Below are 72,089 nucleotides of genomic sequence, written 5' to 3'. Positions count from 1 at the left end.
ACTGAAAGACAAGAGTGGTGGAAATCACTTATGTGGAACAAAATAAAGGAGAAAGAATACAAGGAAATGAGGACAGATTAAGAGATCTCTGGGAGAGGGCAGACAGCAGAAGCAAGAAGAACTACAATCCTGCAGCCTGTGGAACAAAAACCACATTCACAGAAAGACAGGCCAGATGAAAAGGCAGAGGGCTATGTACCAGATGAAGGAACAAGATAACACCCCAGAAAAACAACTAAATGAAGTGGAGATAGGAAACCTTCCAGAAAAAGAATTCAGAATAATGATAGTGAAGATGATCCAGGACCTCGGAAAAAGAATGGAGGCAAAGATCGAGAAGATGCAAGAAATGTTTAACAAAGACCTAGAAGAAGTAAAGAACAAACAAACAGAGATGAACAATACAATAACTGAAATGAAAAATACACTAGAAGGAATCAATAGCAGAATAACTGAGGCAGAAGAACAGATAAGCGACCTGGAAGACAGAATGCTGGAATTCACTGCTGCGGAACAGAATAAAGAAAAAAGAATGAAAAGAAATGAAGACAGCCTAAGAGACCTCTGGGACAACATTAAACGCAACAATATTCACATTATAGGGGTCCCAGAAGGAGAAGAGAGAGAGAAAGGACCCGAGAAAATATCTGAAGAGATTATAGTCAAAAACTGTCCTAACATGGGAAAGGAAATAGCCACCCAAGTCCAGGAAGCACAGAGAGACCAATACAGGATAAACCCAAGGAGAAACATGCCAAGACACATAGTAATCAAACTGACAAAAATTAAAAGCAAAGAAAAATTATTGAAGGCAGCAAGGGAAAAACGAAAAATAACATACAAGGGAACTCCCATAAGGTTAACAGCTGATTTCTACAAGAAACTCTACAAGCCAGAAGGGAGTGGCATGACATGTTTAAAGTGATGAAAGGGAAGAACCTACAACCAAGATTACTCTACCCGGCAAGGATCTCATTCAGATTCAATGGAGAAATCAAAAGCTTTACAGAGAAGCAAAAGCTAAGAGAATTCAGCACCACCAAACCAGCTCTACAACAAATGCTAAAGGAACTTCTCTAAGTGGGAAACACAAGAAAAGAAAAGGACCGACAAAAACAAACCCGAAACAATTAAGAAAATGGTCATAGGAACATACATCTCGATAATTACCTTAAATGTGAATGGATTAAATGCTCCAACCAAAAGACACAGGCTCGCTGAATGGATACAAAAACAAGACCCATATATATGCTGTCTACAAGAGACCCACTTCAGACCTAGGGACACATACAGACTGAAAATGAGGGGATGGAAAAAGATATTCCATGCAAATGGAAATCAAAAGAAAGCTGGAGTAACAGTACTTACATCAGATAAAACAGACTTTAAAATAAAGAATGTTACCAGAGACAAGGAAGGACTCTACATAATGATCAAGGGACCAATCCAAGAAGAAGATGTAACAATTATAAATATATATGCACCCAACATAGGAGCACCTCAATACATAAGGCAATGGCCTAACAGCTATAAAAGAGGAAATCGACAGTAACACAATAATAGTGGGGGATTTTAACACCTCACTTACACCAATGGACAGATTATCCAAACAGAAAATTAATAAGGAAAAACAAGCTTTAAATGACACAACAGACCAGATAGATTTAACTGATATTTATAGGACATTCCATCCAAAAATAGCAGATTATACTTTCTTCTCAAGTGCGCACAGAACATTCTCCAGGAAAGATCACATCTTGGGTCACAAATCAAGCCTCAGTAAATTTAAGAAAATTGAAATCATATCAAGCATCTTTTCTGACCACAACACTATAAGATTAGAAATCAATTACAGGGAATAAAACATAAAAAACACAAACACATGGAGGTCAAACAATACATTACTAAATAACCAAGAGATCACTGAAGAAATAAAAAAATACCTAGACACAAATGACAATGGAAACAAGACGATCCAAAACCTATGGGATGCAGCAAAAGCAGTTCTAAGAGGGAAGTTTACAGCAATACAATCCTACGTCAAGAAACAACAGACATCTCAAATAAACAATCTAACCTTACACCTAAAGGAACCAGAGAAAGAAGAACAAACAAAACCCAAAGTTAGTAGAAGGAAAGAAATCATAAAGATCAGAGCAGAAATAAATGAAATAGAAACAAAGAAAACAATAGCAAAGATCAACAAAACTAAAAGCTGGTTCTTTGAGAAGATAAACAAAATTGATAAACCATTAGCCAGACTCATCAAGAAAAACAGGGAGAGGACTCAAATCAATAATATTAGAAATGAAAAAGGAGAAGTTACAACTGACACCGCAGAAATTCAAAGCATCCTACGAGACTACTACAAGCAACTCTATGCCAATAAAATGGACAATCTGGAAGAAATGGACAAATTCTTAGAAAGGTATAACCTTCCAAGACTGAACCAGGAAGAAATAGAAAATATGAACAGACCAATCACAAGTAATGAAATGGAAACTGTGATTAAAAAACTTCCAACAAACAAAAGTCCAGTACCAGATGGCTTCACAGGTGAATTCTTTCAAACATTTAGAGAAGAGCTAACACCCATCCTTCTCAAACTCTTCCAAAAAATTGCAGAGTAAGGAACACTCCCAAAACCAGATACCAAAACGAAAGATACTACAAAAAGAGCAAATTACAGACCAATATCACTCATGAATATAGATGCAAAAATCCTCAACAAAATACTAGCAAACAGAATCCAACAACACATTAAAAGGATTATACACCATGATCAAGTGGGATTTATCCCAGGGATGCAAGGATTCTTCAATATACGCAAGTCAATCAATGTGATACACCATATTAACAAACCATATGATCATCTCAATAGATGCAGAAAAAGCTTTTGACAAAATTCAACACCCATTTATGATAAAAATTCTCCAGAAAGTGGGCATAGAGGGAACCTACCTCAACATAATAAAGGCCATATACAACAAACCCACAGCAAACATCATTCTCAGTGGTGAAAAACTGAAAGCACTTCCTCTAAGATCAGGAACAAGACCAGGATGTCCACTCTCACCACTATTATTCAACATAGTTCTGGAAGTGCTAGCCATGGCAATCAGAGAAGAAAAAAAAAAAAAAAAAAAGAGATCTCTGGGACAACAAACAGACCAACATTTGCATTATAGGAGTCCCAGAAGGAAAAGAGAGAGGGAAAGGCTCAGATAAAATATTTTAACAGATAATAGCTGAAAATTTCCTAATGTGGGAAAGGAAACAGTCACCCAAATCCAGGAAGTACAGAGAGTCCCAAGCAGGACAAACCCAAGGAGGAATACACCAAGACACATAGTAATCAAATTGACAAAAATTAAAGTTAAGAGAAAAGATTAAAAGCAACAAGGGAAAAGCAACAAATAACAAACAAGAGAATCCACATAAGACTATGAGCTGATATTTTCGGCAAAAAGTGCAGGCCAGAAGGGAGTGGTACAATATATTTAAAGTGATGAAAGGGAAAAACCTACATCCAAGAATACTCTAACCAGCAAGATTCAGATTTGATGGAGAAATAAAAAGCTTTACAGAGAAGCAAAAGCTAAAAGAATTCAGCACCACCAAACCAGCTGTGCAACAAATGTTAAAGGAACTTCATTAGGCAGAAAAGGCCAAAACTAGAGACAAGAAAATTTTAAAATGGGAATGCTCATTGGTAAAGTCAAACATAAAGTAAAGGTAAGAAATTATCTACAAATAAATATGACATGTAAACCAGTGCTCATGATAGGAGAGTGAAAATGCAGGATATTTGAAATGCGTTTGAAATTAAGAGATCAGCAACTTAATAATGTATATATATATATATAGAGAGAGACTGCTATATCAAAACCTCATGGTAACTGCAAACAGAAAATCTATAATAGATACACACACAAAAGGAAAAGGTATCCAAACACAAAACTAAAGAAAGTCAAATCACAAGAGAACAAAAGAGGAAAGGAACAAATAAGACCTGCAAAAACAGGTTGAAAACAGTTAACAAAATGGCATTAAGAGCATACATATTGATAATTACCTTGAATGTAAACAGGTTAAAGACTCCAACCAAAAGACACAGACTGTCTTAATGGATACAAAAATAAGACCCGTATATATGCTGTCTACAAGAGATCCACCTCAGATCTAGAGACACATACAGACTGAAAGTGAGGTGATGGATAAAGCAATCCTAAGCAAATGGAAATCAAAAGAAACCTGGAGTAGCAATACTCACATCAGACAAAATAGACTTTAAAATAAAGACTGTTACAAGAGACAAAGAAGGACACTACATAATGATTAAGGGATCAATCCAAGAAGAAGATACAATAGTTGTAAACAGAGACGCACCCAACATATGAACACCTCAATATATAAGGTAAATGTTAACAGCCATAAAAGATAAATTGAAGTAACACAATAATAGTTGGGGACTTTAACGTCTTACTTACATGAGTGGAGAGATCATCCAGACAGAAAATCAATAAGGAAACACAAGCCTTAAATGACACATTAGTCCAGAAGGAATCATTGATATTTATATAGCATTCCTTCAAAGGCAGCGGAATACACATTCTTTTCAAGTGCACATGGAACATTCTCCAGGATAGATCACATGATGGGCCACAAAGCAAGCCTTGGTAAATTCAAGAAAATTTAAAGGTATCAAGCATCTTTTCTGACCACACCACTATGAGATTAGATATCAACCACAAGAAAAAACTGCAAAAAACACAAACACGTGGAGGCTAAACAATATGGTACTAAACAACCAATGGATCACTGAAGAAGTCAAAGAGGAAATCAAAAAAATACCCATAGACAAATGAAAATGAAAACAGAATGACCTCAATCTACGGGATGCAGGAAAAGCAGTTCTGAGAGGTAAGTTTAGAGCAATACAAGCTTACCTCAGGAAACAAGAAAAATCTCCAACAACCTGTCTTTACACCTAAAACAAGTAGAGAAAGAAGGAAAAACAAAACCTGAACTTAGCAGAAGAAATCATAAAGCTCAGAGCAGAAATTTTAAATGAAATAGAGATGAAGAAAACAATACAAAAGATCAATGAAACTAAAAGCTGGTTCTTTAAAAAGATAAGCAAAATTGATAAACCTTTAACCAGACTCATCAAGAAAGGGAGAGACTCAAATCAATAACATCAGAAATGAAAAAGGAGAAGCTACAATGGACACCACAGAAATACAAAGGACCATGGTAGACTACAAGCCATTATGTCAATAAAATGGAAAACCTAGAAGAAATGGACAAATTCTCAGAAAGGTACAATCTCTCAATATTGAACCAGGATGAAAGAGAAAATACAAACAGGCCAATAACGAGTACTGAGATTGAATCTGCTGAAAACAATCTCAACAAATAAAAGTCCAGGATCAGATGCCTTTACAGGTGAATTCAACCAAACTTTTAGTGAAAAGATAACTCCTATCCTTCTGAAACTATTCCAAAACATTGCAGAGGAAGAACACTTCCAAACTCGTCCTACGAGGCCACCATCACCATGATACCAAAACCAGACAAAAATACCACAAGAAATTACAGTCCAATATCCCTGATGAACATAGATGCAAAAAATTCTTAACAAAATCCTAGCAAACCAAATTCAACAATATATTAAGAGAATCATACACCACGATCAAGTGGGATTTATCCCAGGAGTTTAAGGATTTTTCAATATGCACACAATATTGTGGACGTGCCTGCACGTCCGGAGCCTGTGCTCCACAACGGGAGAGGCCACAACAGTGAGAGGCCCGCGTATCGCAAAAAAAAAAAAAAGAAACAACCCAATCAGAAAATGGGCAGAAGACCTACACAGACAGTTCCCCAAAGAAGACATACAGATGGCCAAGAAGCACATGAAAAGCTGCTCAACATCACTAATTATTAGAGAAATGCAAATCAAAACTGCAGTGAGGTATCACCTCACACCAGTCAGAATGGGCATCATCAGATAATCTACAAACACCAAATGCTGGAGAGGGTGCAAAGAAAAGGGAACCCTCTTGCACTGTTGGTGGGAATGTAAATTGATACAGCCACTATGGAGAACAGTATGGAGGTTCCTTAAAAAACTAAAAATAGAACTACCATATGATCCAGCAATCCCACTACTGGGCATATACCCTGAGAAAACCATAATTCAAAAAGACACATGCACCCCAATGTTCATTGCAGCACTATTTACAATAGCCAGGTCATGGAAGCAACCTAAATGCCCATCGACAGATGAATGGAAGTTGTGGTACATATATACCATGGAATATTACTCAGCCATTAAAAGGAACGAAATTGAGTGATTTGTGGAGCCGTGGACATATCTAGAGACTGTCATACAGAGTGAAGTAAGTCAGAAAGAGAAAAACAAATATCGTATATTAACGCATGTATGTGGAACCTAGAAAAATGGTACATATGAACCAGTTTGCAGGGCAGAAGTTGAGACACAGATGTAGAGAACAAACATATGGACACCAAGGGGGGAAAACTGCGGGGAGGTGGGGATGGTGGTGTGCTGAATTGGGCGATTGGGATTGACATGTATACACTGATGTGTATAAAATTGATGACTAATAAGAACCTGCAGTATAAAAAAACAAACAAAAAACAGCTTGAATTTTACATCTGCTTTTGCATTTGATCTGGTGTATTTCCACACATCATGTATCCTCTGGAAAACCCTGCTGTACATTTACGAGGTGAGAGTAAAAAAGGAAAATATCGTCTTAGTATTACCACAACAATACTTTTAATCTCAGGCACCTCCTGAAGGTGCCTATCTCCATGGGGTTCTGGACCACTCTTCCCAAACTGTTTACATGTAGGATAAAAGAAGCAAAGGAGTTATCACCATTGGATAAAGCAAAACTTTCCATGTGTTTAACCAGTACTGGCTGTTTAACCTAGTATTTAAGCAGTGTAACAGTCAGACTCCAGAACTGAGGTGGGTGGGATGGCCAAAACCTCCAAGCACTGAACTGCGAGTCAGTTCCAGTTCATGTGCTTTTTCCAAGTAGTTGTTGTTCAGTGTTTCTGTGTGCCATTGTTAAGCAGTGGGAGAAGAAAGTTGAGCCGTATCCCTGGGGAAGAACCAAAGAATTTGAGAGATAAAAATGACCTTTAAAAATAATCTAGTCGTAACATTTTAGACTTTTCAGAATTAAAAAGTACCTGAGAGGTCATCTAATCCAATCCTTACGCTTTGTAATTGTTAGTAGTACTTGTGATGTACAGCCTAAGTGCTTTACATGCAGTCAGCCTCTCTTTCTCGTGTTACTTTGATCTTTACTGTTTCTTTTTAATGTTTTTTATAGTAGACAATGTCAAATATGTACCCCATCACCCACCTAGTACTACCCCTACTCACTCCAGCCTCCTCCCTAGATTACTGGATGCAAATTCTAGACATTTCATATCTATAAACACATCCATATACATCTCTAAAAGATAAGGGCTTTGAATAACCATAATTCCATTCTTACACTTAAAAATTTAACAATAATGCTTTAATAGCATCAAAACCCAGTGAGTGTTTGCATTTCCCCAATTGTGTCATACATATATTATTTTCTAGTGTTTGAATTGGGATGCAAATAAATTTGTACAGTACAGTTGGTTGCTTTATCTTTTAAGACTGTCCATCTCTTTCTCTCTTTTTTTCTTTCGTAATTTCTTGTAAAAACTGAGTCATTTGTCTTGTCGAGTTTCCTTGAGTCTGAACTTTGCTGATCACATCTCTGTGGTGCCTTTTCGCATGTTCCTTTCCCTTCTGCATTTCCTTTCACTTGGTACTTAAGTTTAGAAGTTTGCTCACACTTCTTCAAGAGTGGTAAGTACTTCTATCAGGAGGTACTGACTCTCTTTTTGTGATGTCAGTAGCTATGAATGATCTTTGCTTAGATCCATTAAATCATAAAGAGCTGCAAAATAGTGATATTCTCATCTGTTATTCTTTATTTATGAGATGGAATTCTCCTATAAAGAGAAACTCTCCCTTATCTACTACGTGATTACCCAGTGGTATAGTTCATATAAGAAAGTCAGGATGAATGCTTGATTCTCTCTTCTGCGTCATCCATTTTCAGAATAGTGAACTGGTTCACTAGCATTCGCCAGTGGTGACCGGTTAGGGTTTTTTGTTTTCCTTTGTTTTTGGTAGCATTATGAATGCCTATATTTAAACATTTTTTAATATGCTTCAATCCATTGCTGTTATCATTGTACATTATTCCGTACCTAGTAATTTCACGTTTGTTCTTCTAATAGAGTAAGCTTGAAGATGAGCACATGTCTTAGCTTTGTGTCCCTGGTGCCTAGCACATGGCTTTCAATGTTAAGTGAAAAAAAAAAAAAAAAGAATATAACCTCCCACAATTACGGGATGGATTTATGTGGCTAACATCAGGCTATGGTCATTAAAGTTTAAAGGCTCCCTTATGTTGGGAACAATTAAACCACACTAAGGATGAACAGTCTAGTAACATTAGGAAATTGGGCTGGGTGCCCTATGGACAATGCCAAGATATAATTTCCCTTAAAGGTAAGCATTGGTATAGAGCAGACTAAGTCAGATGACCTGGGGATATACTGAGCTGCACCGGATGGAAGTTCTTAAATTGTTACTTATGAACTTACCAGATATATTATTTGTAGATTTTTAAAATTTGTTTTTACAAAATTGTTGTTTCTTGCATTACCAAATGCGTGGCTGAGACCTCGATAAAAATAATGACGACTAGGTGACTTGAAACAGTTGATCAGATATATAGTTCTATGTAAGATCAATGATTGTAATAGTGTAACTCCAGATATGGGAAGAAGCAACAAGAGGGAATTCTTTCCTGGACCATAACAGACTAGCAGGACAGGTGGTCCAGAGACTTTTGGCTACTGTTAATAAGGCCTAGTCCAGTAATAGCACATTGAGTGGCCTATTAACAAAATCCTCGCCTGACCTAAGAATGAACATTCCTAGCACCATGGGATGAAATGGTCATGAAATGCCTTCCAAACCATGGTCGAACTTATGACCATGAGGGGGCCCTGCAGACCAAAACTTGGCACTTGCCATCTGCCTCTGCAAGGATTGAGTCACAAGCCACTGCAGTTGCTGACCTTCAACACACCCTGAAGGGAGTTCAGGGTGGAGATCAGCAACGAGGCACTCCGTGTTCTGAGAAAAACTGGCAGGACAGACCTTCAGACAGTGAGATATTCTCAGGAGAAGCTTTCATGAGCCCAAATTCTTGCATCTCCTCATATCTAGAAAAGCACTAAAATCATTAATGGTGACACCTGCTTTGTCCATTAAGGAGAGAAATGTATTGTACAGTCAAAATGGTTCAGACATCCAAGGTAAAACTGGGTGGCCATTGTGGATGTCATTTCATATACAAGTCTGTATTGCCAAGAACTTGAATTCCCTGAGTTGCGTCAGACTCAAACACCACCAGCCATTCTGAAAAGAGTGTCTGCTGGTGAAACTGAACAGGACCCTGTGGGTTCCTCGGTCAAGTTTATGATTAACCTCTCTATCCAAAACGTTACTCCTTTTTGTTGTTGTTGTTCTGCATCTGTCCCTACTCAGGATTAAGGAGTATCAAGAAAAGGGGGGATGGAACCAATCGGAACCCTGCAGGCCACCCTCTCCCCCCAGTACAAAGGCCCCTCCGTGTCGCCTGCTTCTTGTTTATAGAAAAGCTGAGTCTCAAAAGAGCAGGCTGAAGCCACTAATGATTAGGAAAACTGGGTCACAGATTCAGTGTCTGATACATGTTCCCGAGTTGTTTTATAGATACTGTAACTGCCACCAGAGGGAAAAAGCCAACTGCATGATGACCAGACTGCAGCCGTGACACAAGCTGCTCCACCTTGAGCAACACTGAGTCTACTGAGCACAATTCCAGGAACTGGCCTTAAGACAATGGGATTAACGCTATTGCTCATAATCTATATATTTGTGGGCGTCTGAGTAATTGCAGCTTGTTCTGCCCATATATGTAAGTGGGCAACTACAACTGTCAGCAAAGAGATGCTACAAACCCACATCGACATCTTCCAGTCTAAGAATACGGCGCCCTACTTCAGCAGGAAGAAGTTAAAGATGGACCTTCATCCATAATCTCATAGAGATGGAATGAGGTTCTGACAAAGGGGATTTGCAAGCAGCTTTCGGCAGGAAAGCTCTCTCTGCAGGAGGCACCCTACTGCCTTGTTACTATCCTTAAACCAAGTGCCCCCACGCTCTACTAGTCTCCAGCCCTAGCACATCTTTCCAATATTTGATCACACAATATCTTGCCTAATCTATTGGTTCTTTCTGTAAATCAACGTAGAAAAGTAATTAACAGTTGACCAGATCTCTTCCCTAGCTCTCCCTTCAGTAATCTCATGAACAAACTGTGAAAAAGAAAGTATCTAAAGAAAAATCACCAGATGTCGACAAGACTGTACGCAACCCTACGCACAGTCTGTGCTTTTCGTAGACCTCAGAGGGATAGAGCTATGACTCCTTTGCAAAGGTTTTCATGAGCACCATCTGTAGGCTTAAAGCATGTTCTGGTGGGACTCCAATGTCAAGCTGTTCTGGTGGAAAAACTTTAAGGTGGGGGCTTCCCTGGTGGCGCAGTGGTTGAGAATCTGCCTGCTAATGCAGGGGACACGGGTTTGAGCCCTGATCTGGGAAGATCCCACAGGCCACGGAGCAACTGGGCCCATGAGCCACAACTACTGAGCCTGCACGCCTGGAGCCTGTGCTCCGAGCAAGAGAGGCCGAGACAGTGAGAGGCCCGTGCACCGTGATGAAGAGTGGCCCCTGCTCGCCGCAACTAGAGAAAGCCCTTGTACAGAAACGAAGACCCAACACAGCCAAAAATAAATAAATAAATAAACAAATGTGGGCTTTTAAAAAAACACACAACTTTAAGGTGAGGTCTATCAAAAAGTTAATCAGGGGGCTTCCCTGGTGGCGCAGTGGTTGAGAGTCCGCCTTCCATTGCAGGGGACACGGGTTCGTGCCCCGGTCCGGGAGGATCCCACATACCGTGGAGCGGCTGGGCCCGTGAGCCATGGCCGCTGAGCCCGCGCATCCGGAGCCTGTGCTCCACAACGGGAGAGGCCACAGCAGTGAGAGGCCCGTGTACAGCAAAAAAAAAAAAAAAAAAAAATTAATCAGGGACTTCCCTGGCGGCCCAGTGGTTAAAACCTCACCTTCCAATGCAAGGGGTGCAGGTTCAATCCCTGGTTGGGGAGCGAAGATCCCACATGCCTCGTGGCCAAAAAACCAAAATACAAAACAGAAGAAATATTGTGACAAATTCAATAGTCTTTAAAAATGGCCCACATTAAAAAAAAAAATCTTAAAACAAAGAGAAAAGTTAGTCAGCTCATTCCCCACTGTCATTTTCTCCCAGGGCTCCTTTGGGGAATTAGGCACCTCATGTCCAAGGGAGCCCCCGGACTCCCTGTTCATTCAGCAGAGGGTTAGTCTCTTTCTACCATGCGAGAAGCTCTCATCTTTTGTTGTTTTTCCTCTTATGTTTTAGCCTAGGGCAACCTGATTTCCAATGTTATTTCTCCCGACGGTGAGCGCATTGTTTCTTCCCCAATAGTGGCTTACCTCTCTTCGGGTTACTTGCCTTCCGGGAATCCAATGTCACTGCCAAGAGTGAAGTTTTTGTTTTGTATATTTTTCTTCTGTGTCTGTTCTCTGTTGAACACTTAAAAGGAACATTTACCAACTGAGAAAGTGCATTAGGTTCATTCCAAAGGCACTAAATTTTGTAACTTTTCTCCCAGTATCTGAGGCACTTTGCACCCCTTCCACAGAAAAGGTCAAATTTACCATTCTAATATTTTCAGGGGCCTCAAGATCTGCATTAGTATAATGTCTGTAGGCCTGATAAAGATTTTCCAAAAATTCAAAAATGTCTGTTTTTTTAATTTCTTGACTTTTGTTCAAATTCTTTTGCCCTGGTTTCCCTTTTCAAAAACCTGCCACCATGCACTTCTGGGAGTACTCTAATAAGGGCATTCATCCTTTATTGGGGTCCCAACTCGGTTTACCTGTGGGCGCTGCTAAGTGGGCTTCAGGTGTAGAAGATCTTCCCTGTAAGGAGGGTTTCGATCTTTCCAATTAAACAAGCCTGAGAAACCCAGCCAGCTGGTCATTTGCATTTAGGCCCCCTATGAGATGACAGCATCAAGTACACTATCCTGCCCCGGGAGTGACTCTTGGCTCAAACTGGGTGCCCTGCTGAGTCTTAGAAAACGATACCAGACCAAATCCCTGTGCTCCAGGAACTAACACAGGATTTTCTAATTGTTCCCTATAAGGACGGACAGTTGTGAGCCCCAGGGTCAGGAGCCAGAGAGACATGGAAGGCAGTGGAGGGGGTGGGTATAGTGGAATGATGGCTGGAGTGGCAGGGACAGCTAGCTCAGCTAGAGGAGTTAAGGTTTGAAGCAATATATCACTCTCATTACCTTCCTTTTCTTATTTTCCCTGATGTAAGAGCAGAAATGCTTGTACGTAAAGAATTTCATCATTCTTCCCCGCTTCTTCACAGAATAGCCACCAGAAAACCATAAATAGCAATTGATCATCTCTAACCATTAAAAGGATGTCTTTTGCCTGGGCATCAACCTGGCCGATTTCTGGACTGGGGCTTTTGGTGATTTTAGGAACCAAGTGGAACCTTTCTCTTCTCCCTGGCAATGTCCTACAGCCAGGTCTTTTTTACTTCTATTCCTTTTCTCTATTTGACAGCTGTAAAAGTTTTAAATATCACAAAATCGATTCAGCAATAAACGTGGAAACAGTACAGACAAAATGAAAAGTTAGAACACACCCTCACACCATACACAAGAATAAACTCAAAATGGCTTGACTATTTAAATGAGACATGACACCATAAAACTCCTACGAGAGAACATAGGTCAACACTGGCGAACATAAATTGTACCAATGTTTTCTTAGGTCAGTCTCCCAAGGCAATAGAAATAAAAGCAAAAATAAACAAATGGGACCTAATTAAACTTGTAAACCTTTGCACAGCCAAGGAAACCATAAACATAATGGAAAGAACTTAAGGAATGGGAAAAAACATTTGCAAATGATGTAACCGAGAAGAGATTAATTTCCAAAATACACAAACAGCTCATACAACTCAATATCAAAAGAAAAACCCAATCATAAAATGGGCAGACGATCTAAAAGACCTTTCTTTAAAGAATACATACATACAGATGGCCAATAGGCACATGAAAAGGTACTCAACATCGCTTACTTTTAGAGAGACACAAATCAAAACTGCAATGATGTACCACCTCAATCTGTTCAGAATGGCCGTCATTAAAACATCTACAAATAACAAATGCTGGAGAGGTTGTAGAGAAAATGGAACCCTCCTACACTGTTGGTGGGAACATAAATTGGTGTAGCCAATATGGAGAACAGTATGGAGGTTCCTCAAAAAACTAAAAATAGAGTTGCCGTATGATCCGGCAATCCCACTCCTGGGCATATTACCCGGACAAAACTCTAATTCGGACAGATACACGCACCCCAATGTTCACAGCAGCAGTATTCACAATAGCCAAGATATGGACACAATCTAAATGTCCATCAACAAATGAATGGATAAAGAAGACGTGGTACATATATATACTGGAATATTACTCAGCCATAAAAATGAATGAAATGCCATTTGCAGCAACATGGGTAGAACTAGAGATCATATTAAGGGAAGTAAGTCAGATAGAGGAAGACAACTTGTGATATCACTTATTTGTAGAATCCAAAATATGACTCAAATGAGCCTATCTATGAAACAGGAGAGCTCACAGCTGTAGGGAACAGACGTGTGGTTGCCAAGGGATAGGGAGGTGGGGGAGGGATGGATTGGGAGTAGCAGGTGGAAACTATTATATATGGGTTGGATAAACAGCAAGGTCCTACTGTAGAGCACAGGGGACTAAATTCAATACCCTGTAATAAGCCATAATGGAATGGATTATGAAAAAGAACATATATATATGTACACACACATATGTATAACTGAAACACTTTGCTGTACAGTAGAAATTAACACAACATTGTAAATCTACGATACTTCAATAAAATACATTTTAAAAAAACCAGAGAAGCAAATGAACTGGTTCACAAATTGGGTAAAAGCCCAGCAACTCTTTCCTCTCTCCAACAGGGTGCCCCACTCAAATACAAAAACAACTGGCTTATTCCGCAGAATAAAAGCCCCACACGGAAAGGTTTCTGGCTGTACACACCAGAGCAACTTACCCTACTGCGTGCAGTCCTTCGGCTCCCAAATATTGATTCCTTGCTCCAATTGCCAAGCGCTGGGGCGGCCAGAATGTTGAAGGGAAGATCCTCGAACAAGCGGTCCCGGCAGCGGCCAGGACCTTACCCCGAAATTCCCAGGCTGGGATCAGCTAGCCAGGAGCAGCGAGGCTCCTGGCGGGTTTCATCAAAATCAGTTGCCGGGGCTTCCCTGGTGGCGCAGTGGTTGAGAGTCCGCCTGCCGGTGCAGGGGACACGGGTTCGTGCCCTGGTCCGGTAAGACCCCACATGCCGGGCGGAGCGGCTGGGCCCGTGAGCCATGGCCGCTGAGCCTGAGCGTCCGGAGCCTGTGCTCTGCAACGGGAGAAGCCACAACAGTGAGAGGCCCGCGTACCGCAGGAAAAAAAAAAAAAAAAAGGAAAAATCTGTTGCCAAGTCCAAACCTTACTACTCACCACGTGACAAGCCAATAAACCGAAAGTCGAGCTCTTGGGGCAAGAACTAGGGACTTTATTCGGAAAGCCAGCACACCGAGAAGACGACAGACTCCCACCTCGCAAAGAACCACCTTGCCTGAGTTAGAATTCACGCTTCTTTTATACTCAAAGGGCGGGAGTAAAGTCAAACACTTCCTGGGTCAGGTGAGCTCCAGAGGGGAGGTGTTAACCTCTCCTGTCCTGCAGGCGTTCACAGGTGGGCCTGGTCAGGATGTCTCCTGAGAGCTGAACAGAGATATTTTTAGCTTAATGATCATTACCTGGGATCATTAGCTTAATGATCATTACCTGGGAGGCAGGGTTCCCAGAGATGGGCCATGATGTAAAATTAACGCTTACAGGCAACACCTATTTAGTAATTAACTTGTAATAGAATACAAAGGTTTTTCCCTAGGACAGAAAGTCTATGTCCAATATCTGAGATAGAATCTCAAAAGATATTTTCTTAATTTTACCTCTTGATCAGTACAAGTAAGAGTAAATTCGTTTAATCCAGAATGAATCTTTTTCAAATTCTGGGGATTGGGGAGTGGAGGGAGAGGAGGGCAGATCGTCCTGGTGTCAGCTTCTAAAAACGATAATAGCTTCTATTTGATCCAAGTTTAGCAAGTCAGGATCTGGCTTGGTGTTTACGATACAGCTGGTTTCCCAAACATTCATTGAAGGGCTAAGTATAAATGGCATACAGTTAGAAAATCAGAGATTTCCATAAGCGAGTTTGTCAGAAGAAAACCTTTTCCCCTTTGAGGCAAGAATCTGTGAGTGTGGTGACTTTGGCTTAATGTGGAGGCCACAGAGAGGGTAGCAGGTGGGGAAGAGAATGATCTGGGGGTAGAAGGGGGAAGTCCTTTCTTACTAAAATAAAACGCCCAAGTGAATCATGACCGTAGTAAGAATTCAAAAAATAGGGGAAAAATAGACCACCCCTGAAAAAATGTACATGGGGAGATAGCTGGGAGGGACTATTTTTGGTGTACTAACATTTACTTTAACAGCCGAAGTGTGTGTGTGTGTGTGTGTGTGTGTGTGTGTGTGTGTGTGTGCTGGTTTTAGGGAGGAGAGCTATAGGAAATAGATGACAATATTTAAAGTGAGTATTAATCTTTTAAACTGAAAACATGCTCATCTTAACATGCACGGCTCAGATGCCTTCTAGGGAAGGCTTGGCTGTTTAAAGTTCATACATCCTGTACGTTCACCTTAAATCTGCTGCCCAAGCACAAAGGCAGCAATCACTAAAAATTTCAGCTGTCAGACCAGTTGAGTCTGGACCACCTGAGTCATCAAGACTCACAGGATCCTGTTGACTTGCTCAGGGCTCAGCCAGTGGGGAGATTAATGTACTCAGAGTGAAAGTCAAGGAAGCTTGTTTTTCTCAGAACCTTTTACCTGAAAGCTATCCCACGTGTCACTTAGTTCCTGTTTCTGGGTCTGGGATGCGCTGCATTGATACCAGTCTGCAGTGTTCGCTGATTTTCCTTTCATTAAACACATACTGGAATGAGATTTCTCGGACGTCTTCAGTGAGAGTGTATTGCATGTTTAACGTCCATGGTGTGAACCCATTTCTGCCTTTGCTCGCGTGGTGAATCGTGCCTGGCTACCCAATTTTTCCCTCCTCAGCCATCTCACATCGCTTATCCCTCTTAGTCTGAGACAGATTCCTGCTTCCCATGTGCCTTCTAGTTGTGGACAGTAGCCGTTTAAGTACTTTATTGTTACATGATATTCCATAATCCTTCCTTCCACACTACACTTAATTGCTTCTGAAGTCTTATGTTTCCCCCAAGTGGATCCCAGCCTTTCCTCAAATTCTAAAATAGGGGAATATTTTTGCTCCTGAGTTGACTTTTGGATTGTTTTAAAAGTGCTATCTATGTGCCTAACATAATAGGCACTGAGAAAATTTCCAAGTTCAAAACAATCTAGTCATAGAGTGTAGTGTGGAGAGAAAGCAGCTCAGGAAACGAACTCATACAATAGATGGTCTTAAATCCCTGACTGAAACATTTGGACTTTATTATCTGGAGTTGGTATATGCGTGCTCTTGGAGATTTTTAAATGGGAGAACACTAAGGTGTAAAGTCTTGATGGAGGGGTGGGTATTTTTATGAAGGCAAATTAGAAGGGAGTCAAGTGTCAGAGAGGTCTTAGAACGTTGGGATAGAAATCTCTCTGTGAGTTGATTGTATTAGGAACATTTTTCTTAAATAAATTGAAAATACTTTTTTTGTATGATAGAAGCAATGTAGGTTTGAGAGAACACAGAAATTTCTGAAAAGTATAAGGAAGAAAAAACTAACAACTAGAGATAATTATTAACATTTTATTGTAGTTTTATGGATATAATTGAGATCATATGATATATGCAGTTTAACACCTTAACTTTTTAAACTTAGTAAAAGTATTTGCCCACATTATCTGAAATATGATCTATGAAGGAGCATTCACTTTATCGAGTGGATGCTCTATACTTTAGCTTTCCTGCTTTGGTTGTACATCTAGATTATTTCCAGTTTGTAGCTATCAGGGGTCAAAATGAAGTAGTCATCTTTACCCAAATATCTCTGTCCACTTCCCTGATGATTAGCTTAGCATAGATTCTTAGGATCAATGGGCCAGAGGGCAATGGACCTTGAAGTTCTTCACTAATTGTGTTCTGTAGAGACATTTGCTTTGCTTTCCCATAGGAAGCGTGTGACACTGAAAATAGTCATTTAAAAATCTTTGTGAACTTGATAGACACAAAGGGTATCACTGTAATAAATATGGTTGAAAGGTTCAGTCAACATTCACTGTACCTGTGGGGAGCAGCCCTTGCCCCCAAATTTGTTACAATTCTCAGCTAGTTAGCAAGAGGGCTGAGAAGAGAGCCCAGATGTTTTGCCTTCCAGATAAATGACCTCTTTAACCAACCGTCTTTTACCAGATGACACTGACTAAGGATAAATGTAAGACCCTTCACTTGCAATAAGGAACATGCCTAAACCCTGGTGGAAAAAATATGCTTAGTGGCTACAAAAGTGAAAAAAAAACCATTTAGGATGTTGGTGTGCAGTAACCCCAGAATGAATGAATGAGCAAAACCAAAGCAAAACAAACATGTACAAGCCCAACCAGACCACCATCCCTTCTAATTTGTGTTGCTAACACAAGCCTAACACTTAGAATGTCAGGGATGAAGGTCCCACGTCCTCCATGTTTGAGGGGTCAGCAGCTTAGTTGACTTGCGGGCTGTTGGAGGCCCTGATTTCAGGCACTAGGTCTGGAGAGATCAGTGGTTGCAGGAGTTCTGGCGACATGGCATGTGTGGCAATGTGGAAGACTGCATTCTTCTTTCCATGGATCCGAAGGATGGAACAAGAATCCCTACATGGCTGAGGTTTCCTCTTCCTGTTAGGAAGGAGGGATTGGCTGGCAGGCCTACAATTTGGAATAGGCTGCCTTGGAGGGAATGAGTTCCCTCAAGCCTGATCTGAATAAACTCTTGGCAAGAATATGAAGATATCTGAACACTGGGTGTGAGATTAAGATGGGTGACTTGTGGGTGGGATGTCTCTAGAGGGATGCTGTCCAGAGCCAAGTAGACCGGTGCTGGCTGGGTTGGGGGTTGCGATTATGGCCGTTTTGTGTGTGTGTGTGTGTGTGTGTGTGTGTGTGCGCGCGCACGCACGCACGTAAGCTGTGAGACCTGAAAAGTGTTAATTATTGCCCCATGTGTAGGAGGGTGCTCATTACTCTGCTCAAGTGATAGCCAAACCTTAGGTTCTATTCCAACCCTGTGATGTCGTGATTCTCCGAATTTGATTTAAGATAGACTGACGTGAAGAAGGAACAGAGAGACCCTCTAATGCATCCCAAATGGGTCTCCATACGTGCATGTCCACTGACATCAGCCTACACCTGCCACATCACCTCATTCTTACTGGGAAACTAACTGCAGGTTATGTTCAATGGGAAATGACCAGCTAGTTAGTTAGAACAAATAATATTACTATGCATTATATTATATATACATTTGTATATGAAATCTTTAATAAAATGTATTGCCCTGCTACTCTTCTGAATGTACATCACATCCTCGTCTGAAGATCAAATCAACTGAGGGTAAAATTCAACTAGTTCGAACTGAGCAATGCATCCGTTGCACTCAGAGCATTGCTTCACACCTGCTCTCAGGATGAGGTAATGAATTGGTAGAGGAATTGTTTCAGCTCATGAAAAAAAAAATTGAAAGAGTCCATTACCTATGGCTTGTGACTAATGGCATGAATATCTAAGGATATTCTCACTGCAAAGCTATCTGCAATATTAAATACTGTGGCAAGGAAGAATTAGTCATAACATGATGGTAACAAACTCTGTGCTCATCAAGTTTCTCTTATTGTCAGGCACTCTGCAAAAGAGGATTTACAAATGTCACCTCTGAAAAGTGGGTCTAATCATCGCTATTGTATAGATAAAGGGGGCTGCTGGGTTTGAGCTCCCTGTCAGGGGGAGAACAGTGAGGTACACCTGTGCTTCACTTTGAAGGTAACCACATGAAACAGCAGAGGTAGAATTTAATGAGTTCTCTACAAATCGATGAGAGGAAGACAAACAACCAGGCGGGTAAAATGGGAAAAACATGAGAAGTTATTCCACACAGAGGACACAGGATGAACATAGGCAAAGATGTTCCACCTTCTTAGTAACTAGAGAATTGTAAAATAAATGCACACAATAGCTTTCCCATCATTGGACTGGCAGAAGCTGGCAAAATATAAAAGTCTGACATACCAAATATTGGCAAGAACATGAAGCAATGACATACTTATTCTCCAAAAAATATCAAATGTGGAGAAAATCAGAGTTTCCTAGTATAGTTGAAGATGCATCTACCCAGTGATCCTGCATTTTCACTCACTGGACAATCTCTCAAAAACCCACACAAGGGCTTCCCTGGTGGCGCAGTGGTTGGGAGTCCGCCTGCCGATGCAGGGGACACGGGTTCGTGCCCCGGTCCGGGAAGGTCCCACACGCTGCGGAGCGGCTGGGCCCGTGAGCCATGGCCGCTGAGCCTGCGCGTCCGGAGCCTGTGCTCCGCAACGGGAGAGGCCACAACAGTGAGAGGCCCGCGTACCGCAAAAAAAAAAAAAACAAAAACCCCACACAAGAGGACATTACAAAAATCTTCACAGCAGCACTATTTTTAAAGCAAAACATAAATTTGATATTTAAATATCCAACTTAAATATCCAAAGGAGATAGATACATAAATTGTGGAATATTCATACAATAGAATACAATATAGTAGTTACCTTGAGTGAACTAGAATTACACTTCTCAAAATATTTGAATGTCACAAATGTAATATTGAATGAAATAAAATGTTGCATAAGTATATAGTACTTTTATATAAACGCTAAAAAACCCTACACAACAGTATATTGCTTAAGGAAGACACACACACACACAACACACACACACGTCAGAATGATAAACAAGTTTAGGTTGGTGAGTCTGGAGGGTGGGAGAGATGTACACAGGAAACTTGGTAATTATGATTTCTGAGGCTGGGTCTTGCTTATATGACTTATGACTTATTGAATTATTTAGCTGTTAACTATTGCTGACGCTCATTTAAATAGAAAATTTAAAAAGTGAAAATCAGAGAGGAAGAATAAAGTGAATGAATTGAGGAAGTTTCAGCATAAAGCAGCATTTCTCGTCGCCATAACAGAGCAAACCTGTTTGGATTCCTTCCTTCCCGTTTCTCATTAGCAAACAATGTTCTCCAGTTAATTGCAAAGGTTGCAATCCCCAAGTCAGTTCTGCCCCCAGAGCCAAGCAGTTCATTCCGCCAGTACCGGGAAACACATTTGGTACAGAAACCATCTCTGGAAGTGCAAGTTTCGCGACCATAGCCTCACCGACAAAGTGAAGTGTCAGCCGTGTCCCATCAGAGGGAGGCAGGCAGGAGGGCTGGCACGCCCGTCTTAACTTCCTAAGCTTTGGAGCAACTATACTGATTGGACTTGGCATGCAAGTTTTTCCTCAAACTATACAAAACAGGATAAGACACAGATTCCTCTATTTATAAGGTAGAAACTGAACAAGACAACAAAAAAGATTTAGGAATAACTTTCAACACTGCTTATAACAATAGTTCTGTATGCGAGTCACTTGATATCTTTTATAGTAATGCTAGTTTGGGGGCATGAACCTTGCAAAATGTGTAAGTACAGAGGAACCTCACTTAATGCTGATGCCAGGGGAAAAGTAATAAAGATCTCCACTTCTGGCTTACCAAGGGGGCCTCAGAGTAGGGAGCCCTAGGGCTCCCTGAGGTCTTTTAAAAAGATCCCTGAAACCAAAACCATTTTCATCGTAATATTAAGACCTTCTCTGTCTTTTTTACTCTCATTCCCTCACCAGTGGACAGTGGACTTTCTCAGAGGCTACATGACATGTAACATCATAAGAGACTGGATATGAGAATCCAACTGTCTTCTGTTAAATTAAACATTAAATAAGAGATTTCCAAACACTAAGTATGGGTATGTAGAGGTGTGTAGAACAATACCACTTGTCTCAATAAGTCTGTTTTGAAAAGTAGAGTTATTTTTCATAAAATGTATGAGATTTATATTAATGTGTAGAGAGTTTATTGTTATTTTAAGTAAATAAGAAAATAAATGTTTCAAACACTTTCCAGTTTAATTTCTAACATAGTAAATATTGACAGATATAAACCACATAAACAAAACCACTTTGGAATCCTCAATAATTTTTAAGAGTGTAGAAATTTGCAAACCACTGGCTTCTAGCTGGTCACAGAAAGCTTTGCTGTCATCTCCCCTTGCTGCTAATGGCTGCTTTTCTCGCTGTTGGGAATCCCACAAGGACCACCAGAAATAGCTTGGCCAGAAATCTGTTGAATGGAGATTACATTTTCTATTTTTTTCTAAGTCTCAGTGTCCTCCGGGATGTCTCTGGGTGTCTCCTGATGGCCAGGGCAACAAGTCCCTGTTGATGTTGTCAGAGTTGGAAGTTTCAGACAGGAACAGTTTTCCTGCTCCGGGTATTTGAGGATCCCCGTGGGATGTCTGCTTTACAGAAGTTAACAGCACGACCCAGGCAGATAAATAATATTACTTAAGAGCCATCTGGGTCGGCGTCTACTCTGGGGGCATTCTATACAGGCCAATGCAGGGCATGTAATAACTGCTCGAATGGAGTTCGGAAAGGAAGGAATAGTTCATTTGGTGGCACAATTTGGAATAGATTTCAGCAGACAATTAATGGGGATGGAGGATTTCTTAGCTGCCAGAAAATCCGGCACAAAGCCTTCTTCCTAGTGCGATGAACTAGAACCCACTTCCTAGTGCGATGGCACGCTCCTTCCTAAGCTAGCACCGGGAAGGTAGGGCTGCCCCGCCCATCGTAGTGAGGAACTAGCCTGGTACGGAAATGCCACGACAGGACTCAGTCCCGGGCTGTCAGTCTCCACTTTCTACGAGTTCCTGCGCGCTCCGATCCAGTTCTGCAGGTACACACCCGGCTCGCGGAGTCTGCAGCTGAGCAGGGCGCGGGCGGGACGAGGAGGTGGCAAAAATGTGCGCGACTGGGCGGGGGGCGGCGATCCTGGCGGGATCCCGGGCGGCCCCTGACCGGCTGGGCAACCTTGGGGGAGCGGACTCCGTCTGTGGAAGAAGGTGTGGAGCCCGCGTCCACTGCCGGCCCGTCTTCCTCCCTCTTTTCCTGCCGGCCTTTGCCATATAGGCCTAAGCTGCCTTCTCCCGAGTGAGCAGGTTTCCGTTTAGACGGCCAGGCCCAGGAGGAACCTGAGGCCAAGGACGCGCAGGGAAGGCTACGCGCGACGCACGGTGGGCACTCGGGCGCCACCACGGGGAACAGGGGCCGCGGGCTGAGGCGGGCCGGGCGGCGAGCTGCGTGGCAGAAGGGGATGTCCCTGCGCCCCCAAAGGAGGCGACCGGGCAGCCTGGAAGAGGGTACCCGCCCCGATGCCCACACTGCGCCTCCGGCCCCTCCCGACCCCTCCCACTGATGCCTCTCCCCCCGGATTCTGGAGGTGGGCGCTCGGAGCAAGGGTGGGGCAAGGGAGGGAGCCGTCTTTGGGGGCGCGTCCGGATACATCTGGGGCCAAAGTTGGAGGTCTCCTCATGGAGCAGGAAAGGTCAAAAGCCTAGCTGGGATCTCTGAGATTCAGAGGTCGCAGAACCCTGGCCTCGTGCCGGGGGAGGGCGCGCTCCGCCCGCTGCGCCCCTTTCCACGCCTCCCTCTTTCTTCCTCGCAGCCTGTAGGGGAATGCCGTTGTTGCTGCTCTGCGTCGTGTCCACCGCTCTTCCACGATTTATCAGAGCAGGTACGTTCGGTTGGTTCGGGTCTCAGTGGCCCCCCTCCCTCCCTGCCACCCTGCCGCTCTGGGCGAGCCCCTGTGCAGACCTCCTGGGGGATCACGTGAGACCGGAGCCTGGCCGGTGACACTCGCCCCAGGGGTCCAGGCAGAATCCCGCGGGAGACGCTCAGCCCCAAGCATCCCCTTCGAGCTTTGAAGTGACTTGAAGAGGGGTAGGAGATGGGCAAATTTGCAAGTCAAGGCTCGAGTTAAAATGCTCAAATAGATCTATAATACCGTCTACTTTATATGACAAACGGTCATGTTAGACCCAAGGTAATAGCAAAGAAACCAGCCACGGAACAAATTACTTCCAAGAAACACTAAGCAATTTGTTAGAAATGAACTTTAAAGCGAGCGGAATTGTTTAACAATCCTTTCGGGGAGGAGATACTTACACCTTTTATTGGGGACGGACGAATTAACCGGGTAGCGGAGCAGAAGGAAAACACGTCAAGTGTGGCTCGGAATAGGAACGTTTACACTGAAGGAGGAAGATGAAGGAATTGAGGGTCTTAGAAGGGAAAGAGGGGACTCATTCCAAATGGGGAGATCACTTGTTGAGGGGGAGGACCGAGTAAATTCCCTCTTATGGACAGATGTGAAGGACTTCGGGTCATGCTTTCACATCAGCAACTCCCATACTGAGAAAACTCTCACATAAAATTTCAAATCAGCAAGAAAATCGAGGTGTTTGTGGAAACTAATCATAACCAACACTAGCGCTCTCGGCTGTGATTATTTTTTTCCTTTCTTTCCCTAGATGCTTGCGAGGACGTGAGTATGCAGGATACTGTGTCAGTGGGCCAGCCTACGGCTTTTCACTGCATATACCCTCTGCCAACATCTGGGAAGGTAGATGCAACATGGTATAAATATCCTAGAAAAATCCCAGTATCCAAAAACATACAGTCTCGAATCCACCAGGACCAAAACTGGATTTTGTTTCTCCCCGTGAAAGGGGAGGACTCTGGGATCTACTACTGTGATACAAAGTAAGTTCCTCATTCATGAGAACTGTCTCTCTCATTTATATATATATATATATATATATATATATATATATATATATATATATATTTATATATATATAATATGTATAATATTTATATAATATATAATTCTTTTAGAAAAACTCTTGATAAACTCTTAATCAATGTAGAAAACAATGAGAAGAATATAGTTTTGTAATTGTTACGAGGTGGTTTCAATGAACAGACTTTTAAGCAGAACAGATTTGTAAATCAGTTGCTGGACCGTGAAATGCATCTTTTCCTATTGAGATGATGTCCAAGGCCAGACCAGCTTACAAAGCCTGTTTAATTCCAACATGATTGCTGCCTTCTTTCTTGGAATGCCAGAAGTTTTTGCGACAGGTGGTACATCCAGATAGGTATAAGCCTTCTTCAAGCACTTTTTGTAAGGGTTCTGCTATAGGAATTTAACAGTGACCAAGCACCCAGTATGTTCTAGACCCCATACTAAGCCTTATGCTAGTAATGTAAGTAAGTGACAAAGGTCTGGTGGGAGATAGTTGAGCCTGGTTGGCACTGTGGTGAGCCAGAAAGCGTATGTCACACCAAAGGCGGCAGTCTATGCAGCAGTTCAAGTCCATCTTCCAAAATTTCAAGGTAACCTGGAAATTGGAATGTGTGTGTATGGATGTGTGTGTGGTTAACTTTCCAATAAGCTTTGTGCATGTGTCCTAATTAAAACACATCTGTGGACCACATTTTGGCTGAGGGCCCCAATTTTGTTATCCCCCTTTGCTAATGTGCATGACCTTCATGAGTTATTTGACCTCCACGAGCCTTGGCTTTCTTATCTGTAAAGTGGGAGTAATGCCAGGCAGATAGGGTAGAAGTTAAATTGACCCCAGATCATGTGTGAAGTAGGTACTCCAGGAATGTAGCTGCATCCTCCCTCTCTTGCGGTTCCTTGGTATTTGCCAGCTTTTTTCTGTGTTTCAGGATGGCCATGTCCTTCTCTGATTCCTGCCAGATTCCTCATTTCCGTGTGATTGACTCGAAGTACATGGTTACTCAGTGGCACAGGTGGAAGGGCCAGTAGCCCCTTCCCCAAAATTTCACTCACTCTGCAGACCGGCTGCTGACGTCTTGAGGGGGTCTGCTCTCCTCTTTACTCCAGGTTATTCATTAACCAGAGTTGGAGATCGTATGCCGCACAAATCTGTCTGGACGTCCAGGCTGAATTTATTTATTTTTTATTCTAACTGGGACTTCATTTTTATTTATCTTTATTGGGGTATAATTGATTTACAATGTTGTGTTGCTTTCTGCTGTACAGCAAAGTAAATCAGTCATACGTATGTCCACTCCTTTTTAGACTCTTTTCCCATATAGGTCATTACATAGTATTGAGTAGAGAGTTCCCTGTGCTATACAGTAGGTCTTTATTAGTTATCTATTTTATATATAGTAGTGTGTATATGTCAATCCCAATCTCCCAATTTATCCCTCTCCCCCCCTTTCCCCTGGTAACCATAAGATTGTTTTCTACATCTGTAACTCTATTTCTGTTTTGTAAATAAGTTCACTTGTACCATTTTTTTTAGATTCCACATATAAGCAATATCATATGATATTTGTCTTTCTCTGTCTGACTTACTTCACTCAGTATGACAATCTCTAGGTCCATCCATGTTGCTGCAAATGGCATTATTTCATTCTTTTTTATGGCTGAGTAATATTCCATTGTGTGTGTGTGTGTGTGTGTGTGTGTGTGTGTGTGTGTGTGTGTGTGTATAGCACATCTTCTTTATCTGTTTCTCTGTTGATGGACATTTAGGTTGCTTTCATGTCTTGGCTTTTGTAAATAGTGCTGCAATGAACACTGGGGTGCATGTATCTTTTTGAATTATGTTTTTCTCCGGATATATACCCAGGAGTGGGATTGCTGGATCACAGGCTGGATTTAAAATATTTAAATATGGGAGCTGTGAAATGGGGCAAAATAATCTTTCCTAGAACATAGACATCAATACTGTCTGTCATGGAAGAAAATAAACATGAATTCTCACAAATCTTTAATATATAGGTATGATACATGTTTAGTAAACTATATATTTTTACTTTGAAATAATTCAAATTCATGTCACATTTGCAAGAATTGTATAAAGGGCTCCTGCCTACCCTTTATCTAGATTTCTATTATTTAACATTTTGCCACATTTTCCCCATCATCCCCTGTGTATGTTACACACGGTATTTTTTCTAAACCATTTTATTCCAAATCATCTCAGTTGTATGCATCAGGTCCCTTTACCCCTTAATATTTCAATGTGTCTTTCCTCTCAGCAAGAATATTCTCTTACATCATCACAGAATAGTTATCACATTCAGGAAATTTAACCATCACACAATACTTTATCTAGTAACCAATTTGTATTCTAATTTTCTCAATCTTCTCAATGATGACTTTTATAAATGTTTTTCTTCCTTTTCCTGTGGAAGATTGAATCCAAGATCATTGCATTGCATTTGGTTGTCATGTACTTTTAATCTCTTTTCATCTGGAACAGATCTTCAGCCTGTTTTGTGTGTGTGACATTGACATTTTTAAGAAGTACAGACAATTATTTTATATTGTATCTCTTAATTTGGGTTTGCCAGATATTTCTTCATGAGTCGGTTCAGGCTGAGCCTTCTTGGCTGGAATGCTATGGAAGTGGTTTGCATTCTCTTCAGACAGCACACTCGGAGACACCTAGCATCCGCGTGTCCCTGCTTGGTGATGCTCATTTTGATCATTTGGTTAAGATGTCCTCCCGTGTTTCCACCACCCAAATACATCTTTTTTCCTTTCGTAATGAATGACTTGTGAGATGTATGCTGTCTTGTTTGAGGCAGAGGGTTTTCACAGTGCTTCGAAGAGGATTTGGAAATATTTGGAGATAAACAGAATTATTTGGTTTTGTGACTGTTTGAGTTTATGAGGTTTCAATCTTGTTTTCTTACAGTGATACAAACACCTGTCCCAGAATGCAAGTCAACCTCACTGTATTTAAAAAACATTGGTGTGGTACTTCTGGAAACAGTCAACCGCATGTGCCAGATGAGTACAAACAGATTTTATACGTTGGAAGAGATGACATTCTTATATGTCCTCTGAACTTCCCAAACAGTTTTCATTTGGATTCAGTAAAGTGGTATAAGGTAAAAAAAAAAAATTTCCTATTGATATTTTCCTTCCTCTTCTTTAAAACCTACTTGTTTTTTTAGTTTAAGCTGTACCTTTTGAAGCAGAACTGGTAAAGAGAGAGATTTGTGTATGTAAGATTTGTTAGCTAATTGCTATGGATAATTTAACGCTGCTGATTACTTATTTTTTTAATTTGTAGTTATTAGAGCTTGGTCATAGCTTATTATTGGAATCCACCCCTCCCCCAATTATTCTTACTTTTCAGACTATCCTTCGTTATTCTTTTTAATTAAGATTGATTAAGTAGTTTCTTTGAATGGGTAGTACACACATAGGGTTCGAGAATCACGAAGTATCAGAAGGCATGCCCCGGAAAGTCCCCTTCCCACTCCTGATTCATATTTGCCCAGGCCCATCTCACCTTCCATGACATGTGGCTGCTGTAATTGGTTCCTCGCAGGCCTTGCATTATTCTTGTGTAATGCCATGCAAGCAGATAAAACTATACATCCTAGTCCTTTCTTTTTTTATGGAAACGGCATCCTATACTCACCTTCCTGCACCTTGTGTTTTCACCTTCAAACCTTCTCTTTTCTTGATTGTACTGGCAGACAATAATGGAAAAGGCATAATCCTTGGCACAGAGGTGCACAGGCGAGGTATTTAATATCTGAATTAGTTCTCTCCCAGCTCTGCTTGTTAGCGTTTGCCAGTACAACCATCTGGGTCATGAGTACTCTTTGTGGGAAGGTTTTTATGTACTGTCTCAATTTCTTTAATGGTGATAGGATTATACAAATTTCTTATTTATTCTTGAATGGGTTTTTGTAGGATGGTTTTCTAGGAAATTGTTCATTTCATTAAACGTTTCAAATGCTCTGGCATGAAATGGTTTATCATTTCTCTGCTTTTAATGTCTGCTTCTGTAGTAAGCTTCATCTTTTATCCCCATTACAATATGTTTCTCTCTGTCTCTGTCTCTCTCTCTCTCTCACACACACACACTCTCTTTCTCCTTCTCACTTGATTAGTCTTATAAAAGATTTGCAGTCAGTTCTATTACTCCTTTCAAAGCACCAATTTTTGCCTTTGTCAGTCCTCTCTGTTATGTATTTCACATTCATTTAGCTTGTTTCTGTTTTCCCCTCTCACAAGGAAAGTGGCAATGAATGCCCTTATCTTGTATTTTATTTTATTCTAATTTTTTTCTTTCCCATTATGGTTTATTACAGAATATTGAATATGGTTCCCTGTGCTCTACAGTAGGACTTTGTGTATCTCTTTTATATATGATCATTTGTATCCGCTAGTCCCAAACTCCTAATTCATCCCTCCCCCCACCTCCCCACCCCTCTTTCCCCTTTGGTAACCATAAGTTTGTTTTCTATGTCTGTGAGTCTCTTTCTGTTTTGTAGATAAGTTTGGTTGTATCATGTTTTAGATTCCACATATAAATGATAGCATACAATATTTGTCTTTCTCTGTCTGACTTACTTCACTCGGCATGATAATCTCTAGGTCCATCCATTTGCTACAAATGACATTTTTTAATGGCTGAGTAGTATTCCATTGTATATATGTACCACATCTTCTTTATCCATTCACCTGTCGATGGACATGCTTTCAGTGAAATCCTCATGTGGTGAATCAGCTGGAAGGGCTTGAGTATGGTGCCACGTTGATCGTTAGGCTATTTCAGAAATTGAGTTAGGAAGCGGGGATCATCAAGAGAGCATGTGAAGTAGAACGGATAGAATGAGGGGGGAAGGGGAGGGTGAGCAGGGGGAGGGAACTCATTCCTGCTGCCCCCGATTGTCCCTGTCAAGTGGAAGGAGATGTGATGTGGAGAGTGTGAAAGAGCAGACAGGCGAGCAGGTGGGAGAGAGAGTTGAAGGAGATGCAAAGACTTTCTACGATGAGGACCATGGATTTGTTTATGTTTGTGTGTTTAGCTCCTGTCGTGCTCATCTGGTTGTAGGGGTGTAGGAGAGGGATGGCAGGATGGACTCAGCATGGGGTTTCTCTGGATAAATACACTGGAAGGATGAAGGGTTTCCTTAATCCTTGACTTGAGGACTTAAAAGGAGATCATTCAAGTGATGGCCACGTGAGTCTAGGTGGGACAGGAAAGGAAATGATGCCTGAAGGATACCGGTGATTAGGAGAAATTAGAGGGGTCCAAGGACTGATCCAGGTTAAGATGGAAAAATGGGCTGGATAGCTAGAAAGTTCACCATATCACATGATGGATGTGGTGGGTACGGGCTCCCCATCCATGGGGAGGCTCTTCATATTATAGAGGTTGCAAGGCTATCGATAAAAAAATAAGAACAAAGCACCCAGAACCACACCCTATGTTTTCCTAACCTATAGCTAAGGTTCTGGATGTGGTACAGTTTCTCCAGCTGGCTTCACTGAAAAGCTAAAGTGAGTATGGTGATCTGCTTTTCTACTGGACGTGGGCTTTCTGCCGCAGTGTTCTGGGGCCCAGTCTCCAGCTTCGTGGGAGCTGAGAAGCAGTAGGCATGTCTTCTGACTTATTGTTGTTGTGGCTCCAGCAAACGTGCTGGGACTTCACTTGCTGCAGTTGTGTAAGTGGCAACTCCCGGTCCCTGACTTGCAGGTGGTATATCTCAAAGTCTCGATTCCCACCATCAGGATGGTGGTGGAGGAAGCAGCTATCATGCGAACTCGTTCTGCATTGTGCTTCAGCGCCTAAGGTTCTGTTTTAAATTCTTTTCTGCTTAAAAGAGCTAGAATTTTTTTTTTTTCGAAACAAATCCAGTCTGGGAGACATGGCCTCATAGAATTGTTTGGAAGAGTAATTGAAATAATCTATCCACTAAACCCTTAGTTCAGTGTGGGTACATAGTAATTACTTAATAAATAAATACTAGATATTATTACTTAGTTAAAATAAAAGAAAGAAACAGGTGGAATAATAAGAAATTATCATCAGAATGGTATATTTTTTCTAAATTAACAATTTTTTATTGTGCTAAAATATGTATAACATAAAATTTAGCATTTCAATGATTTTTCAGTGTACAGCTCTGTGGCATTAAGTACATTCACCTTGCTGTACAACCAGAACTTTTTTATCTTCCCAGATGGAAACTCTGTACCCACTGAACAATAACGCCTCATTTTCCTCCCCACCCCCAAGCCCCTGGCAACCACCATTCTATTTTTTGTCTCTAGGAATTTGACTATTCTAGGAATCTCATATAAGTGGAATCTTATAGTATTTACACTTTTGTGACTGGCTGATTCTACTTAGCATAATGGCTTCAAGGTTCATCCGTGTTGTAGCATGTGTCAGGATTTCTTTCCTTTTTAAGGCTGGATAATATTCCATTGTATGTATAGACCACATTTTGTTTATCCATTCATTTTTCAATGGACACAGATTGTTACCATCATTCGGCTCTTGTGAATAATGCTGCTTTAAACATTGATGTACAAATATCTCTTTGGCCCCTGCTTTAAGTTCTTTTGGATATATTATCAGAAGTGAAATTTCTGGATCATATGGTAATTCTATGTTTAAGTTTCTGAGGGATTGCCATAATGTTCCCTTTTCTCCTCTCTTCCTCCCTTCCTTCCTTCCTTCTTGTCATTCTAATGATAAGAAGTGAGTTTATGTGTTCAGCACTTATTCTGTACATGGTACATTACTTTCCCAATAATGCTTTCAGTGGTGTGTGTGTGTGTTTGTGTGTGCAAGACAGACACATACACATAAGCTGTCTGGCTATAAAGCCACGGAAGGGACTGGGTATTATTTATTACTCTCCCCCTAAAGTCTATCGTAGTGTCTTCACTCTATTAAAAAAAGAATGAGGTCTTCCTGATTTCACCTGAAGAGTTTGATTGATGTTTCTTCCATTGATGTTTGAATGATGTCTCCAAGTGACTGTGTCAGTGTTCAGACAAATCACATTTCACTGTTCTCACCAGACTGGATGAGGCACCAACGTGTGAGTGCAATGCAGTGAATTTGTCTGTACAGTGACACAGCGACTTGGAGAAAGTATGTGACCATATGGTAGTTGCTATGCTCAGTATGTCTAAGTTCCTGACATTTCCAGTTTCTATTCATTCCCAGCAGAGATAAGAACGGCATGAGGAGGGAGAACCACAGTAGTGTTTCCGAGTTCCTCCTCCTGGGGCTCCCCACCCTTCCAGAGCAGCAGGGCGTGTTCTTTGCCCTGTTCCTGGGCATGTACCTGACCACGGTGCTGGAGAACATGCTCATCCTCTGCTCATCAGGCTGGACTCTTGCTTCCACACCCCCATGTACTTCTTCCTCAGGCACTTGGCCCTGACTGATGTCTCCTTTTCATCTGTCACTGTCCCAGAGATACTGATGAACATGCAGATTAATACAAATCTATCACATAGACAGGGTGCATTTCACAGGTGTATTCTTATATACTTTTTGGTTCTGTTGATAATCTCCTCCTCGCCGTGATGGCATATGATTTATTTTTGTATACAGCATTAGGAAGTGTTCTAATATCTTTCTTTTACATGTAGCTGTCGAGTTTTCCCAGCATCACTTATTGAAGAGGCTGTCTTTACTCCATTGTATATTCTTGCCTCCTTTGACAAAGATAAGGTAACCATATGTGCATGGGTTTATATCTGGGTTTTCTATCCTGTTCCATTGATCTATATTTCTGTTTTTGTGCCAGTACCATACTGTGTTGATTACTGTAGCTTTGTAGTATAGTCTGAAGCCAGGAAGCCTGATTCCTCCAGCTCCATTTTTCTTTCTCAAGATTGCTTTGGCTATTCGGGGTCTTTTGTGTTTCCATACAAATTGTGAAATTTTTTGTTCCAGTTCTGTGAAAAATGCCATTGGTAGTTTGATAGGGATTGCACTGAATCTGTAGATTGCTTTGGGTAGTATAGTCATTTTCACAATGTTGATTCTTCCAATCCAAGAACATGGTATATCTCTCCATCTGTCTGTATCGTCTTTAATTTCTTTCATCAGTGTCTTATAGTTTCTGCATACAGGTCTTTTGTCTCCTTAGGCAGGTTTATTCCTAGGTATTTTATTCTTTTTGTTGCAATGGTAAGTGGGAGTGTTTCCTACATTTCTCTTTAAGATTTTTCATCATTAGTGTATAGGAATGCAAGAGATTTCTGTGCATTAATTTTGTATCCTGCAACTTTACCAAATTCATTGATTAGCTCTAGTAGTTTTCTGGTAGCATCTTTAGGATTCTCTATGTATAGTATCATGTCATCTGCAAACAGTGACAGTTGTACTTCTTTTTTGATTTGGATTCCTTTTATTTCCTTTTCTTCTCTGATTGCTGTGGCTAAAACTTCCAAAACTCTGTTGAATAATAGTGGTGAGAGTCGGCAACCTTGTCTTGTTCCTGACCTTAGAGGAAATGGTTTCAGTTTTTCACCATTGAGAATGATGTTGGCTGTGGGTTTGTCATATATGGCCTTTATTATACTGAGATAGGTTCCCTCTATGCCTACTTTCTGGAGAGTTTTTATTATAAATGGGTGTTGAATTTTGTCAAAAGTTTTTCCTGCATCTACTGAGATGATCATATGATTTTTATCCTTCAGTTTGTTAATATGGTGTATCACATTGATTGATTTGCATATATAGAAGAATCTTTGTATTCCTGGGATAGAACCCACTTGATCATGGTGTATGACCCTTTTAATGTGCTAGTATTTTGTTGAGGATTTTTGCATCTATGTTCATCAGTGATAGTGGCCTGTGGTTTTCTTTTGTGTGTGTGTGACATCTTTGTCTGGTTTTGGTATCAGGGTGATGGTGGCCTCATAGAATGAGTTTGGGTATGTTCCTTCCTCTGCTGTATTTTGGAAGAGTTTGAGAAGGATAGGTGTTAGCTCTTCTCTAAATGTTTGATAGAATTCTCCTGTGAAGCCATCTGGTCTTGGGGTTTTGTTTGTTGGAAGATTTTTAATCACAGTTTCAATTTTAGTGCTTGTGATTGGTCTGTTCATACTTTCTATTTCTTCCTGGTTCAGTCTCGGAAAGCTGTGCTTTTCTAAGAATTTGTCCATTTCTTCCAGGTTGTCCATTTTACTAGCATATAGTTGCTTGTAGTAATCTTTCATGATCCTGTGTATTTCTGTAGTATCAGTTGTTACTTGTCCTTTCTCATTTCTAATTCTATTGACTTGAGTCTTCTCCCTTTTTTTCTTGATGAGTCTGGCTAATGGTTTATCAATTTTGTTCATCTTCTCAAAGAACCAGATTTTAGTTTTATTGATCTTTGCAACTGTTTCCTTCATTTCTTTTTCATTTATTTCTGATCTGATCTTTATGATTTCTTTCCTTCTCCTAACCTTGGGTATTTTTTGTTCTTCTTTCTCTGGTTGCTTTAGGTGTAAGGTTAGGTTGTTTATTTGAGATTTTTCTTGTTTCTTGAGGTAGGATTGTAGTGCTATAAACTTCCCTTTTGGAACTGCTTTTGCTGCATCCCATAGGTTTTCGGTCATCGTGTTTTCATTGTCATTTTTTTCTAGGTATTTTTTGATTTCCTCTTTGATTTCTTCAGTGATCTCTTAGTTATTTAGTAGTGTCTTGTTTAGCTTCCATGTGTTTGTATTTTTTACAGTTTTTTTCCTATAATTTATATCTAGTCTCATAGCATTGTGGTCGGAAAAGATGCTTGCTATGATTTCAATTTTCTTAAATTTACCACAGCTTGATTTATGACCCAAGATATGATCTATCCTGGAGAATGTTCCATGAGCACTGGAGAAGAAAGTGTATTCTGTTGTTTTTGGATGGAAGGTCCTATAAATCTCAATTAAGTCCATCTTGTTTAATGTGTCATTTAAAGCTGTGTTTCCTTATTTATTTTCATTTTGGATGATGTGTCCATTGGTGTAAGTGAGGTGTTAAAGTCCCCTACTATTTTTGTGTTACTGTCGACTTCCCCTTTTATGGCTGTTAGCATTTGTCTTATGTATTGAGGTACTTCTGTGTTGGGTGCATAAATATTTACAATTGTTGTATCTTCTTCTTGTATTGATCCCTTGATCATTATGTAGTGTCTTTATTTGTCTCTTGTAATAGTCTTTATTTTAATGTCTATTTTGTCTGATATGAGAATTGCTACTCCAGCTTTCTTTTGATTTCCATTTGCATGGAATATCTTTTTCCATCCTCTCACTTTCAGTCTGTATGTGTCCCTAGGTCTGAAGTGGGTCTCTTTTAGAGAGGATATATATGGGTCTTGTTTTTGTATCTATTCAGACTGTATATCTTTTGGTTGGAGCACTTAATCCATTTACACTTAAGGTAATTATTAGTGTGTGTGTTCTTATTACCATTTTCTTAATTGTTCTTGGTTTGTTTTTGTAGGTCTTTCCCTTCTCTTGTGTTTCCTGCCTAGAGACGTTCCTTTAGCATTTGCTGTAAAGCTGGTTTGGTGGTGTTGAATTCTCTTCACTTTTGCTTGTCTGTAAAGGTTTTGTTTTCTCCATCAAATCTGATTGAGATTCTTGCTGGTTAGAGTAATCTCGGTTGTAAGTTTTTCCCTTTCATCACTTTAAATATGTCTGCCACCCCCTTCTGGCTTGCAGAGTTTCTGCTGAAAGATCAGCTATTAACCTTATGGGGATTCCCACCACAGAGGCTCAGGCCTGACACCAGGCCGGAGCAGCAGGACCCTGTCAGCCACACAGCTCAGAAGAAAAGTGAGACAAAAAGGAAGAAAAAAATAAATAAATGAAAAAATTATTTAAATAAAAAAATTAAAAATAATAATAATAAAGGAGAGAGCCACCAAACCAATAAACAAGTCCACCAGTGATAACAAGGGCTAAAAACTAAACTAAGATAAACATAAAAATCAGAAACAAATCAGTCACAGATAGTAAAACTCAAGTTTACAGTTGCTCCCAAAGTCCACTCCCTCAATTTTGGGATGATTCGTTGTCTATTCAGGTGTTCCACAGACGCAGCGTACATCAAGTTGATTGTGGAGATTTAATCCGCTGCTCCTGTGGCTGGACAGAGAAATTTCCTTTTCTCTTCTTTGTTCGCACAGCTCCTAGGGTTCAGCTTTGGTCTTGGCCCCATCTCTGCGTGTAGGTCACCTTCAGGCATCTGTTCCTGCCCAGAGAGGACTGAGTTAAAGCAGCAGCTGATTAGGGAGCTCTTGCTCACTCAGACCAGGGGGGAGGGAGGGGTAAGGTAGTTATAATTGGAATGCAGGGTGAGCCTGCAGCGGCAGAGGCCAGCTTAACGTTGCAACAGCCTGAGTCGCACCATGTGTTCTCCTGGGGTACTTGTCCCTGGATCACGGAACCCTGGCAGTGGCAGGCTATACAGGCTCCCGGGGGTGGGGTGGTGGTGGTGGTGGTGGTGGTGTGGATAGTGACCTGTGCTTGCACACAGGATTGTTGGTGGCTGCAGCAGCCTTAGCATCTCATGTCCGTCTCTGGTGTCCATGCTGATAGCCGTGGCTTACGCCCATCTCTGGAGCTCGTTTAGGCAGTGCTCTGCCTTCTGTGGGCAGCGGGGAAGGAATCCCCTTTCCTCAAACACCGCAAAACAATGGTCTCTCACCTCTTAGGCAGTTCCAGACTTTTTCCTGGCCTCCCTCCCAGCTAGCTGTGGTGCACTAGCCACCTTTAGGCTGTGTCCACGCAGCCAACCCCAGTCCTCTCCCTGGGATCTGACCTCCGAAGCTAGAGCCTCAGCTCCCAGCCCCCGCCCACCCCGGCGGGTGAACAGACAAGGCTCTCAGGCTGGTGAGTGCTGGTTGGCACCAGTCCTCTGTGTAGGAATCTCTCTGCTTTGCCCTCTGCACCCCTATTGCTGCACTCTCCTCCGTGGCTCCAAAGCTTCCCCCCCGCCACCCCCCGTCTCTGCCAGTGAAGGGGCTTCCTAGTGTGTGGAAACTTTTCCTCCTTCACAGCTCCCTCTCCAAGGGGCAGGTCCCATCCCTATTCTTTTGTCTCTGTTTTTTCTTTTCTCTTTTACCCTACCCAAGCATGTGGGGATTTTCTTGCCTTTTTGGAAGTCTGAGGTCTTCTGCCAGCGTTCAGTAGTTGTTCTGTAGGAGTTGTTCCACATGTAGGTGTATTTTTGATGTATTTGTGGGGAGGAAGGTGATTTCCATGTCTTACTCCTCCACCATCTGGAAGGTCCCCCCAAGAATGGTATATTTCTATTTTTAAGAATTTAGAGACAGAGTAGTTCTGGATAATGACAAAATCTGGCTTGTGGCAGGGAGAATTGAAGACTCATAGGAGTAGAGGTGGTCCTTGAGATTGGAGGTGTTCCAGAGGAGAAAGTTCAGGTGTTAGAACATCCATGCTCATAGACTCTGAAGTATCCACATTTGGAAAAACAGGAATGTCTCCTTTTGTTTTTCAATTCCAAATTACTCCTCAATACAATGGTTTCTGCCCTACCACCATACTGGATCTATAGTTGCTGAGTTACTACTGGCTTCCCAGCTGCTAAATCTAACATTCATTTCCAATCCTGATCCTGATTTTGATCTCTTGTGGTGTCCATCGCTGCTGGACGTGCCCATGAGCTGAGAGCTTCATCTTCTCTCCCTTCTGAAACTTACTCATTCTTTATCTCCCCACCCCCTGGCTTTTCCTTAGTAATCATTACTGTGTTCTCATTCTCTGGGTTTGGGTCTTAGATTTTAGGGGTTCCCAGTTTCAGCCATGGTCATCTTCAGTTCTTGCTTTGATTGCATTCAGGTGGAAGGCTCATAGGGACCATCGCACACAGATGGCTCCCAACTCTCCTTTCTCCCATCTCCAGATACTTCATCCAACAACCTAACATACATTCCATGTAGACATTCCCATCACACAACTCACCAGATTCACCATGTCTAGAGCCACGTTTTAATCTTAACCTCAAATCTGATCATTCTTCTGTATTTTCTTTGCATTCCATCTCCTATCTAAGGACACTTTTGCATCCCTAAGCTGGGACCATACCGGTCCTGTTCCCTCTCCATAGTCCAAATTTGTCACTAAGGCTGTGAATTAGAACTGCTTAAAATCACTGTTTTTTGTTCCCTTCTGGTTATCCCCAGTGTACTGCCTTAGTTCATGTTCTATTCAGCCTTAGTGTGTGGAAATAACTTCCTAAATTGTTCCCTAGTCGTTAGGATTGCCCCCATTTTAATCCTTTCCCACACAGCAACCAGACAGATTGTGCTCCAAGGCAAATATGCACACCTTGGTCCCTTGCACAGACAGCTTCAGATGCTCCTCCCCTTTTCATGGTTTTCTATGATTGGGCTCCTAACTCCCTCACCAGTTTCATCTTCATCACTCTCCTATGACCACTACGGCTTAGCCAGGATGCTCTCGTCTATTTTGTACCTGTGAACCATTGTACATGCTGGGTCAGAATTGTTCTTCTTGGTGCTAGAAAGACAAAAATTTTCAAATGTTGGCTGCTAATATTACTAATTAAAATCTTATTAGTGAGATATCACCGCTCACTGTTAACTAAAAATCAAAGCCTTCTGAGAATTAAAACTCTAAAATAATGCAGCGGATTACAATAGAGACAGTTCTAGTTACTGAAAAAGGACAGAATGGCTCTTCAGCTGTCCAGGGTAAACTTTAATATGATTAAATATTTGTATGTCTTGAATGAGTCAATCAGAAAGGGGACTGATCAAGATCAGAGCATAGAAACAGAGTCCCAGAGATTGCGCCCACACAAGCCCCACCCAGGAACGAGGTTTCCATGATCCAAACACTCACACTTTTTGTTTGTCCCGATTCTAAAGAAGGCAACATAACTCATATTATCAGCATCTGACTCTTACTAGTAATTCCCATTCTACTCAGTAAGCAATTACCTGATTATAATTTGGTTTCCCCTATAGAGTGTTTACAGAAAAAATAATATAAGACTTCTAGAAAGTTATTGTTCACATGATAAATAAATAAACAAATGTTCATTTTGGCATTATTGAGTTTCACCTTCCACGATGGAAGCATTCACACTGTTCCAGTGGTGGAGAGTGAATTCTGACCATGGTTGACTCAGTGAGGATAGAGCTCAAAACTTGAGCGATTACGTCTTTATATAATTAGGGGTGGTATGTTTGTCTTCTCTGTTATAAGGATTGTGAGCTCTGAGGGACTGCATCTTATTCCTGCATGACCAGGGCCTCTCACAATGCTAGCAAAGAGCAAGAAAAATATTTGAGTGAATAAATGGACTCAATTATCCCAGATGTTATTTTGTAGATTGGCACTTCCTGAAGAAACGGGAAAAGGTTTGAGAAAGAGTTCAGGAGTGGGCCTCTGAGATGGAAAAAACGATTCACATGAGAATGTGAGCTTATGACAGGACAGATGAATGGTGAGGCTTGCCCTCTGGGTGGAAACTGAGGAGAACAATGAGAAAGGCCTTCCTGAGACTAACCAGCCTTCAAGTTGGTTTTGTGTGAGGCAGTTTCCTTGTTGATGCAGTGGAAGCCTGGGTGACTTAAGAAGTGACGTGATATCTGCTCCCCTTAACCTTGCCACGTACTTTGACTATTGCTCAGGCCTCCAGATAGAAGGTTGGTGAAGAGTTATTTTGGACCTCGGCAAAGTCCAACCCCTGATAGGTGGAGAAGGTGTGATTGGACCTGTAACACAGAGGACGCAGTCCTTATTCACCTGGGCTTGCAGTCTTGCAAAGGGACTTGGTGCCATTAGACGGTGGTCCATTGAGAGACGTGGAGGACCTTCCTGCTTGTTCACATCCTCCTACCAGACTCCTTTATGGACTAGGTCCAATCCTTCTCCATAAAGTCTTCCTTCCAGCCTTCATAGGCCTCTCTCCTCTCAACTCCCAGTATACCTCATATTTATAGCTCTCACTGTAACCTGTAGAATATTCTTTATCAGTTTTCTGGGGAGATATGTATATATCTTATATAAATATACATATGTTTTCAATTAGATTGTAAATTACCTAAGGTCTAGAGATCACATAGGTTTCTTGTCTCCCCATGGTTGATAGAATGGTGCTAACTAGGAATGTAACTGATACCCCAAAATACTCTTTGAAATGAAAAATATATTTTTAAAATTTAGGACTGTAAAGAGATTGAAGGAGAACGATTCATTTCTCGGAGAAAGAAGCTTTTAGTGAAGAATGTCTCGACAGAGGATGGAGGGAACTACGCGTGTCAAGCCACGCTCACATACGCAAAGCAGCAGCACACTGTTTTAAATAGCATTTCTGTGAACATCAGTAAGTACACTCTTACCCATCACCTTGACTGCCTCTTGGCTTTGCATGAGAGGTTGGCTTTGGGCAGAAGGGATTCCCGATCTTGATTTTCCTGAGGGTTAGCAGTCCCTCAAACACGTCATTATTAGAATCAGAGGGTAGGAAGAGTGGGGCAAAAGGGCATGGGCTGTTTAGTTTTCTCATCTGAAAAAAAGGAATACTAAAATTATTGGTTTATTCATGAAAATTAAATGAGATCATGTCTATGGAGTAGCACCCAGGGTGCCTGGTGAAGTATAGGTATTCAGTAAAGGGCAGACATGAATACCTCAATGATCTTATGCTCTAGTCTTACATTGGTGGCTGAGGGAATTCTTTATAAGATGGAATTTCAAAGGCAAAATGAAGAATACCTTAAGAGATCATTGAGTCCAATAATCTGTATTTTATGTCATTGCAATAAATGTTTATTTATAATCTGTTATATGCCAAAAATTGTTAAAACCTATAATTAAAAAAATTCTTTCTTGTATTTGAGAAACTCTCAGCCTGGTTGTAGTGGTGCTAGAAATGTAAATGGATCATCTTAACATTATGTGGTAAGGAGAGTGTTATAGACAGTGTCCAGGGGAGCAGGAAAAAAAAATCAGAAGTAGCTGCATAGGTGGCAAGTAAATAAATGGTCTTGGAAGCTTTCCAAGAGGAAATGTCTTCTCAGCTGAATTTTGAAGGATGAGCAGGGTTTACAGAAGTAAAGAAGAGGGAGGAGGGGCAGAGAGAAGTGTCTAAGGCAAAGCATAGAAGCGTCTACCATGATAGTTTATGCTGGATCTAAAAGTAATTTTGTTAGAGCATAAAAAGCTGTGAGCTGAGGAGTGGTGGGAACTGTAGTCATGGAGTTAAACAGGGGAAAGGTCAAGGGGTCTGATTATACGCAGGTTTTACCGTGAAGCACTGAAGAGCCCTTGGATGCGTGTAAATGCAGAGCCATGAGGCTGCATTGGTGATGGATGAGATCAGTCCTAAGATGGTTTGAGCAGGAGTTGAAGGAGGTCTTGAAGCCTGGAGACCACTTAGGAGGCTGCTGCAACATCTGGATGTAACCATCTGAACTTCGCTGGAAGTGGTAGGAGATTCTTCAGGCAGTAATTTAGTGCCCATCAAGGTCAGGTCCTGTGCTGGGCAGGGAGAACATGATGGTGAGGCAAACAGCCATGACCGCTGCTTGGATGGAGCTTTGAAGTCTGAGCAGAAAGGAAAATGTGATATCAAACAGACAAGGATCTGTTGAGAAGGAAGTGGGTCAGGGAAAGCTTCCCAATAATAGTGATGCTGATGGTCAGGAAGCATTAGCTGCTGAAACGAGTGAGGTTTTTTCTAGACTGAGGGGGCAGCCAAAGTGAAGGCCCTACAACAAGTCAGACCATGGTATGTCTGAAGGATGGGAAGTAGGTAGGTTGGTGGGATGATGCTGAATAAGGGAGATCACAGTAGGCAAAGAGGTTGGAGAAGCAGTCAGGGGCCAACGTTAGGTAGGAACATTCAGTCCAGTGTGGGAAGCATGGATTTTCTCCTAAGAACAATGGGAAGCAGCCAGAGCAGTTGAGAGCAGGAGAGTAGCATGGTGTAACATGTTTCTGAGAGCTCACTGTGGCCACTGTGCACAGAACGATCCCTATAGGTAAGAATGGCAGTTAGGAGACAGGTGCAGAAATGCAGGTGAGACATCAGCTAGGCACAGGTGGATGGACTCCAGGCATTCTAGGAGGTAAAATCCACAGGTCTTGGTGTCAGATTGAATGTGGGGTGAGAGACATGGCAAGATCCAGGAAGCTAGGGCTTTTGGATGGTGATACGATTCAAGGAAAAAAGATAACTCTGGAGGAAAACTGGATTTAAGAGTGAGATCATGAGTTTGGTCATGGGTGAGCTGAGTACTTGGTGACTTGAGATGTCAAGTAGGTCATGGCCTGTATGGGTCTGGAGCTTAGAGTTACACCTTGCAAAGTCATTGAACTTTAGACGATAATTGAAGAGGTGGATGTGAATGAGAGTGCCTAGGGAAAGAGTAGAGAGTAGAAACTAGGGTTTAGGTGTAAAGAAAGAGGCACAGACTGAGAAATGCTAAGAGGTAAAATTAGTTTGGCTGGGTGATGATCATATGAAGAGGGTGGGAGGAAAGCTGTTACTTAGAATGACATCTAGATTTTCTATGTGTGTGATTGAGTGGGAGATGGTATATTAACTGGCTGGTGATGACTTCTGTTTGGGACATACAGTAAGTCCCCTACATAAGAACAAGTTCCATCCCAAGAGCATGTTTGTAGGTCCAACAAAGTTAGCTTAGGTACCCAACTAACACAATCGGCTATATAGTACTGTACTGTAATAGGTTTATAATAATTTTCACAAAAATAATACGTAAAAAACAAACACACAAAATAAAGAAAACATTTTTAATCTTACAGTACAGTACCTTGAAAAGTACAGTTGTACAGTACGAGAGCTGGCATACAGGGGCTGGCATCGAGTGAACAGGAAAGTACCAGCTACATCACCGCTGCTTTTACACTTGCTTCTGGACATCCTGGGCTTGAAATACAGACACTCTACTTTATACAGTACTGTACAGTAAAGTACACAAAAGCACAACCACTTGTAGAGGTTGCACACATGTGACAATGTATGCCAGACACATGAACTAACTTATGTGGACACGCAAACGCAAGTTAGCATCTTTGAAAGTTCACAACTTGAAGGTTTGTATGCAGAGGACTTACTGTACTGAATTTGAATAGTTTGTAGAATGTGCAACTATTATTGCCACCGCAAAGGACATATGGTTTTGCATTTTTATAGCTTCCCTCTTATAACTTTTTCACCTCGCACCCCAAATGGAGAGGAGAAATGTGGGATCCAGAGGGTGATTGCTAAATATTGGTAGACAAATGGGGGAGGGAAGGTGTGGAGAAAGACAAAGGGGTGGGGAGTCAATACAAGGAAGGCAGTTATAAAGTGGGGGGGAGGGATGAAAAAGCTGAAGAATAAGGAAGGTCTGCGAAGAATATGGAATAGCAGGGTTGGAGGATGGAGGAGTGGAACTGAGGACAGACCATTAGGGTCACTGTTTCTTTCTGTCTAGGACCCAGACCAGAGCTTTGCTTATCACCAGTGCTTAAGACGTGTACTGAATGACTAGGCAATGAGACGTTATTACACAATCTCATCAGTTTATATTTATGTCAAATATAAAATGATGATGTGAACTCTCTTGGTAGCCCAGCTTTTAGATTTTCCCCTTAGCAAGTCAATTATTTCTGGTTGAAAACTATGCACTTATGGAGTGATACTTTGTCACATCATGGGTATTGTTTTTTCTTGACCAATGTTTATTGAAGGTCTGCTCAGTACCAGGTTTTCTTTATGTTATTACTGCATTCAAGTAGTTGGGAATGTTTCTAATACAATTTCATGTGGGTATGATTTCTTAGCAGAAAAAGTGGGAAATGGAAGAAGAATCCCTAAGATCATTTATCCAAAAAATAATTCAATTGAAGTAAAACTTGGTGAGTAAACTTATTGAAGCCACTGAAATCCTAAGGGCAGGAATCAGTAAGTCCACACATCCTTGTGAATGTTTTTGAATTTTAGGAATGAAGACAAATCCCACACAGGTGTATCCAGTTTCCAGCTTTGGATATACCTGAGTTCATCAGGAGAGGTATCAAAATAAAAAATCACAGAGCAGAAGGTTGGGGAGGTTGTGCTATGAAAGGTCTGGCTGCAATCACTATGGGTCTGAAAGATTACTGTAAATCTGTTCACGCAAAGACAAATCCTTCCTGAAAGACATGATATGTAATATCAAACTACTATTAAGTAATGTTGATCAAGAGTCCTGGGTTATATTATCTCACACTAGGAAGGATATGAAAGGAGTAGGGGAAGTTATCATGTTATTTTCCTTATTTTACATAGGCAGGGATCAATAAACACTGCCTCAGTTTGTGATCTAAGTGGAGAAAAAGGGACTCAAATAATTTTTTTAAATTTAAAGGTAATCACTAGCAAGGTAAAAATGTGTTGAGTACCTTCTAAAGAAAAAATAAATTAAACAAAGTTTTTATTAAAAGACAGATGCTCGGGACTTCCCTGGTGGTGCAGTGGTTAAGAATCCTCCTGCCAGTGCAGGGGACACAGGTTCAATCCATGGTCTGGGAAGATCCCACATGCCATGGGGCAACTAAGCCCGTGTGCCACATCTACTGAGCCTGAGCTCTAGAGCCTGTGAGCCACAACTGCTGAGCCCACTCTGTACAACTACTGAAGCCCACCCACCTAGAGCCCATGCTCCACAAGAGAAGTCACTGCAATGAGAAGCCCGTGCACCACAACGAAAAGTAGCCCCCACTCGCTGCAACTAGAGAAAGCCCGCGTGCAGCAACAAAGAGCCAATGCAACCAAAAAATAAAAAAATTAAAAAAAAAAAAGGCAGATGTTCAGGTTGAGTCAAATATTAAAATCCAATTATATGCTCTCCTCAAAATACACAGATCTAAAAATACATGTCCTAGAAGGTTAAAAATCAGTGCATAAGCAAGATATGCATAAGATTTGCATACAATAGCAATACAAAGAAATCAGATTCGCAACATTAATCTTTCAATCTGATAATATATCTTTCAATGCAAAAAATTAAATGAGAAATTGAATCATTTTATACTAATAAAAATTATCCTTCCCCAAATAAAAATGTTTATGTGTCAAATAGCCATGCATCAAAATAAAATATATAAAGCTAAACTCTCAGAGATACAAGGACAATACAACAAGACAGTACAATAGTTTCAGTTATAGTGGGAGATTTTAACATGCTCTGACTTTGACAAATTTGCTAGTCAAATAAGGATCTAAAATACTCTAGTAATACATTAAGAATAATGTATTTAATGGATAGCACTCATAAACATCTATGAGAAACTCAGAGACCCAAAAAAGGAAATTATACAGACCACGTGGTATAATCCCCATGTAGGTAATCTAGAAATTTACAGCTAAAGTCAAAACAATGATAAACCCCCAAAAAATAAATCCACTAATTAAAAAAAATAAGCAACAATAAATTTAGCTTCTAAGTATTTACCTTCTTGGTTAGATTAAGCCAAAGCCATTGGTACAGAATATTTAGAAAATAATGGCAGAGAGAACATATCAAATTTCATGGAATGTGACCAATGGTGAGTTCTAAACAAGCGTGTATCTTTAAATATCATTATGATTAATAATAAGTGTAGAAAACATTAAAATCCATCATCTAACCATTTAACTCTATAAAAAAGAGCAACTAAACAACTCCATGGAAGGAAATAAAAAAGATAGGCGTAAAAAATTATAAAGTTATTATAAGGAAAACAACCAACAAATAGAATTGATAAATTCCAAAGTTGGTTCTGGGATAGAAGGGTTGGGGCGGGGGTGGGGTGGAATAGAAAAAGAAGATAGAGGAACCTCCAGCAAATCTAATCCGCCCCAATGCAGAGAAACTCAAACGTTAAAGACAGAAATGAGAAAGCTTACAAAGCAACACATGGAAAGGAGATGAAATCTACTCAGTACTTAAAAGGCTCTGGACCCACAAGTTTCAAGGAGAGTTCTTTAGTTCTTCTGAATTTTCAAAGAAATAATAATGCCCATAATAAAAGATAGTTGTCTACATATCACTCACCATGTGAATACCCTAGTGGATTTCATAAACACCTAGAAAGGATAAACATACCTGTTATTAACTCTCTTAATTAACGTTGTTGCCCTCTCCTGTCTTTGAAAATTCTAGCCATTGTGTTTAGATAATTAGAAAGAAAATATAAGCCATGAGAGAGGAAGATAATCATATAACTATTAAATAAATTTAAAATCTTCCCACAAACAAAATTCCAGATTCAGTTGGTTTTACTGGTGAATTCTACAAAACATTTAATAAAGAGATAACATCAATTTTCAACAAATTGTTTCAGAGAGAAGTGAAAGAGGAAATAGTCCTTATCTCATTTTATAAGGTCAGGAAAACCTTGACACCCAAACCCAACAAGGACATTATTAATTTTTTTTAAATTTATTTTTGGTTGCATTGGGTCTTCATTGCTGTGCACAGGCTTTCTCTAGTTGCGGCGAGCTGGGGCTACTCTTCACAGTGGTACATGGGCTTCTCACTGCGGTGGCTTCTTTAGTTGTGGAGCACGAGCTCTAGGCGTGCAGGGTTCAGTAGTTGTAGTGCACAGGCTCTGTAGTTGTGGCTCACGGGCTGTAGAACACAGGCTCAGTAGTTGTGGTGCATGGGCTTAGTTTCTCTGTGGCATGTGGGATCTTCCTGGACCAGGGATTGAACCTGTGTCCCCTGCATTGGCAGGTGGGTTCTCAACTACTGCACTACCTGGGAAGTCCAGGACATTATTACAAAGGAAAATTTCAGGCCAACTCTCATTCATAAACACAGATGAAAAATGAAAGCAAATTAATTTTAACAACATGCATAAAAGACTAAATTGGGGTTATACGGAGCAATACAAGGTTGTTTCATATTAGATAATTCACTCTTTTATTTTGCATAAACAAACTAAAGGAGAAAAATAATACACTTACCTTATAGATACAAAAAAGTCATTTAGAAAACTTGAACTAGGAATTCATTATTTTAAAAAAACAACTCTTTTATTAAGAATAGAAGGGAATGTCCTTAATCTGATTTTTAAAAATCTATTTTTAAAAACCTATAGAAACAACACAGTCAAGACTGAATTATTGAACACTTTTTCTTTGTTTTGAGGAAGAAGACAGTCAGAATCTTAACAGATTTTGGTTTTTGCAGAATTTGATATATTGATTATAACATTGGTATGAAAACTCAAAGATTGAATAATAGTTAAGACACTTTCAATGAAGAAGAACTGAATGGGAGGATGAGTGACACCAGATTTCAAGATTTGCTAAAAAGCTATGGTAATTTAGACACTCTAGTCCTGGTATGAGGATCGACAATAGAACAGAATTGAAGGCCCAGAAATAGATCCATTCATGCAAAGCACTTGGTTTTGACAAAGCTGACACTACAGAGGAATAGGGAAAGTGCAGTCTTCTCAATAAATGGTCCTAGACAATTAGATGTAATATAGAATAAGACAAAACTTTCCCCCTTTCTCGTGCCTTTTATAAAAATAATTTCAGGTGAATTGTAGACCTAAATATGAAAGTCAAAACCACACATTTCTAGAAAAATACCTTTATGATTTGGGGTAAGGAAAGATTAAAAAAACGAAGAACATACAAATTACTAGTATTGAAGGAAAAAATTGGTAAATGAGGCTACATTAGAAATAAGAACTTCTATTTATTCAGAGAGTGGAAAGACAAGCCACAGAGTAGAAGAAGATACTTGAAATAGGTGAGCAAAGGTCTTGTATGCAGGGTCTAGCCCAAGCTCCTCCAAAATAATGAGAAGAAGGCCACCCGGTGGGAGGACAGACAAACCGCTTGGACCGACAGCTCAAGTAGAGGATATCAACACAGCCAATAAAAATGTTAAAAAGGTGCTCGATCAGGTGCAATCTAGGGAGATGTAACTTAAGTTCGCTAGGTGATATCAGGACACATACATAAAGATGGCTAAAGTAAATAGACTGACAATCCCAGGCATCATGGAGTCTGTGCAGTAACAGGAACTCTCACACTGCTGGTGGAAGTGTCAGGTGGTACAACTATTAGAAAACAGCTTGGCATGTCATTTCAAGTTGGAGCTAGGCATAATCTATGATCTCCCAATTTTACTGGTAGATAATTCTGTATACTCATCATGTACACGGGTGTGTATACATGAGATATATACACATGTGACCTGGGAGACATGCAGAAGAGAAGAGAGTTCAAATAGGCCATAGGCATAGGAGGTAAATAATAGAAACCATGCCAGTGCGTATATAGCAACAGTAAGAGAAATGAATAAGAACTAGTATGTTGGAGACCTTCAAGATGGTGGCGGCGTGAGATGTGGAGATCACCTTCCTCCCCACAAACACATCAAAAATACATCTATGTGTGGAACAACTCCTACAGAACACCTACTGAACGCTGGCAGAAGACCTCAGACTTCCAAAAAGGCAAGAAAATCCCCACGTACATGGGTAGGGCAAAAGAAAAAAGAAAAAGAAGAGACAAAAGAATAGGGATGGGACCTGCACGTCTGGGAGGGAGCTGTGAGGGAGGAAAAGTTTCCACACACTAGGAAGCCCCCTCATTGGCAGGGATGGGGTGGGGAGCTTTGGAGCCACAGAGGAGAGCACAGCAACAGGGGTGTGGAGGGCAAAGTGGAGAGATTCCCGCACAGAGGATCGGTGCCGACCAGCACTCACCAGCCCGAGAGGCTTGTCTGCTCACCCGCCGGGGCAGGCGGGGGCTGGGACCTGAGGCTCAGGCTTCAGTTGGAGCGCAGGGAGAGGACTGGGGTTGGCGGTGTGAACACAGCCTGCAGGGGGTTAGTGCACCACGGCTAGCTGGGAGGGAGCCCAGGAAAAAGTCTGGACCTGCCGGAGAGGCAAGAGACCATTGTTTCGGGGTGCATGAGGAGAAGGGCTTCCTACTCCGTGAGCCTGCAGACAACAAAGCACTGCCTAAGGCAGCTCCAGAGATGAGCATGAGCCACAGCTATCATCTTGGGTGTCAGAGGTGGGCACAGACTGCTACTTCTGCCACCACTGCCATCAAGAGTCCCGTGTGCAAGCACAGGTCACTACCCACACCCTCAAAGGAGCCTATGCAGCACACCACTGCCAGGCTCCTGTGATCCAGGGTCAACTTCCCCAGGAGAACACATGGCGCACCTCAGGCTGTTGCAACATCACACTGCCCTCTGCCACTGCAGGCACTCCCAGCATCCCATTTGTGACTACCATACCCCACCCTCTCCCCCGCCTGAGTGAGGAAGAGAGCCCTAATCAGCCACTGCTTTAATCCTGTCCTGTCTGGGTGGGGAACAGATGCCTGAAGGTGACTTACATGCAGAGGCGGGGCCAAAACCAAAGCTGAACCCCAGGAGCTGTGTGAACAAAGAAGAGAAAGGAAATCTCACTGTGCAGCCTCAGAAGCAGTGGACTAAATCCCCACAATCAGCTTGGTAAACCCTGCATGTGTGGAATACCTGAATAGACAACGAGTGTTCCCAAAATTGAGGCAGGGGACATTGGGGGCAACTGTGGACTCAGGGTTTGCTTTCTGCATTTGATTTGTTTTTGGTTTTATGTTTATCTTAGTTTAGTTTTTAGTGTTTGTTTTCATCTGTGGGTTTGTTTATTGGTTTGGTTGCTCTCTTCCTTTTTTTTTTTCTCTTTTTCTGAGTGTCTGTGTGTATGTTTCTTTGTGTGATTTTGTCTGTTTAGTTTTGCTCTTACTGTTTGTCTTGGGGTTCTGTCTGTTTGGGGTTTTTTTTTTTTTCTTTTTGTGAGAGTGTGTGTGTGTGTGTGTGTGTGTGTGTGTGTGTATGTATGTTTCTGTGATTTTGCCTGTTTAGTTTTGCCTTTATCATTTGTTTTGGGGTTCTGTCTGTTCTTTTTTTTTTTTTTAACCTTCCTTTTATTCTGTGCTGTGCGGCTAGCAGGGTCTTGGTGCTCCGGCTGGGTGTCGGGCCTGGACCTCCGAGGTGGGAGGGCCATGTCCAGGATGTTGGACAACCAGAGACCACCTGGCCCCATGTAATATTAATTGGTGAGAGCTCTCCCAGAGATCTGTCTCAACACTAAAAACAAGCTCCATCCAATGGCCAGCAAGCCCCAGTGCTGGACATCCCATGCCAAACAACTAGCAAGACAGGAACATAACCCCACCCATTAGCAGACAGGCTGCCGAAAGTCATACTAAATTCACAGACCACCCAAAACACACCACTGGACATGGCTCTGCCCACCAGAAAGAGAAGATTCAGCCCACCCACTAAAACACAGACACAAATCCCCCCCACAAGGAAGCCTACACAAGCTACTGAACCAACCTAACCCACCAGAAATAAGAGGAGCTACGAACCTGCAGGCTGTGAAAAGGAGACCCCAAACACAGTAAGTTAAGCAAAATGAGAAGACAGAGAAATATGCAGCAGATGAAGGAGCAAGGTAAAAACCCACCAGACCAAATATATGAAGAGGAAATAAGCAGTCTACCGGAAAAAGAATTCAGAGTAATGATAGTAAAGATGATCAAAAATCTCAGAAATAGAATGGAGAACATACAAGAAATGTTTAACGAGGAATTAGAGGAACTAAAGAGCAAACAAGTAATGATGAACAACACAATAAATGAAATTAAAAATAGAAGGAATCAATAGAAGAATAACTAAGGCAGAAGAACGGATAAGTGACCTGGAAGACAGAATAGTGGAAATAACTTCTGCAGAGCTGAATAAAGAAAAAAGAATTGAGGACAGTCTCAGAGACCTCTGGGCCAACATTAAACACACCAACATTCGAATTATAAGGGTCCCAGAAGAAGAGAAAAAGGAAGGGTCTGAGAAAATATTTGAAGAGATTATTGAAACTTCCCTAATATGGGAAAGAAATAGTCAATCAAGTCCAGGAAGCACAGAGAATCCCATACAGGATAAACCCAAGGAGAAACATGCCAAGACACATATTAATCAAACTATCTAAAATTATATACAAAGAAAAAATATTAAAAGCAGCAAGGGAAAAGCAACAAATAACATACAAGGGAATCCCCATAAGGTTAATAGCTGATCTTTCAGCAGGACTCTGCAAGCCAGAAGGGGGTGGCAGGACACATTTAAAGTGATAAAAGGGGAAAATCTACAACCAAGATTACCCAGCAAGGATCTCATTCAGATTCAATGGACAAATTAAAACCTTTACAGAAAAGCAAAAGTTAAGAGAATTCAGCACCACCAAACCAGCTTTACAACAAATGGTAAAGGAACTTCTCTAGGAGGGAAACACAGAGAAGGAAAAGATCTACAAAAACAAACCCAAAACAATTAAGAAAATCGTCATAGGAAAATACATATAAATACCTACCTTAAATGTAAATGGCTTATATGCTCCAACCAAAAGACACAGACTATCTGCATGGATACAAAAACAAGACCTGTATATATGCTGTCTACAAGAGACCCACTTCAGACCTAGGGACACATACAGACTGAAAGTGAGGGGATGGAAAAAGGTATTCCATGCAAATGGAAATCAAGAGAAAGATGAAGTAGCAATACTCATATAAGAAAAAATAGACTTTAAAATAAAGACTATTACAAGAGACAAAGAAGGACATTACATAATGATCAAGGGATCAATCCAAGAAAAATATATAACAATTGTAAATATTTATGCACCCAACATAGGAGCACCTCAATACATAAGACAAATGCTAACAGACATAAAAGGGGAAATCGAGAGTAACACAATAATAGTAGGGGACTTTAACACCCCACTTACACCAATGGACGGATCATCCAAAATGAAAATAAATAAGGAAACACAACTTTAATGCACATTAGACCAGATGGACTTAATTGGTATTTATAGGACCTTCCATCCAAAAACAACAGAATACACTTTCTTCTCAATTGCTCATGGCACATTCTTCAGGATAGATCATATCTTGGGTCACAAATCAAGCCTTGGTAAACTTAAGAAAATTGAAATACTATTAAGTATCTTTTCCGATGACAATGCTATGAGACTAGATATAAATTACAGGAAAAAAACTGTAAAAACTACAAACACATGGAGGCTAAACTAGACACTACTAAATAACTAAGAGATCGCTGAAGAAATCAAAGAGGACATCAAAAAATACCTAGAAAAAAATGACAGTGAAAACATGACGACAGAAAACCTGTGGGATGCAGCAAAAGCAGTTCTAAGAGGGAAGTTTATAGCACTACAATCCTACCTCAAGAAACAAGAAAAGATCTCAAATAAACAACCTAACCTTACACCCAAAGCAATTAGAGAAAGAACAAAAATTACCCAAGGTTAGCAGAATGAAAGAAGTCATAAAGATCAGATCAGAAATAAATGAAAAGAAATGAAGAAAAGAATAACAAACATCAATAAAACTAAAAGGTGGTTCTTTGAGAATATAAACAAAATTGATAAACCATTACCCAGACTCATCAAGAAAAAAGGGAGAAGATTGAAATCAATAGCATTAGAAATGAAAAAATAGTAACATCTGACACTGAAGAAATACAAAGTATCATGAGAGACTACTACAAGCAACTATATGTTAATAAAAGGGACAACCTGGAAGAAATGGACAAATTCTTAGAAAAGTACAACATTCCAAGACTGAACCAGGAAGAAATAGAAAAAATGAACAGACCAATCACAAGCACTGAAATTGAAACTGTGATTAAAAATCTTCCAACAAACAAAACCCAGGACCAGATGGCTTCACAGGTGAATTCTATCAAACATTTAGAGAAGAGCTAACACCCATTCTTCTCAACCTCTTCCAAAAAATTGCAGAGGAAGAAACACTCCCAAACTCATTCTACGAGGCCACCATCACACTGATAACAAAACCAGACAAAGATGTCACAAAAAAGAAAACTACAGGCCAATATCACTGATGAACATAGATGCAAAAATCCTCAATAAAATACAAGCAAACAGAATGCAACAGCACATTAAAAGTATCATACACCATAGCCAAGTGTGGTTTATCCCAGGAATGCAAGGATTTGCAATATATGCAAATCAATCAATGTGATACACCATATTAACAAATTGAAGGATAAAAACCATGTGATAATGTCAACAGTTGCAGAAAAAGCTTATGACAAAATTCAACACCCATTTATGATAAAAACTCTCCAGAAAGTGGACATAGAGGGAACCTACCTCAACATAATAAAGGCCATATATGACAAACCCACAGCCAACATTGTTCTCAATGGTGAAAAACTGAAACCATTTCCTCTAAGATCAGGAACAAGACAAGCATGTCCACTCTCACCACTATTATTCAACATAGTTTTGGAAGTTTTAGCCACAGCAATCAGAGAAGAAAAAGAAATAAAAGGAATACAGATTGGAAAAGAAGAAGTAAAACTGTCACTGTTTGCAGATGACATGATACTATACATAGAGAATCCTAAAGATGCTACCAGAAAACTACTAGAGCTAATCAATGAATTTGGTAAAGTTGCAGGATAAAAAATTAATGCACAGAAATCTCTTGCATTCCTATACACTAAAAATGAAAAATCTTAAAGAGAAATTAAGGAAACACTCCCAATCACCACTTCAACAAAAAGTATAAAATACCCAGGAATAAACCTACCTAGGGAGACAAAAGATCTGTGTGCAGAAAACTACAACACTGATGAAAAAAATTAAAGACAGTACAAACAGAAGGAGAGATATACCGTGTTCTTGGATTGGAAGAATTAATATTGTGAAAATGACTGTATTACCCTAAGCAATCTACAGATTTAGTGTAATCCCTCTCAAACTACCAATGGCATTTTTCACAGAACTAGAAAAAAAATTTTTTCACAGTTTGTATGAAAACAAAGAGACCCCAAATAGCCAAAGCAATCTTGAGAAAGAAAAATGGAGTGGGAGGAATCAGGCTCCCTGACTTCAGACTATACTACAAAGCTACAGTAATCAAGACAGTATGGTACTGGCACAAAAATAGAAATATAGATCAATGGTACAAGATAGAATGCCTAGAGATAAACCCACACACATATGGTTACCTTATCTTTGTCAAAAGAGGGAAGAATATACAATGGAGAAAATACAGCCTCTTCAGTAAGTGGTGCTGGGAAAACTGGACGGCTACATGTAAAAGAATGAAATTAGAATACTTCCTAACACCATACACAAAAATAAACTCAAAATGGATTAAAGACCTAAATGTAAGGCCAGACACTATCAAACTCTTAGAGGAAAACATGGGTAGAACATTCTATGATGTAAATCACAGCAAGATCCTTTTTGACCTTCCCCCTAGAGTAATGGAAATTAAAAAAAAAATAATAATAAATGGGACCTAATGAAACTTAAAAGGTTTGCACAGCAAAGGGAACCATAAACAAGATGAAATGGCAACCCTCAAAATGGGAGAAAATATTTGCAAACAAAGCAATTGACAAAGGATTAATCTCCAAAATATACAAGGAGCTCATGCAGCTCAATATCAAAAAATCAAACAACCCAATACAAAAATGGACAGAAGACCTAAACAGACATTTCTCCAAAGAAGATATGCAGATTGTCAACAATCACATGAAAGGATGCTCAACATCACTAATCATTAGAGAAAGGCAAATCAAAAGCACAATGAGGTATCACCTCACACCGGTCAGAATGGCCATCAACAAAAATTCTACAAACAATAAATGCTGGAGAGGGTGTGGAGAAAAGGGAAACCTCCTGCACTGTTGGTGGGAATGTAAATTGATACAGCCACTATGAAGAACAGTATGGAGGTTCCTTAGAAAACTAAAAAGGGAACTGCCATATGACCCAGCAATCCCACTACTGGGCATATACCCTGAGAAAACCATAATTCTAAAAGATACATGCACCAAATGTTCGCTGCATTTGCAATAGCCAGGACATGGAAACCACCTAAGTGTCCATCGACAGATGAATGGATAAAGAAGATGTGGCACATATGTACAATGAAATATTACTCAGGCATAAAAAGAAATGAAATTGAGTTATTTGTAGTGAGGTAGATGGACCTAGAGTCTGTCATACAGAGTGAAGTAAGTCAGATAAAGAAAAACAAATACGGTGTGCTAACACATATATACGGAATCCAAAACAAAAATGGTTCTGAGGAACCTAGGGGCAGGACAGGAATAAAGATGCCGACATAGAGAATGGACTTGAGGACACAGGGAGGGGGAAGGGTTAGCTGGGAAGAAGTGAGAGTGGCATGGACATATATAAACTACAAAATGTAAACTAGATAGCTACTGGGAAGCAGCTGCATAGCACAGGGAGATCAGCTTGGTGCTTTGTGACCACCTAGAGGGGTGGGATAGGGAGGGTGGGAGGGAGGGAGATGCAAGAGGGAGGGGATATGGGTTTATATGTATACATATAGCTGATTCACTTTGTTATGCAGCAGAAACTAACAGAACAGTGTAAAGCAATTATACTCCAATAAAGATGTTAAAAAAAAAAAAAAAGAACTAGTATGGTCCATTGTCTGTATGGACTATGGTGACAGCATCGGTGTCATGGAACAGCATGGGTGAGCATCACCAACTAAACATCGATCATTGGATGCCAGGGTTCAGGCATGAGTAGGAAGTGATAAAATATAAAATAAGGACAGCAAGTGGGTGGCTTCTGGCGTTTTGGCAATATAGTATTTTCTTGATGAGGTGAAGGTGATATGCATATTTGATTTTTAATAATTCAGTAACTTTACACTTATACTCTATACTTTTTACCATAACTGTGTTATATTTTACAAATTAAAAAAAAATACCACCTAGAGTAAAGAAACTTAAAGTATACTGTTAGAAGTACAGTAATTTTTTTACATGTAGTAAATAGATCGAATTTATTAGGCTTTGAGGGCAAAATAAGATGAAATGTAAATTTATTTAATAGATTTTTGAATGCGTGTGGAGGCAGGATAAAGAGAAGAGAGAAAGGGTAGGGGTCACAAATGCTAAAGTAGAAATATCACTGGATTCGGAATTAGGAAACCAGAGTCACATCTCGTTCCTTCCTCTAAGGTGTGACCTTGGGCAAAGCACTTGATCTGTCTGAACCTCAGTGTTCTCATCTATAAGATGGGGATAATAGCTCTGCCCCTTTTCTGCCTTGTAGGAGTGTCTGAAAGATAAGAAGACTGAATGAGAATACGTGTGTGAAATACTTTGTAAACTTTGCTAAGTTTACTGAGAGTAGAAGCAGTATGTGTGCCCCGATATTGTGGGGAAATTGGTCTCAAGCTGGTGACGTTTGACAGCTTATTCCTGTCTCTGTACAATAGGCATCCTGGAAGATCATGTGTCCTTGTTCTCTCCATCCAGGGAGAGAATAATGTATAGTAGATGAACATTGACCTCAGGGGGACATTTTTGGTCATTGAAATATATTCAAGGCTCAGAAGCAAGGTGCCTTTGTTAAGCAGGTCACTTTGGTAGTGTTTTCATTGTGTGTTTACGAATTTGCTTGCACAGGCTCCACCCTCATCGTGGACTGCAATATAACAGACGCATGGGGTAACACAAACCCGCGCTGCTGGAAGGTCAATAATACATTGGTCGATGTTTACTACAAGGAATCTAAACGAATTCAAGAAGGAATCGAGTAGGTGTTTTGCTTTTCTGGCTTCCCTAAAACCTAGCAAGAATTTCTCCATCTAAATGATTTTGGTGCTGGTACTGCTTTATTTGAGGTGGCTTTCACTGTCTCTCCCCTCACTCCTTTTGGTTGTAGCTTTCAAAGCCCTTTTCAGTACTGTGGGGTCAAGCCTCTGGTTCAGAGAAGATGCTCATGTTATTAATCCTGCTTGGATCACAGAGAGAGGAGACAAAACAACAAAGTATGGCTTCAAGCAGCAAGATCGGTTTCTCTCCGCTACTCCTTTCAATGAGTCTCATCCCTATTTAGGAAGGCCATGGGCCTTCAAGGCTTAAATAGCAAAATGGCCACAACACGGGGATTCTTGGGAGAGACGATGCATGATCGTTAGCTAACGGAGTGGCGTAAACCCAATTTATGGTGGTTTAAGTGGAGTGGTATGAAACGAGACTGATGAAGCCAAAAGGCAGAAGAACTTGTGTTGGGCTTTGCAGTGGAGGTAGGTTAGGATGAGTGGAGAGGGATAGGGGAAGGCCCCTTTGGGCTGAGGATGGTGTCTCTAATTAAAAGGACTACACTTCTGCATCGCCGTCCAGAAGAAAATGCAAATTTGGTGTTACACAATCCATCACCTCATTGAGCCAGCAGGGTGTATTTAGGGTGAAATGATGGCCCCAAGTGTTCTCCAGGAAAGAACTTTATTCTCCAGACAAAAGCTTATAAAATATGTTGGTTAAATACAACTCATGTACATATTAATGACTGGCTCTTCTTTCGTAGAAACTACACTGTTTCTCAAGGACACATGTTTTACACAGTGAACATAACCTTCTTAGAAGTGAAAATGGAAGATTATGGCCGCCCTTTCACATGCCATGCTGGAGTGTCTGCAGCTTACGTTATACTAAAACTCCCAGGTAATACTCTAGGGGGATGCCTTCTGCTCAGTGTTACAGGTGGTGGCAAGGAAACACAAATGAAAGAGGAGTGACTTTAAATGTTTGGTGTGAGGCAGCAGAGTGGTATTAAATAGGGACACTCAATATGAAATCTAGATAAAAGCTGATACCCTGTCTGATCATGTTCTTGGGGTCAGGCTGTGGCTTCACTACAGTGTCATTAGAAAGCTCCCTATTAATATGCATTGAGATTTTATGCATCAGACCTCTAGAAAACAGAAGTATTCCTTTATTAAACCCGCTTGCTCAACTTTTATAATCATGTACTTGTGATTTTCAGCTTTTAGGTTGTTTATTATAAACCATGCGGTATAAAAATAAAGTGCTAATGTATATTTTTATCATGTAACTTTGTAAAGTTATCTGGAGAGGCTGAATTCTGATATTGGAGCAGGAAGGCTTCCAATTCCATGTGCGTACACAGATGGTGCACTTAACACTGTACAGAGTGTGTTGATTATCCATTGGAGGTGATGGAACCAGAGAGTAAATAGTGAAGGATGAAATCATAATCTCGAGAAAAACTTTCAATTCTTAAATGTATCGGGAAAGGTCATAGAAAGTCGTTTGGGATCACTTTCCCCCAATCAGTCATGTGCATCTCATCTCCCTCTATGGTACATCTGGGTGATTCTATCCTCAGAGCCACTCTTTCTATACACTCCTCTCTGATACTATCCCTTTTCCTCATGGTTTCAACTGTCATCCCTGTGTGCGTGAAAACAAATTCCACATCTCCAATGACATTTTCCCTTCCCATGTGGCACCTCTGCATTTCCAACTGCTTACTGGACAGATTTTGAACTTTCTATAAAGAGAGTTACATAGTAGGTTTTCTTTGATGTGTTGCTTCTCTTCTTAGGTTTACGGGGTTCACTGAGGCAACGGTGATGTAGCGTGTAGCAGAAGTTCATTCATTTTCAGTGCTGAATCCTGTTCCATTGAATAACTAGGTTACAGTGTATCCATTCTACTGTAACTATGTGGTCATTTGAGTTGTTTCCAGTTTGGGACTGTTAACAAATCATGATGCTATGGAAATTCTTGTGTGTTGGTCCTGGTGCTTATGTAGAAGCATTCCTTTGTGATACATCATTAGGAGTAAAATTGCTGGAGCGAGTGCCTCAGGGTCCACACCAGAGAAAAGAGGGGAACCTGATTGTGGGAAGCCTTGAAAATTGCACAAGGCCTGAACTGGTTATAACTGAAGTCTGCCCCAACCTAGACTGAGGAAGACCAGTGTCAATTTCTATGTCAATACTGCCTTATAGGTAATAACCACGTGGAAGCACTGTGTTCAGAAGGATTCTGAGGCAAAGTCCAGGCTCAGAGCAACTAATGATGTTATCAATTAACACCTGCTGATCGTACAGGAGAGGGGACATGTCCTTAATCTCCTTTGTTTTAGGTTAGTTAGGAAACCTACGCTTACTAAATTCATCTTTGTTCCTATCAACACTTATTTCATATCTCACATGCAATGTATATTTGGACATGTGCACTCTGTTTTGTTTTCCCTAAATTCTTAGGAACAAACCCTCTTAAATCCAAGCCTCTTGGGCTTCCCTGGTGGCGCAGTGGTTGAGAGTCCGCCTGCCGATGCAGGGGACCCGGGTTCGTGCCCCAGTCCGGGAAGATCCCACATGCCTCAGAGCGGCTGTGCCTGTGAGCCATGGCCGCTGAGCCTGCGCGTCCGGAGCCTGTGCTCCGCAACGGGAGAGGCCACAACAGTGAGAGGCCCGCGTACCGCAAAAAAAAAAAAAAAAAAAAAAAATCCAAGCCTCTTGTTGGTTTCCTTGGGACCTGAAGTAAGGTTACAACTTCTCCATTGGACTTCCTGATTTTTGTTGAAGACACCTTCAGATGTGAATCATATTTGGATTATCGGAAGCAGGCTCTCTAGAGAGTTGTTTGGGTTGGGTGTGCTCTTCTATGAATTTCCTTTAATCACTTGTTCTCAGCTACCATCTCAGTTTAAGGCTGGTGGTAGCCATGTGGACCCAAGAGGTAAATACCCCCTTAAATAGGGCCTTCAATAGGACACCTGATGTCTCAACAGAGAGTTTTCCATTTATTTCAGTTTCAAAGCCAATACTTCCTTTGAACTTATTCATTAACTTCCTGTTTGGAATTTCATTGTCTTTTAGCTCAATTATAGAGCAGAGGGTGTCGACACTCCTGAATGCAGCGAATGATCAACCCAAGAATTTCAGGCCAACGCTCCTGTTTACTTACCAGAGGCTTTTTGAATCTCATGAATATTGTGGCCATGGTCTTTTTATCATGACCATTTGTAATGCCAAGATCCCCGATGTGTACAGTAAAGGTCCCCAGGCACAGGTCTTCCCAAGGGGAGAGGTGGCACCGTTGCTCCAAGAGCTGGTAAAAAGCATAGAAGTGGGAGGTGGCAGTGGGAGGAGGTGATTCCATCCAACAGATAGAAGCTAGAGGTTCAAACACACAGTCAGGACCAAATGGGCATCAGCGTGCAGAGCAGATCCACTTGGCTATGCTGGGACTTAATCAATGGATTAATTTGGGAGACACAGAGTGTGTTTTTAGTTATTGTGCTTTATTATGCCATGTATTTGAAGACATACAAGCACGCATAGAGATTTCTTTGCAAAATGTTTGCAACGTGGTGTGGCCTAGGGCAGGTTGTGATCAGCTCTTTAGTAAGCTCCCCTCCCCCCTCCCGCCCACCCTCCTACACACACGCACTTTCCAGTGGGGACCGGAGGACCAGGGAGGGGGCCAATGAAGGAAGTGGTGGATGTGCGGTGGATTCTAAGAATGGGGAGGATTTCTCTTCCGCTTTCCCACTTCCTCTTTTCTAGTTCTCTCCTTCCTAGAGCCTCCTTCTTTGACAGCAGCGCTCTGGGCTGTGGTGAGGCAGAAAGCTGTGCTGTCCCTCCTTTCACATAGGTAGGAGCATGCTTTGAGGGGACTTGGAGTCGCAGAGAAACTGGTTCTTCTCCTTGGTCATCTCTTGCCCACTGCTTTTGCTTTAATTGCTTGGCAATGTGCTCACAAAAGAGAGCAGGGTGTAAACGCCCTTCCTGAGACCATGTCTTGCAGACAGGGGCCCAGCCTGGCCTCTGCTGGCCCAGAGGGGATGAGGTGGGAGTCTGGCTCTCGGCCAGTCTTATGAAGCCACGGAGATGGCTTCCAAGGGAGGCAACTGAAGGTTCTTTATTTATGACAGGGGTCCTGCTGCTCAAGTTTGAGTAACTGGGAAGGCGGTTATAACAGTAATATAATCAAGAACATGCAACAGAACCACCTGGGGAACTTTCCCAGTAAAGGTTCTCAGGCTCCACCTACGGAGAGTCTAGTGTTGAGTAAGGAGGACCTGGCCATGTGTGCTTTGATAGGTGAGCAGTCTTCCTGCGGTCAGAGCCATGCCACATCCACCGTCTGGAGCTGGGGGTCTGCAGAATTTCCCTCTCCAGATTCCCAAGAGCACATTTTCTTCCCCAAATTCAAGGTCAAGACCAAATTATTCTACTCCCCATACCTATTACTTAACTGTAAAGGAATAATTAAGTGTTCCCCTCTCTGCCATCTAATACCCATTTGGCGTATGTAATGGGACTTGTGTAAGTTAAGTGTATAATTGACTCTTTGTAGTATTATTATTTTATTATTTATGGGGTGTTTTTTTTTTTTTTTTTTTTGCTGTCATTTGTAGTTCCAGATTTTCGAGCTTACTTGATAGGAGGGCTTCTTGTTTTGACCAGCGCGGCGGTGTCTGCCATGTGTATCTACAACGTGTTTAAGATCGACGTTGTACTTTGGTATCGAAGTGCCTTGCATTCTGCAGGGCCCATAGAAGGTGAGTAGCCATTGAAACATGCATCGTCCTGGAATCTGCTCGTCCGCATAACCGTTGTAAATATACTTGACCATCTTTACTAGCTTGCCTTTCGTGTTGTCGGCAACTTTAGAGGAGAGCGTCTCCCTGGGGCTTCTCGTACTTTAGAGAAAGGATTTGCCCGTAGCCACCAGCACTGTACAATCGCATGAGGCTTGCAGGCTAGGAGTGACCTGGCAGATCGTCTTCTGGCTCCCAGTGCAACTGTTTTAGGAAGGTTCTCACGCCCAGGCAGAAGACAAACATTTCTCTTGGAGCAGCGTGAGCTCTGTCCACGGTACGTCTTCAACACAGCACACATGCATGCAGAATTTATGTCACAGAGAGCAAGGAGTTGCCTGTGTTTGCAGCTCCTTCTGGGCCTGCGCTGGGGGCCCAAAAAGATTTATCTCCAACTTTCAGGTTTGGAGAGAGACAGACCTGGGTTTGAATTTGAGTTCTCCACTTACTCCCTGTGTGATTTAGGTATTTAATTCTCTTCTCTTTCTTAGGTATAGGTGGAAAGAAGGGAGGGAGGGAGGAAGGGAAGAGGAGGGGAGGGGAGGGAAGGGGAGGGGAGGGGAGGGGAGGGAAGGGGAGGGGAGGGGAGGGGAGACGAGGGGAGGGGACCATGATCAGAGCCTGCCTCACAGAGTCCTGTAGGAATAGCAGAGTTGAAGCTCAGGAAAGCACTGAGGGTCCTGGGGTGCAGGGGGCTCCCATGTCTGAAGGTCCAAGGAAGCTGCCCCTGCTGCTCTGCCTGGGGGTTCACTTTGGCGCGGGGAGCCGCGTCCTGCCGGCACTAGTCACCGGAGAAGTGCCCGTGTGGTCCCAAATCTGAGGCTCCGGCATTTCCCAGCACTGTGCTGCTTTTTTTTTTTTTTTTTGCTGTACGCGGGCCTCTCACTGCTGTGGCCTCTCCCGTTACGGAGCACAGGCTCCGGACGCGCAGGCTCAGCGGCCATGGCTCACGGGCGCAGCCGCTCTGCGGCATGTGGGATCTTCCCGGACCAGGGCACGAACCCGTGTCCCCTGCATCGGCAGGCGGACTCTCCACCACTGCGCCACCAGGGAAGCCCCCCATCACTGTGCTTTTAACTCTGTGCTATTTTCTTTGTATCTCAGAATAGATGTGATCGATCAAGGCCTCGCGCAAAAGTAATGCATCTGCTTTAACGTGTCCTAAGTGGATAAAAAAGTCACACATGGCTGAGAGAGGTCTGTGCGGCTTTCCTGCACGGAGATACACAAACGCGTCCCTTTCAAGTCCATAGACTTGCAGTGTTGCTGGGAACTCAAGGAGGTGGGGTGGGTCCCAGCACGTTTTAGGAATCCCTATTATACAGAAGGGTGGTAGTCATACAAAGTGCCTGCTTGGCATATAAAACCACGTGTCTGTCCACGTGTTTGATAAACCGTAAGTATCCTAACTTGGAGTTTAAGTTAAATTTCAGAATTCAGAATTGGCGGCCCTTGAGCAACCTGGAAAGAACCAGACTCTGGTTTTGTTTTCTTTTTCTTTGACGGCGCAATTCACTTGTGGAAATCGGCGTTGCATGTCCAATGCAACCTGAAGCTCTTTCAGCGTTGCAGGCGCTGAGCTGGGCCATGGTCCCTGTAGAGCCTACTCTGCGTAAGCCCACCTCTGCCTGTGGTCCTCCTGCACCTGTTTGAGAAGACACCTCAGGGCAGCACGGCTGCTTGTCTTTTCTGACACAGAGATGCTTTGTTTGTTGACTGACAGGGGACTGCGTGGGTTCAGTGTTGTCCCCGGAACTCCCTCCCTGACCTACCGGGATCCCCGGAGCGTGAATGCCGAGTGTGTGGTGAAACCGCCACGAGTGAGGTCAAGTGTAGCAGGAAGAGAAAAAAGGAATTGTGCCTCACCCTAAGCAGGGGAAGCTGGACAGTTGATTGACTCAGGGAGCCCCACCCTCTGCTCAGACCGGGCTGCTGCCCAGATTTGGTACCGGCGGGCTGAGGATTTGGAGATGGGAACCTACAGTCAGCCAGCGGTCTTCTTGCTTTTAAGTCAGAAAAGTACACGCACCCTTGGTGATTAAATTTCCTCCAGCTCAGGCTCTGAGAACTGCACTGTGAGTCCTCTTTGAGTGTGACTTCAACAGTGAGTTAGTGATGAGACGTTGAGATGAGTCCCAGATGCTGTTTCCAGTTTTGTGTCCCTTGAGGATATTTTCTGGTTAGTTGAGAATATGTGGAGTAATGGACAACAAATACAAGTGAGGGAGAGAGAGAACATGTGTCCTTCTCGTGATAAGTTGTTTATTCCAACCAGATTTGTCAAGCCGCAGCTGTGATTAATAGTGAGGTGTGTATAACTCACAGTTTTATTGAGTCATGGACAGGCCTGGCTAAGTCCAGGAGCTCTGTGTATTGTCTGTTAACTCACAGGAGGGAGTTTAAAAATTCTTATCCCACGTGTGCCTGTGTGTACACAGATATAAGGATTTGTTTACAAATCTACGTGAGAGACGTGTCTATGCCTCACCTTATTCCAAATAGGTTTGTGGGGAATGCACCTGTAGAACAGATGATTAAAAACAAAAACAAGGGCTTCCCTGGTGGCTCAGTGGTTGGGAATCCTCCTGCCAATGCAGGGGACACGGGTTCGAGCCCTGGTCCAGGAAGATCCCACATGCCGCATAGCAACTGAGCCCGCGAGCCACAACTACTGAGCCCGCGTGCCACAGCTACTGAAGGCCATGTGCCTAGAGCCCATGCTCGGCAACAAGAGAAGCCACCGCAATGAGAAGCCCGCGCAACACAGCGAAGAGTAGCCCCCCGCTCGCCGCAACTAGAGAAAAGCCTGCGCGCAGCAACGAAGACCCAACGCAGCCAAAAATAAATTAAATTAAAAACAAAAACAAAACAGGTACAGTGAACAAAGGGTAGAATGATAACATAAGCAGGGCAGGGGACAGTTAATGACCCACCTTGGATGGTTTTTAAAGATGCTCTTGCTTTAAAAGTGAAGGCAAAGCCATGACAAGGTTCATGGCACTGTTTACACAAACTTTTCATTCGCTCAGGAGAGCACATGGCTTTTTCTGGGCCAATTCCTCAGGAAAATTGTTTTGTAGTGAGATCTTGTTTTTAAAGCACGTGATGTAATGAACTTTGCTTGCAACAAAATTCCCATGGTAAATGTAAAAGCATGTTTAATGTGCCTTTTCTCCCGGTGTCTTCATGCTAGGGCAAAAATGCCAAAAACTCATGCAATTCAGTTAGCGCACTTACCTGAAGGTCAAATTGATTCCCTCTGATTTTTCCACGGGACCAGTTTGATCAGGTTTAAAATTTAGCAACATCGTATTGAGAGAAGTAGGGAATCAAATCATCTTTAGGCAACTTTCATAAACATTAAGTTGTGCAAACAAATGACTGTATTTTTGCCAACAGCCAATGAGGGTGTACACAGATGCTTTAACATCAAAAGTAGGGATGAATCTCCTTAGAAAATGAAAGGAACTTCACCAGAACCTGGGTGCCCTGTTTCCCCACCATTCCACAGAGAGAGCAGGGCCCACTTTCCTTAGGAAACTCACTAGTAGGTCTGTGTCTCTGTAATTTTCTTGATGATGTAGACAGTTGCGGGGAGTGGTCCCCCTCATTGTTATTTGTTGCTATTCATTGTTATTTCCCCAATTCCAGCCCAGTTACTGTGGCTGGGAATCAAATTACCTCAAAACTTTATGGCATAAGACCACCACTTATTTTGCTTATAGATTCTGTGGGTCAGGAGTGCGGACGGGCAAAGCGGAGGTGGCCTGTCTCAGCCCCGTGATGCCTGGGGCTTCAGCTGGAAGACAAGCAGCTGATTTGGGCTGTTGACTGGTGGCCTGGGCTCCTCTCCAAGTAATCGCTCAATGGGGGCTACTACACTGGGCTTCCTCACAGCGTGCGATGGCTTCCAAGGGCTGGTGTTTCAAGAACAGCAGAGCGAGGTAGAAGCCATTATTTTTTTGATGACTCAGACCCTGAATTTCTAGTATCAATTCTACCTTGTTCACTTGTCAAGGCAGCCGCAGAGTCTTACCCAATTCTAAGGAAGGCGAAATAGATTCTGCCTCTTTGTGGGGTGTGGCAAAGTGCAGAGAGAACATATGGGACTGGAAATACTGCTGGGGCTATTTTTGGAAACTACCATCTGACACGGTTGCACAGGATGAATCAGGGATGAGCTTTGTGAAGCTTCCTTCTCCTAATTTAATCAATCGAGCCTGTGTAATGAAGCCTCTATAAAACCTGGAAGGACAGACTCTGGAGAACTTCTGGGCTGGTGAGCAGGTAGAGTTTGGGGAGAGTGGTGCCCCCCAGAGAGGGCACGGATGCTCTATCCCCTTCTCCATCCGTTGCCCTGTATATCTCCTCATCTGGCTGTTGATTTCATACCCTTTAAAATCCTTATATAATAAGTCAGTGGTCTAGTAAGTAACATGTTTCTCTGAGTCTGTTCTAGCAAATTAATCGAACCCAGGGAGGGGGTCGTGGGAATCTGGTTTATAGCCAATTGGTCCGGAGTACAGGTAACACCCTGGACTCGCTACTGGTATCCTGAATTAGTGTTACCAAACTCGCTCGAAAGCCAATACTCGAGAGACAAGGGTTGGGTGGAAAAGGAAATGTTGCTTTATTCAGGAGGCCGGCAACCAGGGGAGAAGGAGGACTGGTGTCCCAGAACCAACTCCAAAGATTCTGCGCGGCCATGAAAGTGTTAAAGGGAAAAGGGGAAATAATCTCAGTTAATCACTGAGAAAGGGGGTCAGATTCTTCACCATCTCCCACTGCTCGCAGGCTTGTTGACTTCTCATGATCTTTCTTTAGATGCTATCTTGTGCACGCAGTCTGCTTGTGAGATTACTGAAGGAGAAGCTGGGGAAGAGATGTAGTCATCTGTTAATTATTTATTCTTCATTTCTACTTCTAAGAAAAGAATCAACAGGTTAGGCGAGGCCTTGTGTGATCAAAAGATTCGAAAGGTGTGCTTTGGCCAGAGGTTAGTTAAGCATGGAGGCACCTGGCGTAAAGGTTAAGTTAAAATATAGCTTTGCTAGAGCGACAGGACAAAAGGGCCTCCTGCAAAGAGATGCTTCCTTCAAGGAGCTGCTTACATTGGGGTGGGTCGGGGGGAGTCGTTGGAACCTCCAGTTTGGAGCGCCTTGGTCAGAAACACAGGTAACAACTGGGCGTCTGAAGTGGAATGTGATCTTGTGGGACTGAGCCCTTTCCCTGGGCAATCTGATTCTATCTCTGGGTGGAAAGTGTCAGAATGGAGTTGAATTCTTAGACACCCTGCTGGCATCCAAGAATTGCTTGTTGGTGTGGGGAAACCTCCACACACACATATTGCAATTGGGTCTGGGAACCCTCTTCAGGGACCCAATCATAAAGGGGCCCTCACACTTTCCTGAGTTTTACTTCCAGGAGCCTGACCAAGCTCTGATGGTAAATATCAGAGAAAAATTCCTTTATGTGCTTCCAGCAGGGAGAGGGGAAAGGGGAGAGGGAGAGGGGAAAAAGACACCAGAGCATTCTGTTCTTAAGAAGGACTGCCCTCAGGATACACTAGTTAATGAGAGCCTAACCTGCTGGGGTTTTATCAGGGGCCTGACTGGCGTGAGCAAAGGGAAATAACAAACTCCAGCCCTCTCTAGCCATCCTGCCCAACCTAAGGGCGGAGAAAACACTGAGAAACATTTGTGAATTTCATAGTCCAGAGGCATAGGCTCACTAAAAGACTGAGATCTAATCATAGGACTAGAGAATACTTCCCCTCTTTCCGTTCCTCACCACATGTTGCTAAAGACCTACTTAGAGCAATTCCTTTTACCTGGTAGATCACATCCAGCTATCAAGAAAAACTATAAGGCCTATTAGAGGACAGAAAACCCCCCCACAATTTGAAGAGACAGAGCAAGCATTAGAACTAGATATGGTGGGGATGTTGGAATTATCATACTGTGAATTTAAAACAACTATGATTACTATGCTTAGGACTCTAAAGGATAAAGTAGACAGCATGCAAGAACAGATGGGCAATGTAAACAGATGGGAATAGTAAGAAATAACCAAAAAGAAATGCTAGGGGAGAACAAACAAAAATGAAGAATGCTTCTGATGGGCTTATTACCAGACCAGACACTGCTAAGAAAAGAATCTCTGGGCTTGAGGATACCTCAGTAGAAACCTCCAAAACTGAAAAGCAAAGACCGGAAAAAATAAAAAAACAGAACAAAATATCCAATGACTATGAGACAACTACAAAGAGTGTAACATACATATAATGGGAATACCAGTAGGAGAAGAAAGAGAGGAACAGAGATATTTCAAACACTAATTACTGAGAATTTCTCCAAATTCATGTCAGATACCAAACCACAGATCCAGGAAGCTCAGAGCACTCCAATTAGGATAAATACCAAAGACAAACAAACAAAACTACACCTAGGCATATCATTTTCAAACTACAGAATAAAAAATTCTGAATGAAGCCAGGGGAAAAAGACACCTTACCTCTAGAGAAACAAAGATGAATTACATTCAACTTATCCTCAAACAACCATGCCTGAAAGAAGAGATTGGAGTGAAAATTTAAAGTGTGGAAAGAATGAGATGCAGTGCTTGGCAATGAGTCAGCCAACTGGGCCCCCGGAAGTCATTGAACCCAAGGAAAAAGACACCATGATAGCAACTCAGATGTTCACTTTGTTCACATAATTTGGTAGGAATAGTTTCACGAGCTTGTCCCATTTCCTTTTCAGATGGGAAGCTGTATGATGCATACGTCTTGTACCCCAAGCCTCAAAGAGAAAGCCACAGCCATGATGTGGACACTCTGGTGTTGAAGATTCTCCCCGAGGTGCTGGAGAGGCAGTGTGGATACAAGTTATTTATATTTGGCAGGGATGACCTTCCTGGACAAGGTATGTTTTAAATGAGGTATAAAAATAAGAAATGAATAAAATAGAAAGGAACTGAAATTCCCTGATGGTCCAGTGGTTAGGACTACGTGCTTCCACTGCAGAGGGCACAGGTTTGATCCCTGGTCGGGGAACTAATACCCGCATGCTGCAATGCAGCCAAAAAAAAAAAAAAAAAAAAGGAAAGGAACCTCTCTCTTTTTGACTTTACAAACAGAAGGAGCTATGCTTGCCTTTCCCACAGAACCACAGGGAGCCTTTCACTCCCCTGCCCACAGCCCCAGAGCTGAGGAGGTAGGACCAGGCTCTCTTCTCTCATTAGGTTCATCCCTACAACAGGATAACGGGGATTCCTGGTTGAAATCATGTGACTTTCACTTTGGGTAAGGATATGGTTGACCCATTTGTATGAACCGCTGGATGATGACATACACAGCGTTGGCCAAGAGACGAAAAAGGGACAACTGGTCATTCGCTGTCACATCCTTGAGACTGACCGCTGAGTATTTTCTGTCAATTTGAATTTGTAAAAGAGCTCATGTTTAAGGCTGGTTTTATAAACTTCAACTCTCTCCAGCCCTGCCCTACCTAAATAAAATAGAAGTTATTTATTTCCCCCTTTTAATAGGAGAGTAGCTTTGGGAAATGCAGTTAACATCACTGAACCTCAGTTGTCTCGTCTGTCAAATGGGGTTGAGAATGCTTCCCTGACTCAGTTGAGAGAATTAAATGAGGTAAAACCTGAGTAGGGACCAGTATGGAGCTTAGCACATATTAGATACTCAACAGATGAAAACATCCGTCTTATCCTATACCTTCTCTTTCTTAGACGGTGATACAGTAAACAGCTGATATTTGAAATATCACCAGGAAACCAAGATTACTACTTAGTGGCCTGTTCTGGGTCATTTTAAAAGGTTTCTAAGAACTTTGGATTTGTAGGCTGCTCCTATCCATAGCTTATCACATCTTTTCAAGTTATGAAATCATCCTCCATGAGGAAATGAAAATGTGATCCAGTGCTTGTTATAAACCTGCAGAAGAGCTCTCATTTCATAAGCATATCAATATTTATTCATTCATTCACTTCTTCAACAAATATTTATTGAGCACCTGCTGTGTGCCAGGTAATGTTGTAGGCACTAGAAATATTAAAATAAACCAAAGAGAAGAAGGAAGTGCTCTTGGGGTGGTTACAGTCTATTCTTATATCGTAAGCATAAGGAGGATATAAAACTTGGCCTTTGTTTTCAAAAGAGACCAAGTTTTATCCGTAGTTGGATATTTCAAGAACTTTCCCCTCCCCTTCCCAAGAAATCATTAGGATATGTTATTTGGTTTCAAGTTAGTCTTTTAAGTCCTGGTCATTTAAATAGCTATGAAGCACAAGAGGAAAACACAAATAAAGATTAGTACAACATTTGAGCTAACTACATGTGTCCTATCCTTTAAAAGTCTGTTGCTTTTTAAAAAGTATTTATCCTCTAATATATACTAGACCTTTAGCTGAGTTTGGAGATACAAAGTTAGACATGATAAGATCCTTGTTCTGAGTAGTGCATGGTCTGTGGCTCTTTTCATCATGAGATGTCCTGCATCTTCTTTCTTTATTTCCAGCTGTGGTCAATGTCACTGATGAAAATATTAGGCTGTGCAGAAGACTGATCATCATCATAGTTCCCGAAGCGCTGAGCCTTGACCTATTAAGGAACATGTCAGAAGAACAAATCGCAGTCTACAATGTTCTCATCCAGGATGGGATAAAGGTCATTCTGATTGAACTGGAGAAGGTCAAGGACTATACAACCTTGCCAGAGTCCATTCAGTACATCAAACAGAAGCATGGGGCCATCCAGTGGAGTGGGGACTTCACAGAGCAGTCACAGTGTGCAAAGACCAAGTTCTGGAAAAAAGTGAGGTATCACATGCCACCCAAAAGGTGGCCACCTTCTCCTCCCGTCCAGCTGCTAAAGCACACGCCCTTCGACCTCATGGACAGCAAGCGGGAGGCCAACGTGGGGTTCATCACCCCGTGATGGAGAGTTGGTTGTCATGTGGTGGCTCACACTTAAATTAGGATGCATTGCATTTGGGCCATTCGCTTGAGGCTTACGGCTGTGTACTCGTGGAAAGGACTGTGTTTATTTGCTCATTTTGGTCAGAGCTGCTTCTTTAGGGAAAGACATTACCTCTCCCGAAGCCCTCGTTAACTGACTGGCGCTGAACACTCTTGAACACTGATGAGCCTGGAGCATTAGCGTTTGAGCCCCTGGGGATGGGACGTGGAGGGTTGTAGAGCGACAGTTCAGATGTCAGGTGGTTTGGCATGTGGTGTGGCCCTGGTGGGGCTGGGTAGCCAGGATACAGGAGGGCAGTGTGGGCTTGGGTAGGGCTAGCAAAGGTAATGGCCCTCACTCTTCATGCCTGACCAGTTGTGCAAGGCCCTTGTCCTCAGGGAATATTTGCTGTGTCTCTGAGCCCCTCACTCCTCAAATGCAAATAAATACCTGTGACCCCGCAGTCTGAGCACCTTGGCACTGGAAGCAACTTTGGGGTCCCCTGTGGGGACCAACTCTGGTGCCACTGAGATTGCCCGTGAATCACCCTGCTGGTGGGCCCCATGCTTTGAAAGGCTTTACCTGTCAGACCCAAATAAGTAATAACTCACTTATTTTTCCAGCTGGCCTACGTCAGCCAGAATTCTGAGCCACATATGATAGATGCAGTTACCACACCAAGAGGATGTACTTCTAATCCAAGCAAACAAAAGCCGTCTTTCAGTTAGCCAGCACACTCTCATCACAGGTCAGTTTATGATTTAACAAGTCACAAAGATTTCTGACACTAAAATTGAGCTGTAAACTCTTATCATTACTTTCAAAGACCCAAACTGTTGGAGCTTAGATATAGTCCAACTCTCTTATTCTGTGGTTGACAACAACAGCATTCAAAGGTGGCTGCTGTGGTGAGAATGTTCCTGTCCGCAAAATTCGTATGTTGGAATCCTAACACCCAACGTCATGCTTTAGGAGGTGAGGCCTTGGGAGGTGATTAGGTCCTGAGGGAGGAGCCCTCATGGATGGGATTGGTGTTCTTTTTTTTAACACCTTTATTGGAGTATAATTGCTTTACAAGGTTGTGTTAGTTTCTGCTGTATAACAAAGTGAATCAGCTATACGTATACATATGTCTCCTCCGTCTTGAGTCTCCCGAAGCACTTTGAAAAGCCAGGTGAGGGAGGGGTGTGGCAGGGGCTGTGATCAGCTGTGCACAATTCTCTGATTAGCTGATGGTAAGGTAGCAGGGTGGTGTCACAGGGGTTAACACTATCAGGCTTGGGACTTCCCCGGTGGTCCAGTGGTTAAGACTCCGTGCTCCCAATGCAGGGGGGCCAGGTTCGATCCCTGATCAGGGAACTAGATCCACATGCCGCAACTAAGACCCTGAACGTCCAAATAAATAAATATTTAAAAACAAAACAGAACGAAACATTATCAGTCCTTAGGCTCCAGGAGGCCTGGGGCTATGTGCTCACAGTCATCAGTTCACATCTTTCATTTGTTGGAGAGGGGGAGGTTTTTTACATCTGTAACAACAACTGAGGAAATGTGCCTCAGACACTGTTACCTGGGTACTTCAGAGAGGAGCTACGGCGGAGGATATGATGGCGGGGGAGGTCTGTCCTGGGAAGGCCCCATGGGGTCCTGCTCGGTTACAGTGAGAGGTGAATAGGTCAGAGTGAAGGTGAAATACAGGTGCTGCGCCCCTCATTATCTTTTGGTTCACCTTCCTGTAATGACTGAGCTGGCCACAAAACCCACTTCCTTTGGTCTCCCACCTCAAACGCCGTGAGTCTGCCCATGAGAAAGGGCAGGGTGAAGGCTGAGTCACATCATTTAAAGGGTCCAGGAAGGGCTGGTCTTTTCCCAAAAGACTGAGATGCAGATACACACGTGTAAGTGCTTGGCACGCTCTGTGGTTCCACGAGGCACTGTCTGACTAATGTGGGGAGTGGGCAGCGGAGCCCCTGTCCCTTCGTGCCTCCTGCCATCCCCCATGCCCCCCCGCACAGTGACTCACAAGGCTTCCTGCTGTGTCCCAGGCCGCTGACCTTTCCTCAGCTCTCCATCCTGCTTCACGTTTATAAACTTTCCTCCAACACTCATTTGTGTGGTTGATTTATCCAGGACTGTGTCTGGAAAGTTAAGAAAGTGGATAATGCCTCCCTGGTTTCCTTTTTAGAGACTATTCTATAGACGACAAAGCCACAACATCTGGAATAAGTGACGGGCTGGGTCGGGTGGTGACCCGGGCTCTCAGAGCGGCAGGACATTGGGCCTGAACTGCTGGAA

General features: G+C 41.9%; 1 protein-coding gene across 8 annotated transcripts; it reads left to right on the top strand.

Moving 5' to 3' along the window:
- Positions 1–22,275: 22,275 nt before the first annotated feature.
- On the top strand, positions 22,276–70,257 carry IL1RL2 (interleukin 1 receptor like 2). 8 transcript variants are annotated; one of them, XM_033401714.2, is made up of 12 exons: positions 22,282–22,387; positions 23,156–23,224; positions 24,021–24,252; positions 27,237–27,432; positions 39,509–39,668; positions 43,139–43,213; positions 55,861–55,990; positions 56,765–56,901; positions 60,635–60,778; positions 67,579–67,740; positions 68,060–68,120; positions 69,355–69,532. In XM_033401714.2, exons 1-12 carry the CDS (start codon positions 22,309–22,311, stop codon positions 69,371–69,373), a joined length of 1,464 nt encoding a protein of 487 aa, XP_033257605.1. In that variant the 5' UTR covers positions 22,282–22,308; the 3' UTR covers positions 69,374–69,532. The 8 variants fall into 8 exon arrangements, with proteins under 8 accessions (XP_033257601.1, XP_033257604.1, XP_033257605.1 ...); XM_033401708.2 differs by lacking the exon at positions 68,060–68,120 and having other exon boundaries at positions 22,283–22,387; positions 69,355–70,257; XM_004277816.4 differs by lacking the exons at positions 22,282–22,387; positions 68,060–68,120 and adding an exon at positions 22,395–22,553 and having other exon boundaries at positions 69,355–70,257.
- The last annotated feature ends 1,832 nt before the right edge of the window (positions 70,258–72,089 follow it).

The sequence above is a fragment of the Orcinus orca genome, chromosome 13 (assembly GCF_937001465.1).
Source record: "Orcinus orca chromosome 13, mOrcOrc1.1, whole genome shotgun sequence".
NCBI lineage: Eukaryota > Metazoa > Chordata > Mammalia > Artiodactyla > Delphinidae > Orcinus > Orcinus orca.
This window is presented reverse-complemented; position numbering and strand designations above follow the sequence as displayed.

Coding starts and splice junctions, on each gene's coding strand:
- IL1RL2 (XM_033401708.2), top strand. CDS start 22,309: ATGCCACGACAGGACTCAGTCCCGGGCTGTCAGTCTCCACTTTCTACG. Junction 43,214..55,860: donor TTCAATTGAAGTAAAACTTG/GTGAGTAAACTT, acceptor TTGCTTGCACAG/GCTCCACCCTCATCGTGGAC. Junction 56,902..60,634: donor CGTTATACTAAAACTCCCAG/GTAATACTCTAG, acceptor TGTCATTTGTAG/TTCCAGATTTTCGAGCTTAC.